The following is a 72089-nucleotide window of genomic DNA, read 5'->3' on the forward strand; positions in this document are numbered from 1 at the left end:
CAAAATAAATCGCTATTCCGAAATGTCCCTTACTCCTCATGGAATAAGGTTTACAAGGACATCAGAATAGTGAGCCTGTTATATTTCAAAATAACGGGCGTGCTCAAAAGATGCAGAATAGTGACTGCAGTGGTGACATAGCCTAAGACAGCAGCTCTGGTAGAAGCTGTATGTTACCCACAGTGACCATCTTTGGGGGAGTATGCAGCCCTCCACAAATACTTCAATCACTGAGTCCAAGTGTTTGAAATGGTTCTGTATTTTATTGTGTATGGACAAGTTTGACTTTTCTGTGGAACATTTTGAAATACTTGAGAGTGATAACTGAGCAAAATATTATTATGAAAACATATCTTCAATCTTACAAAAATTCTCATTAACAAAATACAAACTTATTCTTTCCCTAACATGAGTGTAAGTACATTGGATGTATATTATTTATCATATGTATTTTTGTGTGAGACCCATGCTGCAGATTATTATTAGTAGTATTATTAGAATGGGTTTATTCCTGTTGGTTCCTAAGGCATGTACAGGGAACATCCAGGTGGAGGCACTGCCACTTTTAAATTCCTTTAGTAGAAAGGGACAGCAGCAGAGGTCTAGATTCCTTAACACGAATGCATTTCCAGCTCTCCATACAAGTTTTCATTTTGTGGAAATATAATAATTTTAGTTTTGTTATAGAGTCTGCATAGCCTGGTGTGTATCTAGATGAGAGTCTGTACCACACTTAAATAAAAAACAATGAATAGTCTAGTAGCACCTAAAGACTAACAAAACATGTAGATGGTATCATGAGCTTTCATAGGCAAACCCAATAAGCTACTGTCATCAGCTGAGTAGAGTGTTGCGGCTTGGATCACCACTGACCCACAGACCTGGTTGGTATGTTGTGGCTTATATACCCATCGACCCAGTGGCTGCCATGCTGCCACTGCTGGGGCCCTGGGCTGGGACGCAGTGCAGCAAGTGGGCCTGCGTTCCCCTTGCCAGCCCTTCCTTTGGATGGCAGGTTCCCCCTGTAATGAGAGAAACCCCTGGGCTTGTCAGCTCTCCGGCAGCAAGGAGACCCGACCCCTGGCTTAGCCTGTAGACAAGCAAAATGAGCGCCTACACGGTAAGCCAGTGTAGTGAGTCAGCATGGCCTATTTCAACTATTTGAAATATTTGCATTGTTTAACTGTGCATGGACTGTTTGTTTATAGATTGTTGTCCTGCCCTCACACCAGGCCTGGCCTCCCAAACTTTGGCTTGGCCTGCAGAAAGGCCTGAGCCTTAAACTGGTAAATTAACTGTTTGCTTGCTGCCTTGCCTCAAACAAGGGCATGACCTCTAGACTGCTGCTTGGCTTACTAGAAACTGCTTAACACAGGCCCAGGCCAGGGCCCTAGCAGTGGCCAGCTCTGAAGGCCTGGCAGTGGCCCGGGAGGCCCAACCCAGTCCTCCCTCTGAGGGCAATGTGGCAGGGCCTTTCTTCTCTGGGGGTGGGGTAGTGTCTCTGGCTTTCTTGGCAGCCGAGCTCTAACTGAGCTTGGAGATCGTCTTTTTATACCTCCGGCCCCGCCTTTCTGTTTCTTGTGGGTGGGACTGGGTTGTTCTGGCACCACCAACCAAGGGGTCTTTGGGAGAGTTTCTTCATGTGGGTCAATGGGAGGCCATGATGACTCATTACACCGGCTTACTGTGTAGGCACTCACTTTGTTATTTTAAAATAACACTGCTGTATAGACACTCCCTAAGGATGGATTGCAGCACACAGAATCTTCCCCACTGGAACATTCCCAATAAAGTTCAGAGACCCTTATAGTACAGAGAGGGCACATTAAAAAGATGGAAATGATCATCACCCTTGAATATGCAGGGCCAACACAGAAATTCATTACTCCTTTTCTTACCTACTTTGAACTACTTTAGTAAAGGGCTTAATTTGCCCCTTTGTACTAAAGTTCAGTTCAATCCTTGGCCCAAACCACATAGGCTGAACTCCTCTTATGAATTCACATAACTAACTCCCATTGAAATCCTTCTGAGGATCTGAGGCATATCCTAAAAGTCAATGGAAGTTTTGTCTGAAGAAGGACTTCAGGTTTTGGCCCTATATTTTTAGTGATGTAGTTTACACTTAACTTAAACTTTGTTATTTTTAAGTAGTTTTATTTAGACAGAAGTGTGAGTGTTTAACACTTCTGTAGATTACATTCTTTCATTCAATATTTTGTTAGGATTGTGTGAACACATATGTGAATTGTGAATGATTTACACGCATCAGCAGTAGATTTATACTGACCAGTATGTCTGTTAGATATTTTATTTCTGGAATTTCCAGTTAAGTAACACTCACTTGTGAGGTGAGTTCTCCTTTTCATCAAACACGTATGTCTTTGTTCTGCTAAACCTTTTATTATTACAAACATTTAAAGGCCTGACAGTAGACAGTAAATGTTCCAGGGTCAGTATAGGAGCTTAACAGTAAAAATTAGATGACAGATATTATGATTAATAATTCATTTCATAAAAATATGTTAGTGACACCTATAACTTTTTAAATAAAACTTGAAACTAAATATGGTTCAATAAAGCCTTTTTGAAACCTCAGATGAATTACAGCTAAGTTTCATACAATCCATCTCTCCACTCTTCAGATTCCCTTCCCCCAACAATAGGTAAGCACTTTCCCCTTTCATTTTACTGTCCACAAGATTGCCTGTTTATTGACTCCCCACCCCCACCAGGCATCAGCTTGTCAGAGATGGCTGCCTGTCCTGATGTCTCTTATCCTCCTTCTTGGAGTGTATGTGGCTGGCTCTCAGTGTAAGGATTCTTTCCCTGAAATCCCTAGTAAAAAAAAAGCCTGTCCAGAACCAACAAAATATTCCAACAGTAGCCATACTACTGCCAAATATGGAGGTAAAATAATCTCTCTATAGATCTAATTGAAGTTTGCCTGTTGATTCATCACACAATCTCATTAGCATTTCTGTCAAAAACACATTGGAAGCTCATGTTCAGCTGATTATGTATTACGACTAACAAATCTTTTTCAATAACACTACTTCTCAGGATAGAATCTCCAATTCTGAAAGTGAGGCCTATATTCTTCAAGTGTTCAAAAAAGAGCTAGATAAATTCATGCAGTATAGGGCCACAATGATTCTTAGCCAGGATGGCTAGAAATGGTGTCCCTAGCCTCTGTTTGTCAGAGCCTGGGAGTGGGTGACAGGAGAGGGATCACTTGATGTTTACCTGTTTTGTTTATTGCCTCTGGGGAACCCAGCATTGGCTACTGTTAGAAGATGGGATGCTTGGCTAGATGAACTTTTGGTCTGACCCAGTATAGCTGTTCTTATGATAGTATCTGGCCAATTCTCCTTATGTAAAGCTCCCTGTTATTGCCATGACAGTTAAATACATCTACTGTATAAAGCAGCTCCTATTCTAAAAACTATCAGAAGGCAGTTAAGATGTGGTGTAATTTTGTGAGATCTTGATCGGATGCTTCATCTCTCTGATTTAATGTTTTATTTTTAAAGCAAAAATACTATTTCATGAGAAAATGTAATAAATAAAAATTAAATCAAAGAGACAAAGTATCAGGGCAGGAACATTAATGGTTTTGAAGTAGTTTGAAAATAAATAACTTTTGACTTCAAAGCTCTCAAATAGTATCAAAAACATTAAAAGAAAATTAGGGCTCAAAATTAGGTATGAGGGGCTGATTGTGAGAACATTGTTAAGGTTGCATCAGAATTTTTTATTTCATCCCAATTAATGATTAGTTTATTATTAGAACTGGTAAAAAATTAAAATTTCAGTCCCATGGGAAATTTCAATATTTCAAAGTTTCTTTTTTTCCATGAATTGGGATGAAAAGTCAAAATATAGAAATTTGTCGTGGAATATAAAGTTATATGTTTAATTTTGGTTTGACATTTATCCGTGTCCACTTATCTCACAGGAATGGTAGTTTGGTTGCCTCCTGCCCTTTCCCTTCTCCTCTATGGGCTGGACTTCCTGATTTCCATGATGCGCTGAGACAATAAGACTCCTAGCATGCATTGCAGCAGTTGAAACAGAGGAAAGACCATGGTACACTAAAGGACCAGTAGTCCAGCCCACAAAGCAACTTCCATAATGAAACACCGCCACTCGGGGAGACACGCAATAGTATGGGAATGACATAAAATATTTTGATTCAGGGATGGTACTTGGCCCTGCCGTGAGGGCAGGGGACTGGACTCGATGACCTCTCAAGGTCCCTTCCAGTTCTATGAGATGGTATATCTCCATATTATTTATTTATTTAGCTTAATCAGAAACAATATATTTCATTTAGATTTCTTCAATGGAAAATTTTAAAAAATCAGCAAAATAAAAGTAAGTTCAAAATTTCACTTTTGAAGAAACTGCATTTGCCACTGAAAAACATTTTGATGGAAAGTTCCTCCCCAGCTGTAATTATCAACCTCAGTTAAAAAATTGGGAAACTAAGGGGTGCAGAAGTGTCTAACTCACAGTCACAACATAGCATATCAATAGGGGTGCCTCTACAATGCACCCATAGCTCAAAATAAGCTAAGCAATTTGAGCGATGCAAATTGCGTAGCTTATTTTCAGTCTATTTTGAAATAGCTTATTTCGTAATTTGGCACTGTCTATATAGCACTAAATTTTGAAATAGCCTGCTATTCCAAAACATCTTTTATTCTTCATGGAATGAGATTTATGGGGAAGTCAGAATAGAAAGCATGTTATATTTCTAAAAAATGGACTTGCTGTTAAGATACAGAATAGCTATTTCAGGATACCTCCGGTATATCCCGAAATAGTACTAAGGTGTAGACATAGCCTAGGACAGTCGTGTGCAACCTTTTTTCCACTGAAATCTCCACAGCTGGGCCAGGCCATTAGTGGCCACGCAGCGTGGGGCTCAGATCCAGATGACTGGGAGCCGGGCCTCGTTGTTGGCGGACATGAGGCGCGGCACTTAGACCTGAGCAGCTGGGGGTTGGGCCCGGCTGTTGGCAGACACGTGGCATGGTGACAGCCCCCCCCACAGGAAGACATCCGTGACCCCCTTGAGGGTCATGCCCCATGGGTTGTGCACCACTGGCCTAGGAGACTAGAGTATAGAGCTCACTCATTCTGACTATTAAGCCTGGATTTAATTGCTAATCCTGTTTAAGTATTGTTATCACATAAGAGACAACACTGCCACACCCAAAAATTTGGAGATTGGGTATTATGGAAAGGGGCGAGGGGAAATGCAGTTAGTTTCTGAACTCAATAAAACAGGCAACATTTACTACTGCAACAGACACTCATAGAATGTCTAGCAAAATTAAACAGAATACATATGAAATATATCTGAAGGTCAGAAATGTAGGCAATTAGCAGCAATTATACAGTTTCATACCCAAAACTCATTTTAATCAGGGAAAACACTAATAAAATCAGGATATGTGTCTGAACAGGAAACCTATTGTGTAGGAAACCTTTGCTCTTAATTAACATTTGTATAACCACTTTCTACAGATTACTATCTGATATGCTGTGTAGAGGAAACTATGCATTTTAGACTCAATTAAAGGATTAATTCCATTCTTTAAGTACAATATGGTAATCAGACATAATGGTTGTTTCCTGGAGGTGTACTGTATTTAATGAGTTGGTGGATTAAACAGTCTTTGTATTAAAAAGAATTATTGTATTTGTCATAAATTCCTTTGAGGATAAATTTACTTTCAACTAGTGGAAGAATTCTTTGATACCAAACATGAAGGATTACACGTAGGTGACAGGAGAGGGAGTGTGCATCTGTCAGGTGTGTGCCTGATCACAGGCCAAGAAAACTTACAAAGTAACCTGGGGCACATTACATTTGGAAACCAAGCCCTGCTATCAGAAATCAAAGAGTTTGATGCAGTTGAATGTTTTATATTTGAAAAGGGGAAAGGGATAAAGGAATGCATTTGGAGTTTATTGTGTTTATGTACCTCCTGCACTTTTTTTTCTAGACTCACTAACCGCACAGTTAGAGGGCAACTGTGTTTATAACAGTATCTGTTATTATAGTGTAAAAACTAAACTGAAAAAAGTTAAGAACCTTTAGATCTCGAATTCTTAACAAAGGCCCCAAGCCATCAGCGCAAAGGGCAAGTTGTTTTTATAACTTGGAGCTCTTGTGGGTGGATATTTTTCATTTGCTGCTTCAACACTAGACAGTTTCATATAAAATTTATTTTGAGGGAATTTTGCAGTAAAATGTTCTAACCCCTCCCACCTGTGCCCACTTTGGATATGGTTGCTAATTGTGGAAAGATCTGGGTTACGAGCAATTGTTCTTGTGATTTTGGAGAAATGTTATTTGTTTTGAGGGTAATTTAAGGCTTTCATTTAAAGCCAATGCAATGTCTTGAATGATCCCTTTCATTTATAGAGCTCTAGGGCCAGATGTATCACCTTTGTACTGCTCTGGTGGCATAGAAAATTCAGATGAATGCAAAGCTTGGAGAAGAAGCAGTAATTAAGGTGAGGAGCATAGTAGAAGAGAAAAGGATGGAGATTAGTAGAAAGATGACATTCAAGGATTGATCGAAGAGCTGGGGATCTAGAGTTCTTTGGAGCTCCTTAACTTTATCCCTTGGTTCCTGACTTCCCATGGTTTCCATTGCCCCACAGAGCACCATAGCCCCCACCCACGGCTCTATTACTATACAAGGCAAAAACGTAGGCACCAAAGAGTTAGACAGCTACAGCATTCGGCAGCAGTTGGGTGTGGGGTTGTGAATACCAGTGAGCTCCTGAAGTGTCAGTTAGGTGTCTAACTCCCTCTGTTAGATTCACAAAGGGAGTTAGATGGCAAAAACACAGGATACATCTAGCTAATTGTACACTAGAGGGAAAATTCATTACTGATCCCTGAAGACAATCACGTAAAGCCATGAAGCATGAGATTTGATTATAGTTATTATCTTAATGCAGGGTTGCAAGTGTTATGAGCATGTTGAGAGCAATGCAGACCATCTTGTTCCCCGTATGGCTCATGAAGGAAGGGAAAGAACAGGGAGACTCACGGAGAGACAGATCCCAATGTCAGAAGGGAACACCATGACCAAAGGTGAAAGTAAGCCGGAGTGCTCCACAGCAGGACAGGGCTATGGGTGCTGCCTGTGTGATGATTAAAAAATGGGAATGCAGCAGCTGGTCAACCCTGAGGATCAGGCAGCTGAGCCAACCTCAGGGATCTGGTGTCCAGGCAGTATAGTGGCTGCACTCCCAATCCCAACCTCTCCCCACACACACCCAGTCACCCGCCCTGAGCCCCTCCATCCCCCTGCAACTCCTGCTCTGACTCCTGAACCCCCATATCCCTGCCCTAAGCCCCTCCTATACATCTATCTCCATCTCTTGTTTCCTGCACCCCTCTCTCCACAGCCCTACCCCTTGTCCCTTAGCTCCTCCACAGCCTCATACATCCCAACCCTGTGCCCTGAGTGCCCCCCGGGGATGAGTTGCAATACAACAGTACATGTAAGACATTTAAGTTACATTCACCCCGACTATGCCCAGGCCCTCCTTCTTCCCTCTCTCACCCCCACAGTATGAGGTATCTTTTTCATGTGTAGGTTCTTATTCACAGTGACAATTCATCTTCTTAACCTTCTCCTCGATGTGCTGAATACATTGAGCTCCCTAAGCCTCATATTGTTTGTAAGGCCTGATTTCCAGCTACCGGATCATTTTGGTGGCTTTCCTTTGAATGCTCTCCAGTGCTTCCACATCCTCTTTGAACTGCAGACACCAGAACTTGATATGGTTTTCTACTAGTGGTCTCACTAATGCTGTGTACTGAGGCCAGGACACTTCCTACTTCTTCTCAATATTCCATTTTCCAAGGATTAGAGTAGCCATTTTGCCACAGCATCATGCTGAGACTGTATGGTGAGAGGCTTATTCACTTTGACCCTTGACTGAAAGCTCCAAATGCTACCCTTTTCTGTAATTCTTCTGACTTTTGTGCTGTTGTGCAGGTGTATCTGAGTACTGATTTTGTCCTACAGTGCTTATCTCTATTAGCGTAGTTTATTACATGAACTAGGAAGTGGCGATGCACTTTAAGTAAAAATGTGGAAGAAAAGCTTTATCGCTATATCGCACTATTTAAGTGAAACTAAACTTTGTGATATATCTGGTTGAACATCTTCTTTAAGTCTCATTACATGGCAAAGTGAAATGATTTTCATTTCTTATATGTGATTAAACTCACGTTCTTGGGCTGATTGAGGTTTAGAATCATTTATCTGAAAAAAATAGACTTCCAAAGTGAGCAATCTAATGCTACAGTACGACACTCTGTGAGACCATTAAATTTAACCCTTCTTTCAGACACACTCCGGGGGTGATTTCAATTAAATTTGTTCAAAATTTATCAGTTGCCTGCATGTAGGCATAAATGATTCAAAGCCACTTACATATTCACTGAGTAGAATTTATTGAAAGGTACATACTATTGTTATATCTTTTCACAGTTTCTTCATAACGTTACCTAATAGGAGTTTCTATTATTTAAATTTATTATCCTCCACATTAAATGTTCTTGTTGTTCTTTCAGAAATAATTTCCTATGCAAATTTCAAGAACACCTCTAAACTCCAAAATTGCCTCTTCTCTATACCTATGTTGGTATTTTTCAGAGGAAAAAACATGGCATTTAAACTACTAATGACTAAGACAGAAAAACTGCTATCGATTGGCATGGGATGTGCCCCAGTTGATTTTGTTGCTTTTTTTTAGATGAAATAATAGACTCTGTTCAAAGAATGCATGTTGATTAAGGGTGGTATGTTTTAAAGTGAAGCAAATGCGTTAGTGGTAAGAAGACAAACAAGTAAAAGGTCATAAATACCTCAGAGATAACATTAGAAAACAGGGTAGGTACTTAGCACACAATAAATGTTTTTTTTTAATCTGTCTACAAGAACCTATTAGACATTCCTGTTCTCTTAAGAATTTATCTGCAAGAAGCCATTGAACAAGATAGGCACTTTTTAATTCTTCATCTAGCTGTGTGTGAAACCACTGATTATAAGCCTATGTAGCTGACTCTCAAGTCTGCTTGCTGTGATTCATCCTTATACCTGTATTTGTAAACATATTCAGTTACTCCCCCAGTTACAAACATCTGACTTACAAACATCCACACATACAAACAAAAGTTCATCTGCACCTTCAGGAATAAACAATGGCACAGATGGTGGTGTGGAGCACCAGTGCAGGCCAGAGGATTCCAAAGGAGCATCCCACAAGGAGGAGAGCGGGAATTGGGCTGACTGTAGGAGCTGGCACAAAGTCCATGGTGAGGGGAGATGGTAGCAAGAGGGGGTGTGGTGACTGGGGGATGCCCAGAAGTCCTCTTCTGAATCTTTACCTACCTCCTCATGAACCTCTAATTAAACCTGCCTTTCCTCAAGCACCAGCATTCAAGGTTAAATGAAAAACTCTCTCTACTATTCCGCATTGCAAATGTACAGTATTTCAGCTACATTATGGGTTAAATAGGCTTTTGTGGGCTAGTCTGGGAAACTAACTACCATTTATAACATTATTTGTATGGGGAAATGTGTTTCGAGTTCCAAACAATGGACTTACAAATGAACTTCTGGGACACAATCCATTCATAAGTTGGGAACTTCCTCTGTTGGATTTGTCTTTGGTTTTGGTAGCTAAGGAGAATATGTGCATTTGAACGCCACATATCCATCAAACATGTCTGCAAATAAATGTAAATGTTACTTTGTTACACAACATATTAATAAAATAATTTCCCAATATTTTGTACATCAAAATATTTTGCCAGGAGAAAGAGAGGCATCAGTTATAACTTTTATATGTTACTAGACCTCAAGTTGGTCAGAATGTTCCAGGATACCTTTTGCAAACTTATTAATGCAGGTTGAACTTCTTCAGTCCAGAACCCTTAGGACCTGGCTGGTGCAAGAACAGAAAATTTGCTTGACCACAGGAGGTCATGTTTTCCTAGCAGCATTACCAGCACTTCCACTGCTAACTGAGCTCTTAGAAGACATTTAGGGGTAAATTTAGAGATAAATTAAAGCACAGAACATTGAAAGCCAGGACAGGTGGCTATAAACAAATTTTATGGGACTGTGTGAAACATGGCCACACCCATGATAAATGGACAGGGGGCTAACTAAAATCACTCCGGACCATGAATGTTGCCAGACCAAAGAGTGCTGGACTAGAGAGGTTCAACCTGAAGCAGATTGCATACAGTTAGCCATGAAGTCTATTCTAAAATTATAGATTCTGTCACCTGTATGTCATGCAGAGCGTTAATTATTCCATGAGTATTGTATTCAATGAAGCTACTCAAGGAGTAACCGACAATTCACAGTAAGTAAGAGTGGCAGAATTGGGCTAATGCAACCAGAGTTAAGTTTGAATCATCCCTTATAAAGAATAACAACTTTCTTTTTTTTTCTGGAATTGCTCAGTCATCATAAGCAATTCATGAACCTTTTCTGAAAGTGTGCTGTATTGTCTGCTTTCTCTCAGATAAATTAAGATATGTTTGAAAGATGACTGGCATAAATCACTGTACAGTAATAGACAAGCATGCCTCCACATCATGACATGGCTCAACCCAAATCCACAGATGAATGACCAGCACCCACCTCAGGCTATCACATTACTATTATATATCTAACAGTTAGACAAATAACTGATGGGATAAGCTAGTTATTACTTAGTCCTGCCTTGAGTGCAGGGGACTGCACTAAATAATCTAATTGAGGTCCCTTAGGCCTGGCCTACACTACATGGGAAGGTCAAAGTAAGATATACAACTCCAGCTATGTAAATTATATAGCTGGAGTCTATGTATCTTAAATACTCATCCACACTGTGGGAGTTTGGTGAGAGCATTTGGTCCCGTTGACTTCCCTAACTCCACAGTAGAAGTATGAGTACCAGCACCAATGGGGGCATCCTTTGAGTTTGATCTACTGAGTCTATGCTGCACCCGCTAAATTGACCCCAAAAGATCAAACACAGCAGCGTTGATCTTCCATGTACAGGCAGTCCCCGGGTTACGTACAAGATAGGGACTGTAGGTTTGTTCTTAAGTTGAATCTGTATGTAAGTCGGAACTGGCGTCCAGATTCAGCCGCTGCTGAAACTGACCGCCAGTTCTGACTTACATACAGATTCAACTTAAGAACCCCAAGCTTCCCCAAGTCAGCTGCTGCTGAAACTGATCAGCAGCTGATTCCAGGAAGCCTGGGGCAGAGCAACTCTGCCTCGGGCTTCCTGTAGTCAGCGCTGGTCAGTTTCAGCAGCGGCTGACTTGGGGACGCCTGGAGCAGAGCAGCTGGGGTGCTGCTGGGTTGCTCCAGTAGCACCGCTCCTTGGCGCTACTGGACCAACCCAGCAGCACCCCAGCTGCTCTGCCCCAGGCGTCCTGATTCAGCCACTGCTGAAACTGACCAGCAGTGGCTGAATCAGGACCTGGGGCAGAGCAGCTGGGGTGCTGCCGGGTTGGTCCAGTAGTGCCCAGAGGGCGCTGCAGGACCAATCGGCAGCGCCCAGCTGCTCTGCTCCAGGGTCCAAAACAAAAGCCTGGTCTGCTGGGGGGGGGGGCACACTAGCCGCGCCCCCCTCTTCCCCGAGCAGACTAGGGATACGGGAGCAGGGCCGTAGCAGCAGCGGGGTTCCGCGCCTCTGAGGCTTTGCTCTGGTGGGGAACCGCAGCTGCTGCCGCTTCAGTCCCCGTGCCTGTGGTCTGCTGGCGACCGTCCCCAGCAGACCACAGGCACCGCGACTGAAGCGGCAGCAGCGGCGGGTTCCCACGCTTCTGAGGCTTTGCTCTGGCAAAGCCTCAGAAGCGCGGGAACCCGCCCGGTGCCCCTGGTCTGCTGGAGACGGTCTCCAGCAGACCAGGGGCACCGGAGCAGCTTACGAATGGGGCTTTCTTGCCCCGGAGCTCGCAGGTAGCAATCCGCTACCTCGACCTCCGGGGCGAGAAAGCCCCGTTCGTAAGTGCGGATCCGACGTAAGTCGGATCCCCGTAAGTCGGGGACTGCCTGTAGTGTTGATATGCCCTTAGAGTCCTATCCTTCTGTGATTCTATTTCCCGCTTCCTATGATCATCTTCTCAGCTTTCTCTACCAGCTATCTGCATAGAAGAATGGAACCAGTTGCTCATGAAGAATCTTACCTACCCCTGGTCAGAGGGAGAACATGGAAAATTAATAGGTGTTCACTTTTATTCTTCAGCAAGGAGTCAACTTTCTCTAAACATCTCAGTTATTCAAAAGCTGAGATACCATTCTCAGACATAAAAGGTATTTAAGGGACTATATACCTGTGACCATAAATATCATGGAGAATTACTGCAAAGGGTTACTCGGGTTAATGCTATAGATTTTAGGCAATGACAGACACTTTACAGTTTACTTTGATTATTTTGGTCTCTTGGGGCATGTCTACACAGCAGGGCTAAAGCCGAAATAAGCTACACAACTTGAGCTACGTCAATTGCATAGCTTAAGTCGAAATAGCTTAGTTCAGCTTTTGGTGCTGTCTACACAGCAGGAAGCCCAAGAGAGAGCACTCTTTCTCAGAGGCTGTGTCTAGACTACACAGTTCTTCCGGAAAAAGATATTCAAATTGTGAACCGCAATTTGCGTATCTTTTTCCGGTTCTTTTTTCGGAAGAGGCTTTTCTACATTTGGCCTGTCTACACCAGGCCAAATGTCAGAAAAAACCCTTCTTTGGAACATCCCTTCTTCCTCATAAAATGAGGTTTACAGGGATGTTGAAAATTTTTTTGGAAGAACAGATGAGTTTCTTGGATGCGGCAGAGTTTTTCTGAAATACCTCTAGTATCCCAGAAAAACTCTGCAGTCTAGATGTATCCTGATTTCCCTTACTCCTCATAAAATGAGGTTACAGAAGTCAGAGTAAGAAGTCCTTCAGCTGGATGTTATTTCAACATTGCTTGTAGTGTAGATGCAGACTATGTTATTTTGGAATAACGTCAGTTATTCCAGAATAACACTGCTGTGTTGATGAACCCTTGGGCTACGTCTAGACTGGCATGATTTTCCGGAAATGCTTTTAATGGAAAAGTTTTCCGTTAAAAGCATTTTCGGAAAAGAGCGTCTAGATTGGCACGGACGCTTTTCCGCAAAAAAGCTCCGATCACCATTTTCACGATCGGGGCTTTTTTGCGGAAAACAAATCTGCGCTGTATACACTGGCCCTTTTGCGCAAAAGTTTTGCGAAAAAGGACTTTTGCCTGAACGGAGCAGCATAGTATTTCTGCAAGAAGCACTGATTTCTTACAGTAGGAAGTCAGTGCTTTTGCGGAAATTCAAGTGGCCAGTGTAGACAGCTGGCAAGTTTTTCCCGGAAAAGCAGCTGATTTTCTGGAAAAACTGGCCAGTCTAGACACAGCCCTCCAGTATAACATTATTCAGTGGCTGGGGCTGGAACATAGCAAAATATATGTAGCACCAAAAGACACTACATACTGTTGTAAAAACTCCTCAGAAAGGTACAGCTGGTCATGTATGTGTTTGAACAGCACCTTGCACCATGTGGGTCTTGGTACATGGCTAGGGCTCCTGGACACTACAATGCTACTGTTACTCCATGATATAAGAATAGCTAGTCTTTACTTTGGTAGTTTTCAGATCATGTGCAAACATTATTTCTAGCTGCTTTGGAGGTCTTAAGAAACTGTAATGTGTTTTGCAACTGCAGCACACTATTCTACATCATATAGCTAGGAGCTTTTCTGGGAAAATCTGAAACCATTTGGCCACTGTCAGCAGGCAGGATACTGGGCTAGATGGACCTTTGGTCTGACCCAGTATGGCCATTCTTATGTTCTTATGTTCATACCTTATGTTGCTTGGGTCCTTCAGAGCAGGGGGTTGAAAGTATGAGAGGTGCAAGAGTTAGGGTTGGGGAAGGAGGAGGGGCTCAGGATGGGGGAAGGGTGCAGGAGACAGAGGAGGAGGTGGGAGGTTCAAGGTGGGGTGGGGATGCAGGAGTCGGGGAAGGTGCTTGGGAGGTGTGGGGAGGGCTCAGGGCAGGGGGTGATATTGGCTGGCAGTTGCTCACCAAGGCCAGTGTGGGACAGTGCATGCCATACTGCCCGGCAACTGGCAGATTCCCTGGGCTATCCCAGGGTGCTTGGGGCAATGCAGCCTGCCAGCCATCTTCTTCCTGGGGCTGGTGCAAGGCAATAGAGGCTGTGCAGCCTGCCTCCTGGCTGGTCCCTGGGCTCAGCCCATGGTGATGGGGGCCATGCTGCTCCACTAATCCAGGGCAATCCAGGGCAGTGGAGACCATGCTGCATGGCCAGGAGCTGCTCCCAAGAGCTCAAGTGCTTGCTGTCCCCTTCATGGTCATTCAGGAATAAAACTGTCCCTGCTACCATAGCCCTCCCTTTTCATGTGGGAAAATGTGAATATTGGCCTTTGACACTAATTTAAGGACTTTAAAGTTAAAAAAACCTATGGTAACTGAAGAATATTCAAGCCATTTTTTTTTTACTATTGTTAGAATTAAAATTATAATCAGATTTTACTTATGAGGCAAATTTCAAAGAAAGGAGTATCCAGATGTTAGAGAAGTAGGATACCATTTTCAGGTCACATTTACAAAATGTATGAGCTTTAAAGCCCTGTGATATATTAGCATCCTAGAAGTGCTTTGTGTTGTCACAAGATGTAAGACTTCTATAACTGGTCTGCATTAGCTCTCCCATGCCTCTGTGCACTGAAGCTAAACAAATTAGGTATTTCACAGGGTAGCTTAATACAGACCTTGATTTTAATACTATCGTATATAAATGTTAATACTAGAACTCTTAAATAAGGTAAGTAGGAGGAGAAAGAAATCTTAAAGGGAGAAACAGTTTTGTCTGTATGACCCTGTAGTCGAACCTCTCTGTGATTAAAATATGTTAATCCCCCCACCCATTTTCCAGTAATACCAAGGAAGATTTTTATTTCAAGTGCTATACCAGAAATAATTAAAGTTAATCACAACTCATAAGGCAAGAGCATTTTTACTGAGATTTATTTATATGGCTCCTTAAAAATGTATGGTCTTTCACAAAGAAAATGAGTCCAGATCCCTGTCTCAGCTAGTTTACAATTCACAACAAATTCTTACATTATCCACTTATTATTGGACACATTGAAACTCTTACTAACAAAAGATGTCTCTAGACATATTGCCCCTTTTCCACCCAACTCACAATCTCAATTGATTAATCACTTTTAAGAACCATTTGATGCCACTCCTTGATCTACAGATCAATACGTTAAAAGAATGTATGGTACTGAATGCCCATTATGGAGTTTGTCTATTATATGGAACTGTATGTTAACATATGCAATAAACAGCATATATATGTAGAAGTAAATTTAATGTACATGAAATGGTGAAATCATATAGTGATGTCTGTCATGAATGTTTCATTTTCTCTGTGTTTGATAATTCAGACAAAAAGGACAAATGTTATTCTTTGTGTGTGGAAAACATATTACTGCCCTCTCAACTTTGTAGTAAAAAATGCCTCATAATACAAAAATTACTGTCATGGGGTATGTCTACACAGAAGTGTTATTTCAGAATAACAAGGTGCGTGTCTACACTACAAGCCTTTATTTCAAAGTAATGTGAAGCTGGAGGACTTCTTACTCCCACTCCTGGTAACCCTCATTTCACAAGGAGTAAGGGAAGTCAAAGGAAGAGTGTTAGGTATGGTTTTTGGTGCGGTATAGATGGCGCCAAAAGCCGAGTTAAGGTATTTCTCCTTAAAAAATGAGGTTTAACGGTTAGTTTGAAAGAAAGGATTTCTTTCTAAATAATTGTGTCTACACAGTGTTTTTTATCTTGAAATAGGGTATTTCGAAATAGTGGCTGGACGCGATTATGCAAATTAAGCACAGGAAATTCAAATCCACGCTTCATTTGCAATTTCACTCGGCTGAATTTGCTTTCCTCTCTCAAAAGAGGAATGCAGTGTAGCGATACCCCCAGAAAGACAAAGTGGATGAAGAGAGGCACTGGAAATATAGCTGATTACAAGATTCTGTAACACAGTATTTATCTTTTTCTGTTCTATGACTGAAGAGGTTATATCCGGCCACTCTACCTTGAAAGGTCCCTTCGAATATGTGTTATCTTTTATTGGATCTTTTCTTAATTAATATCTTGCATTTAGCTTCTTCTGGTAAGAGGAACAGACTTTCAAACCACACAGAGCTCTTCTTTTCAGGGCTAGGAAAAGAAGCCTTGAGATGACAAGAAAATGCAAGGTGAGACAGATTGTGTAGCATAAAAAGTTAACACTTATTCTAAGGGACCATTCAAGGTAGAGTGGCCTGTTAAAACCTCTTCAGTCATAGAACAGAAAAAGGTAAATACTGTGTTACAGAATCTTGTAATCAGCTATATTTCCAGTGCCTCTCTTCAGAGCATGATTTTTAAGCTATATCTATACTAGAGACCACACAGCAGCACAGTTTTACAGCTGCAACTGCACCAATGCAGGGTCTCCCGCACAGCCATTCTATGACAACAAGAGAGCTCTGTTCTATCCGCATAATTAAACCACCCCCAAAGGGAGGCAGTAGCTATATCAGCTGAAGAGTGTTGTCACAGCACTTTACCCATCAGTCAGTGAATCTTGTCAGTTGGGCTGTATTTTTTCACACCCCTGACCCACAAAAATTTTACTGACAAAAGTACTTGTGTAGACATAGTATCTTGCAAAGTAATGAATTTAAACTCTCAGGCTCATATTTTTAAAATATTGTGCAGGTTTCCTTTGAGGATGAGAACTGACAGGTCACATTTAGAGTGATCACTTTGTGAAAAATGTTCACCTATAGGCACCCAATTTTTCTGCCAAAAATGTCCTTTACATTCTATGGGCCTATCTGTCTTTCTGAAGAAATAAACGTAGGTCAAAATTCAGTGGTTTCAATTGAACTTCAAAAATTATTTCTCTATATTAGTTCTCCAATCTGCTCATAATGGTTCCAAACACACAGATTTTAAAAAGGTGTAAATACAAATTTTATTTTCCATTTAATATAGCACTTTTGTCTCCAAAGTTCCCTAAACTCTCCATATACAAACGAGATATAGCAATACTGAAAGGCAGCTCTCTTTTAACAGAGCAAGGTAACAAAAGATAGGTATACACTACACTGTACAACAGTAGAGACCAAAGAAGTTTTGGTTAAGATCCCGAGGGAAAGCACCACTCTCATGCAAAATGCCATGACAACTTAAATGTCCATATAAATAAGATCAAGTTTCCATTTTTAATGTCTCATTTGAACCCTGAGTGACACTACATTTCAGATAATTTAATTTATCTTTAGTAACTGAGAAGGCTGACGACTCAGTTGAAATTCAAACATAGTAGAAGCAAGTAATCTAGTTACACTTCTGCAGAAACACAGCGTTTTGTAAAAAGTAACAATTTCTCAGAGCCTTTGGCATAAAAATTGAAGCATCAAATTCTGCAGAAATCGAGGTATTAATGAAGCCTTTATTCTGCTCAAAAGTCTCACTACATGAATGAGAAAAAAATTGATTTAAAATTGTGTGATGTCAAAAAATCAGACGTGTTGAGTCCTAAGTTTTTTGAGTCTCGCAGGTGAGCTGTGAGAGCTGCAAAGTCTGCATATACTATTGGAGATGCATTTGACATTATTGTGTGGCTTGTAATGTCAAACATGGGCCCCTTTGGCCTGTTCTTCCTGTCAGTTCATGCACGAGAGCCAGCCAATTTAGCCACTCAGGGGACCAGCTTGGCAGATGAAGAACCCAGATGCCTAGCTATGGATTTTACTTTTCCAGCAGTGGCATCTGAGTCTGGTTGGCCTTTAACCTTTCTTACTGCAAACTGTATAAGTCTGCTGTGTGGCTAGTCTTTTAGTAAAATAGGTTTTCCTCCTGGGAAACATCTAAGTCATCTGTAATTATGAAAGCTGTGAATATAACATGTTCTGTTATATTGTAACATATTACACAACGTGCATAGGTACTATCTTGCAAACGGAACTGGAAATCCATGTCTAAGAACCGGAGCTCTCATTTCATCTTGTAAAATGCATTCTTTATCTGAACTTTATTGTTGTTACCCAAATGGTAAATAAGTCACCTTTGATATATTATATCATATCAAATTGTGACCACACAATATGATATTATATTACAATTGATTGGGCTGCATTCAGACTTTAAATATGCCCATTATATTAATGATCCATTCCTTGAATTTGAGTACTGAATCCTCTTATAGGGTATGTCTACACTAGCCTCCTAGTTCGAACTAGGGAGGCTAATGTAGGCATTCGAAGTTGCAAATGAAGCCCGGGATTTAAATATCCCGGGTTTCATTTGCATCTTCTCGGGCACCGCCATTTTTAAATCCCACTTAGTCTGAACTCCGCGCCCGCAGCTACATGCGGCATGGAGTGGGTAGTTCGAATTAGGATCTCTAATTCGAACTACCGGTACACCTCGTTCCACGATGTCTGGCAGGGCATCAAGTCAGGAGTTACTTTGTGTGGCTGCTTCCTGAGGCTATCTGAGGCCTGTGCTTACAGGGGCCACCCACTGGACACCAGTTCTCAGGTTTCCCTGCTTGCTTGCCTACCTCGATGAGGGACAGCAAGCATTTGTGCCTCTGCGTGCTCTGTTTGCCCTCACTTGGGACACCCCACTCTGCAACATGGAGCCAGAGCTGCCCCGGGCACTCTGGTGCTTCTCGTGGATATGTTGCTGAGAGCCTGGCTGCACTTTCTGCAGGCTGCCATCCGGGAGGTCCATCGGGGGGCTGTCAATATCCAAGAGGCCTTGAAGGAGAGCTTCCACCCTGAGGAGCACTAAGAGCCTTCCTGGTGTGCCCCTCTGGGGGCTTGTGCCTCTTCCTCCCTCAAGTCCTTCCACTTACCCCCCCCCCACCCGCTTTCCTGAGGTGGGGAAATGGCCAGTGCTAGTGCCATGTCCCACATTAGAACCATCCTCCTAGTGCAAGGCAAACTAACTAGAGTCTTCTTTTTGAGAAGGTCAAAGTGCTGTGCAAACACTAGTGAATGAAATCTCACAACACACCAATGAGGTCAATCTGTATTATTTTACAAAGGAGACTCAGAGGCACATGACATTTTGAAGTTTGCACAAATGTGACAGAACCAAAAATTGAAGCTGAATTTCTTGGTTCTCAGTGCTGCGTTCTGAAAGGTCTTTCTTCCTCCATAATGATGGTTCAAGATGGGTACTATGAAGGTATTTGGTGGAGCAAGGACTAGTGCCCCTTTATAAAAGAGGAGTGTACCATCAGCAAGTATATGATATCATCAGCAACATTCTCATGAGTCAAGTGAGGGCCTGACGGGGCAGAAACAATATGTCGAGTGAGGATGCTGAGAGCCAATGAACCAAACTGTAAACCCTGTGTATAATAGAAACCACTTCAAGTCAAGGGGTGCAGCAGTGCCCTCAATACTACTGATTCTACCATGTATGGGTCTGACCATGAACATTACCTGCCAAATAATGAACTTTTGAAGCTGTGGCATTCCAGAGTGTAGAGTTAGTTCCCCCTGCTTGAGAGTTAAGTAAACTTCTTCCCCTGCTATGCCCAGGTGTGCTGGGGGAAAGAGACTGAATGGTACATCACAGAGCAGCAGCCGATCCATGGTGAGCAGGCAAAAAACTTTATTGTAACTTTTCTAACTACCCAGAATACTTTGAGATGACTGAAACTTTTATATTACCACGTAACAGTAAATGAAACAGGAGACTAAATATAACAGAGCTACTTTCAGTTTGTCATGACAGGCGAGAAAAAACATTGCTTTAATATAGGAAAAATTGCAAAAAACATATGTTCTATATAGAAAATATAGGCTGTGTGCCTGTTCAGTGGTGAATTTTACTCGCAAGGCAAGTCTACTGTTGCTAATCTGATGAGGACAAGGCCAGAACACTGCAGTCTCCACACCCCTCACTTGACTGACAGCCAGCAAAAACACAACTTCCTGTAAAAGTGCTGTGGAACTCCCACTGTTGTGCAAACCCTCTAACAGTTCCCATAGGAATTCTGCCTTAGTCATTCTGCATGTCTCTGAGATTCCTGCTGCTGCACAGCAGCTTCACAACACACCTCACCCAACCCCAGCTGCATGACAAGTTCTGGATGGAAAGCCAAAATTTAGCTCTTCAGATATTTTTTCAGTGTGACAGCTATTAATCCATGTGCATTAATGGATACCAGGTATCTAAATCCCAAAGTGTCACTTTGCAAATGGATTCCTCAAAGCATGTGTTTAACATTGGCCACTTGATACTGTGCCTTCAACCTGAAGTATGTTACTGTACATTAGGAATGGCTTTGTTTTATATAGAACTGAAGTAGGTTAACATGGCCGTATGTGTTGTGTGTATATCAGAATGACTGTATCTCTGAAAGTGATGTGTGTTTTGCTGGAGGAGGGCACAACAGCTCATTGCTAGCAGGGGGCAGAATTGCTTTTTGACGTAAACTTTTTTTTCCTCATTGTGTTTTTTTCTCCTTTCTCTACTTTTGGCTCTGATGGAAGAAAGCAAAAGAGCATTTCCAGGCAACTTGCTATATTTACAATTAAGTGATATGGCAGCCAGGCCATTACTTATCAACTAACCATTAAACTTTAATAGATTAATCATAAATTATTGAGGAATTAATGTTGACATCCAGCTGTGCTGTCCCAGTTCAGTTCACAAGTGCTGACAAAGATCCTTTATGGCCTATGGTGTGGAGCATTCAGTTTCTCCATCACCTCCAACTCTCACAGCTCAGCTTTCTGAAGCAGAAAAAGAGAGAGAGTTTAAGTGTATGTGTATATCTATACCTATAGAGAGAGATACACAGAGAAAAGAAAAGAGAGAGATGGCTGAAAATAACCCCCTAAAACTTCACTTCAAATTATTTAGGTACTTTACTTTTATGAAAGTTTACACTTTAAAAAAACTCACTTGGGGGAGTATCTAGTTTAGTCACCTGCTTCAGGTTAATTCTGAGTAGCAATGAGCCAGTTTATCCATAGACCCTGTAATGGGAGAACACAGAATTTCTGTCACACTGGTAGGGTGACCAGATATCCTGATTTTATAGGGATAGTCCTGATATTTAGGGCTTTTACTTATGTAGGTGCCTATTACCCACCACCTCATTCTGCTTTTTCACACTAGCTACCTGCTCACCCCACACACTAGTATTTGGCTATGCAAAGTGACTATTATTCATTACTGTCTGAGGAAACAAAATAATTTGAACTTTGGACCCTATGCTGCATGGTATTTTTGTTGTTGTTTCAGAAGATAGACATGGATTAAGATCACAGTTTCAAACATATCTGATCTTAGGAACTGGCTCTAAATTATTAAAATGTATCATACCATTAAAACAGACCATTAAATCACAGACAGGATTATTAGAAAGTATATTGGATCATTCTGATGAAGGGTTATTTCTATTCTCATCGGACTAGCAACTGAAGTAATCAGAAAGTTGAAACATATACCAGCTTGGATATTTGTTTTTCTTATATCAAGTACTAAAATTAGCTGAAATTGCTGCAGAACCTAAAGTAAGACACTGCCCATAAAATAAGACTTTGCCTACATATGAAGAAAAAATGAGTGATATTCAGATGTTAAAATGAGGAAGGTGGCAGCTGCATACAAATCATGGATCCATTAGTCATTGATCACGCAGTGTTGCCAATGTAGTCATTTTCCAACACACCCACCATGCCTCAATAAATTTGAACACCACCTCTATTTTCAGTTCCTGGGGAAGAATCTGGGACTGGAAATGCTAGTTACCAGAAGGAGAGGAGAGTCTTGAGGAGAAGACAATGAAACAGCTAAGCAGAATGTCAGAAAGAAGAAGGTTATATAACTGGTATGAGAACCAAATAGCAGGGAAACATGTGCAGGGAAAGGAAGAATAGGCAGTAGTGATGGTGTTTCACAGGAATAAGAGAGAGAACTAAGGTTCTTCTGCTCCAAAAATATTGGCTTCAGCCAACTGAGATGAAGAAACATATCAATTAGCTGCATCCGACAAAGTGTTTTTTAACCATTAAAGCTCATGCTTTTAACAGATAAATCTGTTAGTCTTTAATGTGTCACAGGACTCCTCATTGTTTAGGCTGCATTAATTAGCATTAGTTAGCAGTGTAGTGTAAGCAAGGCTAAACTCAAAATAAGCTACGCGATTTCAGCTACACTAATTGTGTCGCTTACATCGAAATAGCTAATTTTGAAATTGGGCATGTCTACACAGCACTTATTTTGAAACAGAGCACTCTTCCTTTGACTTCCCTTACTCCTCATATAATGAGGTTTACAGATGTTGGAGTAAGAAGCCCATTGTTTCGAATTTAGTTTGAAATAACAGGCTTGCTGTGTAGATGAGCAATGCGTTATTCCGAAATAATGCTGCTGTGTAAACGTACCCTTAGTGATAGTGAGATAACATTCAAGCCTGTATATTTATCTGAGACAGAATTTTGGGTTTTCTTTGTCTGTTTGACTTATGATATTCTTATATCCTTACTAATAAGTGTGAACAAAGACTCTGTGTTGCAACTACTCACAACCAGATTGAGTTTATAGCACAATGAGAAAAGATAAGGAAGAAAGCTAAAGTGTTGCTGGTTTTGGTAGGAGTTTACTATACAACTCTCTCAGAGCCAGATTAAGACATTCTGAGGACTTACGCTATGTCAAGTTTAAGAGGCCCCATAGCATTACCAAAAATAAGTGTATTATTGTAACAGAAAAGACAATTAAAATAGAATAAAGTCTTATATTTGCATATACATAAGCAAGGATGCAACTGAAAACTTTTTTTAGAGGCCCCTTATAATCTGAGACCCTAAACTGTATATTTATATCTTGTGCATAAATCTGGCATTGGACTTTCTTGACTCCTATCTCAAAGTGATGTTAAGCAACCAGTCAATAGGGGCAAAGGAAGATAGGGAGGAAGGCATAAGAAACAATAAAAAGCCAAAGAAATGGTGACCTTGGGTGTAACACAAAACTACTCCCTACTGTCTACCCTTTCCAAGGGATACCAAAGAGATTATACTGAAACCCCAGACTGATGACCCTCCAAAATGGAACATGACTATGCATTGTAAGGGATGGAACTAGGGGCATACCTGCGAAGAAAGAGAAGGACAGGGTCAGGGATAAACTTTATTGCTGTATAGAGGTGTAAATATGTTTTTCTTGATTAACCTAAAAAAATCACATTGCCTGCATTTCAGACTCTGGTCTTCTGCTTTCTGTCTGAGTAACAAGAACCAAGGAAAGGGCAAGGGAAAAACCCTTATGTGTAGTAGGTTTATGGGATTGTAAACCAGCAGGGCAAAGAGATGAAGGGACTAAACTATTTATATAGGAGAAGATTTTTTCTAGAAGGAGAGAAGTAGTTGGAATAAAACACTATCTACTTGGAAAAACAGGATCCAAGAAGACAGGAGTTATAGGTTCTGTCCCACTGGCTATCTTTTCTTCTGTGTGTCCTTGAGCAAATCGTCTAATTTTTTTGTGAATTTATGAGTCTGTAAAACGAATATAACAATGCCTTCTCCACAGACATGTATTGTATTGCTTGTAAAATGTCTTGAAATCAGTTAGTGAAAGTCATTGTATAAGAACAAAGTAACACAAATTGAAATTCTCTAGTCCAGCACTCTCTGATCACATCTGTGGCCCAGCATGATTTTAGTTAGATTTATCATGGGTGTGGCCATGCTTCCTGAAGTTTCATAAAGTTATTTACAGCCACCAGTCCTGGCTCTCAGTGTTCTTTTCTGTTATTTAAATCTAATTTACGCCTAAATGTCTTGTAAGAGCCCAGAAAATAGTAGAAGTATTGGTAATTCTAGACAACGTTGACCTCCTATGGGTCACCAAATTCTCAGATTCAGATTAAAAGAGGCTATCAGAGGCCAAAAGCACCCTTTATAAATGGAAGCCTCAATTCTACTGAAGAAACTAGAAAGAAGAGTAGAAACTCTGGCAAGTCAAGGGTAAAGTGTTAGTCAAGCCAAAAAAGAATTTGAAAAGCAACTAGCAAAAGACACAAAAATTAACAGCAAATTGTTTAAGTATATCAGAAGCAGGAAACCTGACAAACCATCAGTGGGGTTACTGAAGACAAGGCTATTGCACAGAAGCTACTTGAATTCTTTGCATCTGTCTTCACTTCAGAGAAAATGAAGGAGATTCCTCAAACCTGAGCCATTCTTTTCATGAGGCGCATCTGAGGAACTCTCTCAGATTGGAGCATCATCATTGAAACAGACTGATAAATTAATAGTAATACTATTTAAAAAAAGATGAGATTCACCCAAGAGTTCTGAAGGAATGCAAATATGAAATTGGAGAATTACTTACTGTGCTATGTAATTTATCACTTAAATCAATCCCTGTACCAGATGACTGGTAGATAATTAATGTAACACCAATGTTTTTAAAAGGCTTCAAAGGTCATCCTGACAATTACAAGTTTGTAAGCCTAAATTCAGTACTAGACATAGGAGTTTTAAACTATAATAAATAACTCAATTGTCAGATGAATAAATGAACATGATATGTTGGGGAAGAGTCAAAGAATTCTTTGAAAGAAGGAGTCAATAAACATGTGGAGATGGCAATCCAGTGTGCTTGGACTGTCAGGACACGTCTACACTAGTTGCAAAATCAAAGTTACCGTGGTTGATCTTCCAGGTTCGATTTCGCAGGTGTAGTATGGACCCGCTAGATCAAATTTAAAGGGTACATCTGTTGGTGCCAGTACTCCTGTTCCTCACAAGGAGTATGGGACACTGATGGGAGTGTTTGCTCCCATAGGCCTCCTGCTGTATGGACGGTGTAAAACTGTGATGTAAGATACATAATTTATGTAGCTAGACTTGTATATCTTATTTTGACATAAGAACGGCCATACTGGGTCAGACCAAAGGTCCATCTAGCCTAGTATCCTGTCTACCGACAGTGGCCAGCACCAGGTGCCCCAGAGAGGGTGGACCGAAGACAATGATCAAGCGATTTGTCTCCTGCCATCCCTCTCCAGCCCCTGACAGACAGAGGCCAAGGATACCATTTTATCCCCTGGCTAATAGCCTTTTATGGACCTAACCTCCATGAAATTATCTAGCTTCTCTTTAAACTCTATTATAGTCCTAGCCTCCACAGGCAAGGAGTTCCACAGGTTGACTACACGCTGTGTGAAGAAGAACTTTCTTTTATTAGTTTTAAACCTGCTACCCATTAATTTCATTTGGTGTCCTCTAGTTCTTCTATTTAGGGAACTAATAAATAACTTTTCTTTATCGGCCCTCTCCACACCATTCATGATTTTATAGACTTCTATCATATCCACCCCCCCCAGTCTCCTCTTTTCTAAACTGAAAAGTCCCAGTCCCTTTAACCTCTCCTCATATGGGACCCTTCTGATTTAGTATAAACCAGGCCTCAGAAAGTCTTTGACAATGCCCTATACCAAAGACAGTTAAGCAAAGTAAGCAGTCATAGAATAAAAGGAAAGGTCTTTTCATGGCAAGATGATTAGGGCTGCAACCCCATTCTCTGGATGTAGCTAATCCTCTTTTTTCCCCTCTTCTGTTCATTTCCTATTATATATTTGGCACTGCCCACTGTTGTAATATAGTATATTGGGTTAAATGGATCATTAGTCTGATAAGTCTTAGGTTCTTAAAATTAAACCAGACCTCTCAAAAGTCATCATCTTGACTTAAATGTTTTTCAAATTTCTCCTGTTGATATATTCAATATTTTTCCATTAAAAAGGCCTAGAGCCCAAACTGGTTCATCTATCCTAAAGTAATGTGACAAAGTTCCTTGTTAGCTCCCCATGGGTTCTGAGCTTCTTCCCAGTTTCTTGTGTGTCTCAGAGACCCACAGTGACCCCTTTGTTGTCTTAAGACTTCCCCAGAGGCAAGGGTCCCTGCTTACTGAGTCATTCTCATCACAGGCAGGTCCTAAGTTGTGGGGTGAAGACAAACCCCCTTTTCCTGGCCTTTGGTCTGTTCCCATCTCCCTGGCAGGGTAATCCTCCAAGAGAAGGGGGAAGTGGGAGTCCAGGTCCACCCACTCCACTGGACTCCAGCCCAGGGGCCCTACAGGAGGAGTGTCCAGCAGGGCTTTTTACCCTACCCTAATACTGCTACCTCTCCCCTGGGCCACATCACCTACAACTTCCTGCTTTTGAGTTGGCTCAGCTCCTCTCAAAACTCTCCCCTCTGCTGCCTGGGAGGAAATCTTTTATAGTGACCCAGAGGCCTTAACTAACAACAGGTGCTCAATTAACCCCTGTTGCAGGCTGACTCCTAATTAGGCCTCCATTGTCTGCCCTGATTGCTGGGCTGTGTTCAAGTGAGTCTAATTGGGAAACAAGAAGGCATTAACCCACCTCTCAAGATAGCTGCCTTCTATAAGATATTTGCAGTTCACAAGCTGTGGTCTACCACGGTACCTTGAGAAAGAATCAGCGATGTATGGTTCTCATTGACACTGTGGGAAAAATGGAAGACATATTTCCTCCAATCTATAAAACAAAACATTAAAAAACCTAAAGCTATACTAATGCCAGCAAGGACAAACAAACTAGTAGGAAGAGATGCAGGAATAGCAGTCAAGTTAGTTTGTTATAGTTCTATCTGCTGGGATGTTCTGAACACAGTTATTTTAAAGATGAATGGAAGGAACACGCTGGTAAAGAGATGGGAGTCAGAAAGGAAGGGCTCCTGAGAAGGGCGAACCAGTGGACTGATTGCTCTTTACCCTGCTGTGTCTAATGTATAAAATGAGAGTGAAGTGTAATATGTAAAATAATTGCAAAAATAACTGGTAGGAGAGCATGTGATATCTGACAGTATCATCAGGGAATTATGTGTGTCTGTTGAGTTCTGTGATGATGAGACTGCCACCACTTTATTATGGCATGTTGGACTATAAATAGAAGTACAGATTAGCAACTGCTTCCCTTGCAAATGTCACATCTTCAGAGCTCAGGACTGGGGATTCCTGCAATGCCAAGAAGAGGAGGAACAAATGCGAGTGACTCACTGCAGAGAAGGGCCAAAAGGAAGGTACATCAGTCAGCACAGGGCAACGTGGAGATGAGAGGGAGAGCCACTCTGAGAGAATAGGGATGAGGAGACTGGGAATAATTAATTAGAGAAAGTCATGGTGGTATGGGTTTGGATTGCCATTTTGAGTAACTAAGAGGCAAAGTGAGGGAAGATGAGCAGTCTAAACATATGTAGGAGGGAGGAGCTAACTTTAATTTTTGCTTGGAGGCTCATCCAAATGATACTATTTCTCAGTGAGGCAAATTTGTTGAATGAAAATGAAAAATTTCACTGCATTTGACAAGTGAAGTAAAATTCCTGCATTCCTAACATTACAGAGATTGTACTCTTGCCAATGTAATCATAACCCCTAAGCAGTCTCTCTAGATGTGTAGACAAATAATATACCAGTGATTCTGAGTCAACAAAAGAAGTAAAAGCAGGCTCTTAAGCTGTTTTAAGTCAGTATTATTAGTTAGAATAACTCTCTCTCTCTGTGTAACAGCAATAGTACACAACCATTTAACTAGAAATCATTTGATACATGCATTTGAGATACATTTGCTAGCAAGCCAAATACACAAGACAGTATAAGTCTATAGTTATACCACCTTGGGCTTTGATCTTGTCAGATCTCATCAACTAAGCAAGATTGGGCATGCTGCATAACTGGGATAGAAGAGGAAACCCCTGCTGTTGCAGGAAGTGGTACTGGTCACACAGTAGGTGGCATTCTTCACTCTGAGTCAGTATTGAACCAATGCCATAACATGGTGATGGAAGCAATGGTGTGCTTGAGGTACTATATATTGCATGTGATACATAAATCTTAGGCACAGACCAAAAGAGGCAATTAAATATTCCATGCAAGATTTCCAAACAATTAAGGTCATTAACTCCATTACCCTGGCCAAATAACAAACTGGAGAAGTTACATTTTGCTAAATTAAATATCCTCCATGCATTCAATTGTATACCCTTCTTATCTATTGTTGTGTAGTATTTATGTATAGTGTCCAACAGTTACCACATTTCATCACAGAAATGACAACACTTCATAAATGGATAAACTGATCTCTGCACAGACTAACAATGTGCTTTTCAGAAACGGGCACCATATACAAGTGCATTGTCTGCTGCACTGGAAGAAACTCAGGAAGTGATAGATGCAATTTAATTAGGCCACAACTTTATTTACTTAAAATATCTGGGAGTACCTGGCAATCAACTGTGCAGTGCACATCATCATTGTTTTCTTAATCATCTTCACATGATCCCCTGCCTTGTCCCAGAATTCCCATTGCTGGGATCCCAGCACCTTCCCCTCATAACAGAGTTCAGGGATCTAGAAGAAGAGAGGGGGTGGCTCTCAGATGTACCAGATGGAGCCTCAAACACCCCTCCCACAGCAGATTGTAAAGGTCTCCAGTCTTTTTTTTAGATCCCATGATTGTGAGCAGAGGTTCAGCTAGATCAACACAAGTGAAAGAGGGCTTCTTCGGGACTGCATGGGGTAGTGCTTCCCTCTTCCCTGATCTTGTGTAGCCATTTTGTAGGGAATAATTTCTGGACACACTGGATTTGAGTTGTCAGTTCTCAGCAAGATACCATGGACTGCCTCAGTTTACTCCTACACATTTCATGATCCATTCCACTCTTTACAGGTAAAGTTTTCTCTTCCTCTTACCCTCTCTGTCATTGTAAATTCATTTCTAAAACATACCACTGTAATGTGGGAAATACGTTTTGCAACGAAAATCCTAATTAAGTAACTTGATTTTCCTAGTAGCCTTATTTTTGTACTTTTCTTTCAAACTAACCATCTTCTTTGATTAAATTCATTTTACACGTGCAAAGTTGATGCACTTGGAAGGCATTTTGCCTTATAAAGAACTAATAAAATTGCTGAGGGTTTCCCAGTTCTCAGAACTGTAGTAACTATTTATAAATAGTGGATACCATTGCAGAAATGTAGGTAATGGATATTCTTCAATATACACATCTCTACTTCATACTGGAACAAAATTCACTGAGCCATTAAATAAACTACATTATTAAAATTTCAATGATATGAGACATAATTATGATGAAGTTTGGCATATCATGCTGAATATTTATTACTCTAAGATTTGCTAAGTTAAAATTAAAACTCCATACTCAACATTGGGTTTATAATTCTGATAATGTACTAGGTGAAACATCAGCAAGAAGAAAGATTAATGGCAATGTAATTTCCTCAGAAGAAAGAACCTCTGCTGTTAACATTCCAATTTAATTATTTAACTGACATTTTAAAAAATTAACACATGATATAAAAAGCTGTACATTGGTTTACATTTGTATAATTTTGCCAAGAATGAAATTATGTATTTCAACACATTTTATTTGGCAGTCCTGATGAGAAAAGAAGTGTGTAGCTAACTGCTCATTTTAATGACCTCTTGTTTAAACATGTCAAAATAATTAAAGGTTTAATCACATTATCAGCAAAGTTAGCTGTCTAGAAGTTATTTTATTGTTGATCTTATTGGCAGTGATGAAATCATATTGTACCCGATTTTTTTTTGGGGGGGGGGGAAGGGTGAAATAGCATTCAAGGAATTGGAATGACTCTTAATCATGTAAAGAACATTGGTTTTTTTTTTTTTAAGAAAGAGGAAATCAGAGGGGAGGGCTGATGGTTCATAACCACAGAGGCAAGAGGTTACAGCAATATTTTATACAACTAGATACAGATTAGGATGGGCAGGCTTTGGCCAGCAGAGAGCAGAGGAACAGGAAGAATTCCGCACATATAGAAGTTTCCAATCATTTATCAGAGTGGAAATTGTGGAAGATACCTCTCAAGATCCAACAGGTCCAAGAGAAAGAGAAATACAGAAGGTACACATCTGTAGATGGCAACTCAGCCCAGCTTGTAAGAAAATTAAGCTTATCCATAAAGTATTTTCCAACTCTCCAAGTTGGACAGACAGTTCTTGCTGGTGATTCAGTAGTCAGAAGAATTTGAAAAACACTCTGACAGTGACTAGTTGGCCATAGGGGGGAATCATGCATTCCCAGAGCCAAGAGATGAGATTTAACTCTTCAGATTGGATAGGCTTTTGAAATGGGTGGTAATGGATCTATTGGTGATGGTTTGTATTGGCACCATTGAACTGCATTGAGAGATATCTCTCAATGGCAGATGACTTCATGGAACTTGGAAGGAAGAAGAAGAAGAAGAAGAAGAAGAAGAAATGATCTAAGGCTATGTCTACACTACACTTCTTTTTTGGAAAAAGGTATGCAATTTGCATACCTTTTTCCAATTCTTTTTTCAGAAGAGGCTTTTCTGAAATTTGGCCTGTCTACACTGGGCCAAATTTTGGAAAAACTTCCTTTCAGAAGAGTCCTTTTTCCTCGTGAAACAAGGCTTACAGGGCTTCCAAAAGAGTGTGTCTGCTCTTCTGAAAAAAAATTCGGAAGAGCAGACATCCCGGATAAACTCTGTAGTGTAGCCTCAGTGATCTTCTCTGAGATCATTCCTTTGCTACATGCAAAGGAAAAGCAAAAGGCAGAAGATGCTGGAAGCAAAGTGATGGTTAGGTAAGTGGTATGAGGTAAAGCAGGAGTAAGCAATAATTTTTGGTGGGGGACCATTCCAAGGTTTTGGAAAGTGATCAAGGGCCATGCTTTTCTGTGGAGGAGATGCAGGGTCTAGGATGGAGGTTAGGGGGAAGAAGGGCACACAGGTAAAGGCACTGGGGTACAGGGGATGGTGTGAGGCCTGAGAGGGTGTAAGGGTGAAGGAGGGAGTTGTGACCTAGGTCAGGGGATTAGAGTGTAGGGTCAGGTAGGGTGTTTTGGTGCAGAAGATAATTCTGGCTTGGGGGAGGGGCAAAGTCTGAGAGAGAATTGTGACCTGGGAGAAGAGGAAAAGGGGGTGCAGACTACAGAGGGTTTGGGTCGTACCTGGTGCAGGGGATTGGGGTGCAGGGTCTGAGTGGGTGTTTGGGTGCAAGAGAGGATTCTGGCCTGAGGAAGGTGTGTAGGAGGGGGTACAGCATCTGGGAGGGAGTTGTGACCTGGGGCAGGGGGGTGCAGAGGGTTTGGATGGTGACCTTGGGGAAGAAGTTGGGATGTGGGAGGGGCAGGGGTGCTAGAGGAAGGCTCTGACTGGGAGGTTCTTACCTAAGCCAGCAGCCCTGCAGCACCTCCAAGGCAGGCTGGACTCCCTGACTACTGCAACTCCAGATCACTTTAAACTGCAGGCTGCTTCTTCCACATGGCTCTCAGCTCCTGGAAAGGAAAGAGGCTTGTGCTGCCCCCATGCCCCAGGCCAATCTCTCAGCTCCTATTGGCTGGTTATTTTTAGCCTATAGGAGCTGAGGATTGGGCTGGGAGAGGGGAGATCTCACAAAGCCTTCCCCTCCCTACAGAGCAGAGAGCTGCATGGACTGAGCTTTAAACTGCAGCAGCTGCGTGTCTGAGGGTCCCGGCAGGGTGGTCCATGGGCTAGACCTGGTGGCTTGGTGGGCCAGATCTGGTCCCCCGGCCCTATTTTGCTCAGCCCTGAGGTAGAGGATTTGGGTTTTGTGGAACATTGGTCCATCTTCTATGTGGAAAGAGACTGTATAGTTTGGGTGCAATGAAAAGGGGACCAATCTTCTCAGGAGAGGCTGCCTAGAATACTCAGCAGGGCATTAAACTAATAGTAGAAGGGGGAAGTATAATAGAGAGGAAAGATGTGAGCATTTAGCACAACATTGAATTTATGGGGTAAAAATGAATCAAGAAACTAAGGCTATGAAGAGTGTACATTCTTGATTTGCCTATATATCAATGGTAGGAGCCTGGGTAACAACCGGTATTGTTCATTAGTATAAATTTTCAGGTGCCCCAGTAGCTTCTGGAATCATGGTTAAAGTTGCCCCACCCTGCCAAATTGGAAATGGTGCCACCATTCAAGTCTCTGTATTACTTCAGCTTGTGGCTCTTGCTTCAGTGGTTAGTGTGCTAATCACTGTGGGTACATCTACACTGCACAGTTATTTCGGAATAAGCTTTCTGGAAGAGTTATTCAGAAATAGCTTATTTCAAAATAACACATCTACACGGCAGGGAAGCCTCAAAATTAGTCTGAGTCAGGCTTCCCTATTGTAGACATGCTACCTCAATTTAGAGCCCCAGGAGGAATAACTAAGAATGGCCCTGGTGCCTTATTTCAAAATAGCTATTTCAGAATAGGTGTTATTCTTTGTGGCACAAAGTTTACAGAAGTCGAAACAAGCCATCCCTTATTTCAAAATTATTTCAAAATAACGGAATTGCTGTGTAAACGCTTGCATAGTTATTTTGGAATAAGGTTATTATTCCAAAATAGCTTTGGTGTGTTCTATATGTGTTCTATACTATATATGATTGAGTAATGGATGTTAGGTCTTTCTCATGCTGAAACTGTTTTACTTAAAAAAAAAATTAGTTATTGGATCAGGGACTGGAAACTGGATGTCTCCTCTGACCACCAGGCTGTAAAGGATTCTATGGCTTAGTTATATTTACTTAATTATGTAAGGAGAAACAGCTTCAAGATGAGAGATTCAGAGGGACCCACTGAAAATTAACAAATAGATTGGGGGGGGGGGGGGCGGAGGAGCTAGTTTCTGCAAGACCTGGTTCAAATGGTGCTCTAGAGGAGGATTTCAGACCTGGAGTCACAAGGTACCTTCTGGACTGTTAGTACTTAGACATTAGTAACAGACACAAACAACCTGTCTGAAGACATCCTTACTAACAGCTCTAGGCTGTTCCTTTCTGCTAGTCAGAAGGGGTGGCCGGCAGGATACACCAAGGCACATTACATTGCAAACAGCTACAATTATACTTTTCCCTACTCTACAGTGGACAGAGATGCCCTTGTGACTATGAGCATGGCCTGCTTTGGCATTTCAGGGAAACAGCCAGCCTGTTTCAGCCAAAGTGCAGAAATCTCTACAAAATCTTCTACGCTTGAGAGCTCTGATAACAAGAATGATGTGAACTGCAGATTAGTGAGTTAACTGAAGCATATTTTAACTGCAAATATGTACCTGGGTATACAAAGGACTCCTTCTTACTCCATATAATGTTTTACATTGGACCCTTTGCCAATAGCTCCTCATATGGTTTTACTGGAAAATGGTACCATTTGCTTTTTGTGATGTATTTGGCTATTTTCATCCTAACCCTGACATTAATGAAGGCATATTATATTTAAAACGTAACATCAAATGCTTAGATGGAACCCTTTATATTCTCAAATCTAAGGTGCAGTGTTGACCAAGGTTCCCTCTAAGCTTCCCACCCACTCCATGCGCAAAGCCCTGAGCCTCTGACTGGGCGGGGCTGATTAAGCAGCTGTAGGGCTGTGTTGCTCAACAGCTTAGAGGGAACCTTGGTGTTGACTGTTCTGGATACTTGCTATGTGTACTGTATATTAATGGAGGTACAGTGTCATAGGGTATGTCTACACTACCCTCCTAATTCGAACTAGGAGGGTAATGTAGGCATACCGCACTTGCAAATGAAGCCCGGGATTTGAATTTCCCGGGCTTCATTTGCATAAACCGGGCGCCACCATTTTTAAATCCTGGCTAGTTCGAACCCCGTGTTGCGCGGCTACACGCGGCACAGAGTAGCTAGTTCGGATTAGGCTTCCTAATCTGAACTAGCTACTCCGAGCTGCGTATAGCCGCACGACACGGGGTTCGAACTAGCCGGGATTTAAAAATGGTGGCGCCCGATTTATGCAAATGAAGCCCGGGAAATTCAAATCCCAGGCTTCATTTGCAAGTGCGGTATGCCTACATTACCCCGCTAGTTCGAACTAGCGGGGTAGTGTAGACATACCCATAGTGTTTAGGGCCAGAAGGGACCAAAAGATGTCCAAAGGCCACTAACAGTGTTCAAAGTAGTCAACTTCCCTAACATTATATTTGAAAACAGAAAAAAAAAACCCAACATACAATGTGCTGCCTGACTGGAACCCACAACTGAAAGATTATGGAAAAGTTGTGCAGGCTCATTCCCCACTTCTAAGCTTCACCCCCATGCTGCTCATCTATGTGGGCACTAATGATACTTCTTGCTATGATTCTAAACAGATAAGAGATGACTAAAAGTTTTCTGAAATGAAGGTGAAGAAGTCAAGGCACCGTATGTGTTCTTGTCTATCCTTCCAGTTGAGAGTAAGGGACAGGGGTATGCCCATCTGGAGAGAAATACATAACTGCACAGAGGATATCAATGAACCATTCTGGGAAGTATTATTTAGAGTTCTGTATCTAAGACTCAGAAGATAATTGTCCAACTTTGTTGGACACTGATGAGGCCTCAGCTGGATTCTTCATGGCATGCTTCAGGAAAGATGCAGCTTATTTGGAAAGAATACAGAGAAGAGCAACAAAAATGATGAAAGGTTTTTAAAAAACATGATTTATGAAGAAAGTGTAAAAAAAACTGGCCATGTTTTATCTTGAGAAAAGAAGACTGAGAAGGGACCTGATAATAGTCTTCAAATTCATTAAGGGTTGTTATACAGAGGACACTGATCAATTGTTCTTCCTATCCGCTGAAAATACGACAAAAAGTAATGGCCTTAAGCTGCTGCAAGGGAGAACTAGGCTAGATAGTAAGGGGAAAAAACCCTTTCTATATATAAAGGCAATTAGACTTTCAAATAGTTTTGCTTTGCATTCTACAAAAATGAGTTAACAGAAATTAAAAGGTACAGCACCAAAAGTGAAATCCCTGCAAGCGGAATAGAAACTTTTTAAAGACACAATAATATAACCTCAATTTAAATGTATACCCCCAAATTTAAAAATAGTAAGAAAACAAAATAAATGCTCCACTGTGGCTAAACAATAAAGTTAAAAGAATCAGGCAAAAAGGCATCCTTTAAAAAGCGAAAGTTAAATCACAGCGTATGTCTAGACTACATGCCTCTGGCAACAGAGACATGTGGATTAGGCTACCCGGCATAGGAAAATGAAGCAGCAATTTAAATAATCGCCACTTCATTTAAATTAAAATGGCTGCCACACTGAGCTGATCAGCTGTTTGTCGGCTCAGCACACTAGTCTGAACACTCCGCGGTCGACATCAAAGGCATTTGTCGACCGCCCCGTTATGCCTCGTGGAATGAGGTTTACCGGGGCGGTCGACAAATGCCTTTGATGTCGACTGCGGAGCGTCCAGACTAGCATGTTGAGCCAACAAACAGCTGATCGGCTCAGCGCGGCAGCCAATTGAATTTAAATGAAGAGGCGATTATTTAAATCGCCGCTTCATTTTCCTATGCCAGGTAGCCTAATCTACATGCCTCTGTCGCCAGAGGCATGTAGTCTAGACATACTCATAGTGAAGAAAATAGGAAGAAGCATAAACTCTCAGAAATGAAGTGTAAAAATATAATTAGGAAGGCCAAAAAAAATAATTTGAAGAACAGCTAGCCAAATACTCAAAAAGTAATAGCATGAAAATATTTAAGTATATTCGAAGCAGGAAGTTGCTGGACAACAGAGATGCTAAATGAGCACTCAAGTACTATGAGGCAGTTGCGGAAAACCTAAATGAATTCTTTGTATTGGTTTTTGTGGGTGAAGATTTTAGGAAGAGTTCCAATCATGACAATTCTTTTTAGGTGACAAATCTGAGAAACTGTCCCAGATTGAGGTATTATAACAATAGGTTTTGGAACAGCCTGAAAAATTAAACAGTAATAAGTCAGCTGGTATTTACCCATGAATTCTGAAGGGACGCAAATGTGAAACTGCAGAACTACTAACTGTGGTTTGTAATATATAATTTAAATCAATTTCTGTACTAAAAAAAAAGATGATAGCTAACGTGATGTCTAATTTTATAGTGGGCATGGGAGATGATCCTGGCGATTATAGGCCAGTAGTCCTGACTTCAGTATGGAGCAAACTGGTAGAAACTAAAGAACAAAATTGTTAGACACATAGATAAACATAATTTGTTGTGGAAGAGTCAACATGGTTTTTGTTAAGAGAAATCATATTTGACCAATCTACTGGAATTCTTTGAGCGGGTCAACAAGAATATGGACAAAGGAGATCTAGTGGATACAGTGTCCTTAGATTTTCAGAGAGCCTTTGTTAAGGTTCCTCCCTAAAGAACATTGAGACTCATAGCTATCATGTGATAACCAGGAAGGTCCTCTCGTGGATTAGTATCTAGTGAAATGATAGGAAACAAAGGATAGGAATAAATAGACAACTGTTATAAAACATAAGGTTACAAAACAGTAATACAGTTCTATGACTCCTGGTAGTAACATTTCAATTACAAAGGACTACTGAACCTAACATACTCTCACCTATCTCTGAAGACCTGGTGATATGTGACAAGAGGACCAGCCACAACCCTGGCAGGCCCAATGAATTCAATGGTTCAAACAGGCAGAATGGTGACTGGCTAAACTATAATGCAAAAGCTGAGCTAATAGCTTGATAAAAGGAAGCAGAAAAAAACGAAAGAGTGAAGGAATCCCTGCCATCTCTACCATGGTTGTTTTATAGGATCCTGGCACTGTTTAATCCAGGCCCAAACTACCATGCCCAAATCTTATTTCCTTACCATAACACATCTTCAAGTACTTCTGCTTTATAGGTTAATACAGCGGTTCTCAAACTTTTTGGGCTCCAGAGCCTTTTACATGCGTAAAAATTTATGCGGAGCCCCAGCAGTCCACTGATTGTATGTGTTGTACCTATCGATGTTTCCAGTTTGTCAACCTCGCAGGGCCCCTGGAGATGTCTCGCAGAGCCCTGGGGCTCTGCGGAGCACAGTTTGAGAAACACTGGGTTAACACATTATGACACACATTCATATGTATTAACACTGATTATCTTACTCCCAAAACTGTTACCTTTGTCCCTACTTGCAACTTCTATATTCTGTGGTGTATTCTGTGTTTACCAGTCTTTTCCAGACATAAACATCTTCTGTTCTTTGTTTGGTTCTGCATTCAATTTCCCAAAGTTGAGGCGCAGCTGGTAGGCCATTTATCTAAGCCAAAGGTTACACCTACCCATACTAACTTGATTTAGCTAATCGCACAGGATATAGGCCTGTAGGTTTCTTGTGTTACAGACAAAAATTATAGATAACTATAAATGACTATGGTGAATAATATCCATTGGAATTAATAAAATATAGCCTCTGAAAGAGTCAAAGATGAAATAATTCCCAGGAACATACAGAATTCTTTGCTCTGATCAATCCAATATGACTAACATGTCAGCCCCTTTTATTTGGTATTATGGGAAATTAGTGTCTCCTCAGACCAGACCTAGACATAGGTAGATTAGAAGTTTGATTTCACTTTAGGCAAGAGCAAGGTTGTGTGTTTAAGTGTTAAATATTTAAGTATAGGTTAAATGTGAAGAGCACATAGAGGGTGAAAGACAGGGAAGTGAAAATGACTGTGTTCATTAAGCAAACAGTCAGAAGAGAGTTGTTATACCAAATTTAATGAGTTTATAAAAGTGCTTGACTGTCTTTTCAATTACAAGAAATTTTTGTTAAAAACTATACTTGTACAAATTGGTTCCAGAATTATTCCATTTTAAAGTATGCTAAGATGTTCACACAGCATTAATATAAACATGTTTTACAACTCTGCCAGTTATTAACTTTTATGTCTGTGAAAAATCTCTCATGCCCATTCCATCTTCAAACGTGTGATGAATCATTTCTTAAAGAGGCTTTCCCAAGCCTGGACATGTCTTCCATATTTAACAGCACGTTTAATTTGTAGCTTTTGATATCAGACCTTGAGTAAGCTTAAACCATTTTCTTTCTAATGTGAACCCATAGTAATTATGTAAAGCAACTCTTACAAAAATAAATCCCAGTATTCAGACTTTTTAAAATTTCAGATACACTTATGAAAGCACAAATTGTCTGATATAAATGTACCTTTTTATGTTTGTACTTGTTCCCTACTGCTCTTGCCTTTACAAAGTCTAAACTTTGAGTTCATATTACAGGTGACAGCTGAACTTCAGATCATTGAAAGTTACATGTTAGTTGAAATAATAGCCCCAAAGTTTTGATACTTACCTGAAGCTTCCCTTAAACTATCCAAATACTTTGAATCTTCAAAATGGGACTTTCAAGAAAAATCTTTCTTGTGGAATTCCACTTCTTTTGATCCTATCCCAGGTACAAATAGGCAGTAGAAAAAATATATCCATGTATTTTAGAGTCTTAAAATTGTATGGTGCAAATTCAGTTCTAGAAATGGGTGCATATTTGGAAGAAGGACCTATGTTTTTCAAGGTGATTTGCTCATCTGTAGTATCTCCCCAAGCCCACTATTTCCCCACTATCATTCAAATATACCAGACTTCTCCCCAACTAGCCTGCCAGCACAGATCTTGAAAATCAAATTCATTATTGAAAGCTGGCAACTCTATTGGAATAGTGTTGATATGTAATGGTTGTTTAAGTGACGAGCTCTGTGTCTCCAGTGAAAGAGTAGAGGGAATGTACTGTTAACTATTATAACTTTTCATCTCCTTGCTTATGTCATTCTGTGTTTCATGAGTTATGTGTACCTAACATTAACTGGAACACAACACAATGCTTTTGTGTATATATTTCCCAGATTTTTACATTTAAGATGTCCACAACAGCTATGGGGAAATTTCACAAAGAATTGGACACAACTACCTAGAATTTTGCTTTTGTGAAGAACCATTTTTATGAAGATCTTATTATTCACAGAAGTAGCTTCTTGATTGATTAAAAATCTCAAAATGTTCAATTTCAATTTCATTTCTTTTCATCTTCAAATTTTTAATTTTCAAATTTTTAACTTTTTTATTTCTATGTATGAATTTTCTTTTGTCTTTTTATCTCTTTATCTATTCCTGCCAGATTTTCTTTTAAAAAACCCAGGATTTAGACAAATTAATGGCATAGGGTATGTCTACACTAGCCCTCTAGTTCGAACTAGGGAGGCTAATATAGGCATTTGAAGTTGCAAATAAAGCCTGGGATTTAAATATCCTGGGCTTTATTTGCATTTTCCCATCGGGCACCTTTTTAAATCCCCTTAGTCTGAACTAACTGCCCGCGGCTACACGCGGCAGTCAAATGTTAATTTGAACTAAGTCCTTAGTTCGAGTTAACTGTTATACCTCGTGGAACTGTTAAATCTCGTGGAATGAGGTGTAACAGTTAACTCAAACTAAGGTCTTAGTTCGAGTTAACATTTGACTGCTGCGTGTAGCCGCGGGCAGTTAGATCAGACTAAGGGGATTTAAAAATGGCTCCTGGATGGGAAGATGCAAATAAAGCCCGGGATATTGAAATGCCAGGCTTCATTTGCAACTTCGAATGCCTACATTAGCCACCCTAGTTCGAAGTAGGGGGCTAGTGTAGACATACTCTAACTGTATAAAGAGCAGGATCTCTATCAGAGGGTTCACTGATCTCAAGGACTCCACTTCTATTCTCTTGTTAAAAAATTTTTTTTGCTGACACACCATACATCACTCAGCTAGTAAAATCCATTCCCCTATGTGGTGGTGGTGTGCTTATTAAAGCTTCACTAGTTTGTATTTGTGACAGTTCATAGCTACTGTATTTGTGTTTCTCCCCAGGGGTCCAGCAAGACCATCCTCTCTCAGGCATTTGGGTCCCTTGGCCATCACCTCCCTTGAGTGGTGATCCACACATCTCTTTCCTGTTTGACCAGGGTATTGCTACGCTCCACAATTCCTGCCCTAATTGTATGGTTCCCACTATAGGTAGGTTGCCCAACGACACCTGCTTGCTTTCGCCTCAGAGATGGTAACAGGTAAAATTGCTATAGTTACTTACAAGTACCATACAACGCTTTCTATGCAAGCCTATTCTATTCTCAAGGTAAAAAGGACTATAGATAAAATATATAAAAACCCCTACACCTATGCTAGTAAACTTACCAGAGTTTCCACCCCCCCCCCCCATATTTGTAGCCCTGTTTTTACTGAGAAACCTGCAGCATGACCTTGGTCAAGTCAAGATTCAGACAGCTTCTGCCTCCAACAACAGTTTGAACAGTGCCCGGCACAATGTAACTCCATTTGTGGTTGGGGGTCTCTTTGCATTGCTGTGATAAAAATAATTTTTGAAATCCCAAATCTGGAGATGTTCAGAAGGCTCGAAGAGCACCCGAGCAGCTAAGATAGTCTCACTGGCCACTGCTTGGGCTGCCCCAGACAGCTGGTTCTGGGTGCTGCGGTAGTAGTGGTGATATCCCTGGCTGCACCTCCCCCTGCCCAGTACACACATCTGTGGCAATAGGACCCCAGGAAGCCACCCACCAACCAGTCCAGAAGCAATGGTGGAATGGCCCTGAGGCTTTGTGGTGTGTCCCCCCCACCCCCCCCCCCCCGAACACCTGGAGCAACAGTAGCAATGGGGTTCCAGGCACCCTCTCACCCCCAGAGACAGAATTGGGAAGATTCTGGAAAGCACCTCCCAGGGGCACCAACAGACTTGCTGGGCCCCTGGGCAAGATGTGTGTGTGTGGGAGTGGGAGGGGGGTAGCTCTGTGCTTCCTAGGGTGGAAGGGGAGGGGTAGCACCACCAGAAGCACTCCGTACTGGTTCTCCCACCCCAGGCTGCCTTCAGGGCCACCCAGAACTTGACACATGATGCTCCAGTGATTATTTAAAAGGCCCAGGGATCCAGCCACCACCACTCCTGCAGTGGTGGTGGCAGCAGCAGCTGGGAGCTCTGTGCCCTTTTGACTCACCAGGCCCTGGGGCAACTACCATCTTTGCCTCCTTGACAGAGGGCTTGGTGTCTCCCCAACTAAGGCAGGGCCCTGGAGAATGCCCCTGGGAAGCAGTGGTGCCCACTAGAGCAGCAGCAACTGTGGGATCACTCTACCACCCAGCACATGAGATTTAGTTAGGGGTATTTTTAGTAAAAGTCATGGAGCTCTTATTGGCCATGATCTGTTCATGCCTTTAACTAAAAGTATCAATAGTTAAATCTTAGCTTTTTTTACACACACATCTTATTACACAAACTACGTTAAAAGAAAGTTGTTCAAGTTGCAAAGTCATGTACACAAAAAGTCACAAAAAGCCCTATTTTAAAATTTGTATACACCTTGAATCCATCCCTTTTTTAAACATAATCTTTAATTGTATGATCACATACTATTTTTTTCACATGATGCACAGTTATCAGTGAATTAGAAAGGAGTTGGATTTTTTAATAATCACAGTTCAACTTCTGGCCCACACCTTATCTACTGCACTTTATCCGAATCCTTCACCAAATACAGAATTATTAATTGCCATACGAGCTTTTTTGTAATCACTATGATATCTGAATTGCACACACACATTAATCTCCTCCCCCCACTTCTTTCCTATTTATTTTGAGTCTGCACATCCTAAACTCAAAACTCTAGTCATATGAAGAAGTGGGCTGTGCCTACGAAAGCTCATGATACCACTTACATGTTTTGTTAATCTATTAAGTATTACCAGACCATGTGTTGTTTTTATGCAAAGATAACTCCATTAATGTAACTCCCTTGCAAATCAAGAAAGTGCTGTTGTCCTTATCTGATAGAGGGGAAACTGAGACAAGAGAAAGAGGCTTGCCTGAAGTCACACAGCCCTTATCGAAATTAGTTTTGAAATAACCCCCCTTATTTTGAAATAATAAGTTGAGTGTCTACACTACCAAGCCCGTTATTTCAGAGTAATGGGCCAGTTATTTTGAAATCTGTACACCTGTTTTCCTCAGGGAATAATGCTTATTTTGAAATAGTTATTTTGAAATAGCATTAATGTGGGCACTCCACTGCTGCTACTTTGAAATAACTACTCCCCAGAGTAATTTGAAGCAATTACTCCCCAGTGCTTCTAAGTTGAGATAGTACATTCACAATAATGGAGCCTGTTTTGAACTAATTGTGAGGCTCCCCTGTAGCGGGGACACAGTATTTTGATTTTGTTATTTCGGGAGTTATTATTTTGAAATAAGTTATTTCAGAATAATTTCCTAGTGTAGACACACCACAGTGAATCAGCGGCAGATCCAGCATTAAAACTTATGCCCTCTTAACTCTTCACTGTGTGGTCATTTCTACAGAACTCAGTGCTAGTGACTAACACAGCTCCCACTCATGTCACTTGTGCAAATCAGGCACAAGTATCATAAATCAGGAATCCTGGGGAAAAAGAGGCCACCTGCCAAAATTTTAGTTTTAGTGGCACGTCTAAGGTAGAAGGAATTTAGTGTAGCTAGAATAAAATTGATTTTTCCTCATGCCAAGGTCAAAGCCAGAAGCAGCGACTGGGATCAGAATGAGGAAGCAGGAACAAGGAACATGGCATCATAACAAGAACAGAAATTAGGTAAGATAGCAGTAGCTTGGTCTCAGAGACCCAGGCAGAAACAGGACTGAGCAACTTGTTGCTAGGCAAGGCATGAGATGGGAACTGGAAACTTTATAGCCAGTGGTACTCAATTTCTAGAGATAGGTCCAAGATAAGAAGGAAGGTCTGAAGATAGGGACTAGCCTAGGACATAGCATACTAGGCTTTAAGCCCTTATTGTGCCACAAACTTCCTGTGTAACGTTGGGCATATCACATAACCTCCCTATGCTTCAGTGTCCCTCCCATCTGTAAAATGGGGATGATAGTTCTTTGGTGTCTCACAGACATGTTGTTTGGATAAATACATGAAAGATGGTGAGACACTCCAGTGCTATAGTAATGGGGGTATGATGGAGTAGACCAAGCCCAGAGGTCCCCTGTTGAAAATCCTGTGGTCCTGTATACCCTGCCTCAGAAAGATAATAGAAAGGTCTTCCAAGCAAGCCTGAGGGGCTATAAAGTGGCCAATCAGGAGGGGCCAGGAAGGCCATATGAAAGGAGCTGTAGGACCAGAGTCAGTCACTTCCTCTAGAGACCTCAGGATATATAAACCAGTGACTGGCTGGCTAAGAGAGTGACAGCACTGTAGATAGCTCCATCTGGAAAGCTTATTGGAGCCTGATGGACTATGTTGGGACTCTGAGATAAAACCCTGAGGCAAGACAGAGGATGCTGTCTGCAGAAAGGGAAGCCCTGGGGGAACCACTCTCTGATGGAGTGGGGAACAGACCGAGGGACACTATAGGGGCACCCAGATGGGTCCCTATTAGATGTGTATGCTGGAAGGGGTTTGTGTACGTTACACAGGAAATGTCTGACTTAGCTGGAGAGCTGAGTTGTGGAAGAGGCTTCGAACTGAGAGAGGCCAGGCACACACACTTATCTGGGGTGCTTCTGGGAGGCGGGTGCCACCCCATTACAGATGGACATATACCTTAGATAGGTCTTCAAAGGACATTTTGGGCAGGGATTTGGGCAGCGGCTCATACACCCTGAAAGCTACCACCTGGAAACTCAGACTATTCTAAGTGGGGCTATTTGAAGAGCTAGGAAGTGCAGAGTGCATGCTTTAGCATATCTAATAATGCCCCATCTTTTACCAGTTTTTCTGTGAGAAAATGATTTCCCTATAAGAAGCCATCACTGTATTCTAAGGGTTTTATTACTTTAACATTAGAATTTTGGGGAAAAACAGACATTTAATGAAACCTATAAACAATGGAATTTATCTAAAAATGGAAAGACATGTAACTGTTGCTGGAAATAATAATCAACATACAGAGATATCAATATAAGCCATATTACATATGTAAATTTTCCATGTCTTACTGAGTAATCCAGATAACAAAGTAGTGGCTCCAATTTCAAGGGCTTATTTTGAGTGGCTGAGACACATACAAAGCTACATGATATGGAGATTAACACTAACATATTGATTACAAAATACTGTACCTGTTCTTAGCACCCTGCAACAGATACCAAACAAGATAATAGAAGCTCTGAGGAAGACATCTGGTTTCACAACTAATTATAACATTTAAAAGGAAAAACTCCCACACTCCTGATTGTAGACACCATTTCATTTCAACTACAAAGTGCCATTATTATTATAAGACACTTTCAGTTGCTCTGCTTTTGCCAGCATGACCTGTAAGTGTTTAATGTTTCATTGGGTCATTAGCAACCATACTGACTCTTTGGCAACATATGTGGACATCTCTCTCACTCTTTCTGTCTTTTTCCTATATAAATATTTTAGAGAACAATTATCAGTACATTTGATTGGAGAGCTAGTAAAATTACAGTAAATTAAGTTTTAAGCATTTTTCTAACGGCATTGCAAAAATATATCACCTGACATAAAAAAAAAAAAAAACCCAACCCCCTAGTACAGGAGTTGGCAAAAGGTTCACTTTTCACAGCCATTTGGAGCTGCCAAGGGTCATGTCTGTGGATGGTCAACATTAGCAAAATGTCTCGCTGCCTGCCAATGGATTACCCTGATGAGCTGAGATTGCCAACCCCTGCCCTAGTATTTCATTTTGTATATTATGCTCTTTTCAGTCTAATCATAGACCTCAACAGATGAATATTATAATAGGACTAGGTGCATCACATATGAAAACGTATAAGCAAAATGCTCATACGTTTATATACCTAGCATATAGGAAATATTCAAAGTACATCAGTAAGACTGAACAGAATACAGTGCACATTCTTAGCATTAAATTTTCTGTACAAAAGTTTTCAGGGTTAAAATAAATATGATGCTTCATCTCATCAAATAATTTATCATTGCCTTTTATTTTTTCCAGTAAATAGATGGAGCAATTGACATTCCAAACAGCTTTGTCCAGGGCTAGTCATACGAAGTCAGACAGGATGCATAAGACTACTTATATTTGAACCAGGGAGTAAACCATTTGTCTCTATTTTACTATATTTTTCTTGAACGGTCCATCCAAGTAAAAAAAAAAATCTAACTTCTTAACAATGGCCATCAGTAGAAATCATTATTTGTGGACAGCTTTGCAAAAATATTTTAAATAAATTTCCATAAATATGTTGCATGTGCTACATGAGAAGATTAATCAGATATTTATCTTTCTCTTTCTCTTTGTATTATTCATCTGTGATTGTGGCTTTTGTTTCTGATTGGGGAAGAGAGGGGGGAAATATCTATGCCCAATTTTGAGATTGTTTGGCCTTTCTTTGTATCTTTAATGGAGCGGCAAAGCTGAATTTTAAATAGCAAGATTGTGCAAAATATTAGCAAAAGAATCCAAAATTGGGTAGAACTCCACTGGCTTCAGCCTTTGTTTTTACCATGAATCCTATGTACATGACGATCATATCCCACCCAATACAAATTTCTTAATTATGTATTGTGTTGTAGTGGGTCTGGCAGTGACTCTTATAGTTAAGGCTACCTAACTCTTTCCATTAAAGTCCTAGTCTCTACTTATGATAACCTTGTCAAACTTCAGCCATTGAGGCTGAAATTTTTCATATCAGATGTTTGCCTGTTCAATTCTTTTATTAACAAAAACACCATGGTACAGACACTTCAAATCATAAATTTAAGAGAAAATATGCTGTTTTGCCAATATTAAAAATATGAATAAACAATTCTTGTAGCCATTGTATTGGGAGTCTGTAGTTCCTCCATGATTTGGGGCAGGGACTTGAAATTTGAGGGAATTGCTGTGGTGCCAGCAATATGTCTTTTTTCTGTCCTTCTGACAACCCACCAAGGGTTGTCAGCTGGTAAGATTTCTCACCAGATATGGAAAGAACCAGTGCTTGATGAGGGTGCAACAGTCAGGAAAAGGTGGCAAGCTGCCTGCCTGTCCCAGGATTCAGCAGGGAATAGAAGAAAGGGACATGTATTCTTTCCATGTTGAAGAGGAAAGACTGCTTGGATCGAGGGAAGAGCTTGGCTTTGTGCTAATCTGGCATTTGTGTGTTTTGAATAGTAAATTGTGCTCAGAGATCAGGGCCTTAAGGCATAATTTTACTGCTCAAACACACACAAGGTCACAAAGCTACACAATCTAATTCCCCTGACCAAAGTAGGCTGCAGTCCTAGAGCCATTTCCCCTGACTCTCTCAGCTCTGGGAAAGAGGACATGGTCTTCCTTCAATTTTTTTCTGAGACAAATGGTAGAAATACAATGCTGCAAAAATATAGAACATAAGCATAGAGTTCTATTAATTTTATTTTATTATAATGACTGGTGGGCTTCACACTTGCTTAAAAATTGTAAATATATCAACAAAATATTGTATTCAACTGATACCTAGATATGTTGTTGCTAGGGAAACAAAAGTTCAGTATTTCATTCTTACCATGGAAAACCATGGATTTTTATGGCTGTTGGGTTTTTTAACCAGAGAATTTTGGTATTTTTAATCATGGATATCTAGGATCCCTGATGACCCATGTGGGGGTGAGGGGTCACTATGGTTACACATGATGACATTTCTGTTTTTACAGCTTATTATGGTTTTTAATTAACAAACTACACAACATTGTCAGGATCCTGGCCAAAAGCAGACAGGGCTAATGGCAGGAACTCAAGATTTCAGAACTGAAGCCAAGGGTCAGAACTAGAATCAAGAGTCAGCAATCAAGTTGAGGGTCGTACCGGAGTTGGGAGATAAGATAAGCATTAGAGACAGAGTCTGGAATCAGGCTGGGGCCCAATAGTAGGTACTGAGTCCAAGTGGCCAATCTGGAGTCAGAATTCAAGTCAGAGTTGAGGTCAATACCAGAACAAGGAAGGCAGTTACGATAGCTTGCTAGAGATCTGCATTGCTGTCTGGACAGTTGCTGGTGTTTCCCTGTCCCGCTCCCCACCACCCGCCCCAGGGCTTCTGAAGGATAAAAAACCAATCAGAGATTGCTGAACCAATGGCCACATTACCCAAGGTAGAACTTACTTTGGTGTTCACCGTTTGTAAATTAATGGAGTGGGGTCATTTATAGCTGTTCTGGGTAACAGTGTGTGGAACATAGTTGCCTTGCAGGCTTAGAATAAAATCCTGATGTTTCTTCTATCTACAAATCTGGATAGGGGTGTCCTAGACAGGTTTTTCTTGGTGGGTTTCAAAGACATGGAATGCTGCTAGCTCCTAGGATTATCCCTCAGGGCTGTTATCTCCTCATTGATGAGATACTAGAGGAAGCCATATTTTATTTTCAAGTCCAGTATGTCAATGACCATATATTCATCATAACCCTAAACCTGCACTGGGAGAGGAGGAGGTTTGATGCACAAAAGTGATGTCAAGGTGTGACTTTAGTACAGACACATGAAACACAGTGTGTACCCAGAAAGATCTGAGTAGTTGGAGTTGAAGTAATAAGGTTGATCACCTAGAAGAGGTGTTGCACAAACAGCTGCACCTTTTGTATCACAACAAATTCTGGGCCTTTCTAATGTCATTTGTAGTCCTTCTTTGCATTTTTAAGATGTGTTTTAAGCTCCTTTTGGATCTCATTGATCTTCCAGATGAAGTTAGCAGCTGTGGGCTTTGTAAGGGTAACTGGAGATGGGAATGGAATCCAAAGTTCACATAAAAGTGACTCTGTGCGGTGAAGATATGTTTGATTACGTTATAGGCAAAGTCAGCTTGGGGCAGAAGGGCTCACTAGTAATGGCAATAATTCATAAAGCACAGGAGATATTGTTATATAACCTCATTTACTCTTACAGACTGGTCATCAGTTTGTAAATGGTAAGCAGAGGATGTATGAACATAGACTTCGAGCAACTGTAGCATTTTGCACCAAAACCATGAAACGGATTGTGAACCTTGGTTAGACATGATCTATGCTGAGAGCTCCTAAAGATAGTTAAGATATATTACCAGGAGCTGGGCCATTTCTTCTGTGGAAGGCAAATGAGTATTGGGAGCAAAGTGTACCATTGCATTTAGCTAATTCACCACTGTAAGAACAACTATGTGTTCCCATCAGACATGGGAAGCTTGACTATAAAATGCACAGTAATGGCTGCCCAGTGTCTACAAAGGGTTTCTAAAGTCATTAGGATGTTGAGTGTCTTTGTGTATGCTTTCTTGGTGTGAACATATATCTTGAAGAAATTGATGTAGGAGTGAGTTGCTGGACACAGGAGAAAGGGAACAAGCAATAAGTCTTGAGATGGCCTATGTAGCCAGCTAGTGGAGAGTCATTATAGAGCCATGGAACCTCCAATTGGGGATGTTGGGTATAATCTAGACTGATGAGCAGCTGTATCCCCTCAGATTTCAAACTTGGGGCGCCTTTTATCCTGTGTGGCTGTGAGATCTATACTCCTAGTCCAGTGGTGACATGTGGCAGAGGAAGGAGGGGATCACCAGCTCCACCTCTACCCATCCTGCCACACCCTTGCTCCACCCCTCCTCACTCACCTTTTCTTAGCACTCCCCAGAGTGGCCAGAAGCTCAGCCTACATCTTGAATCAGGGAGGGAGGGGTGATGGTGGTGCAGCCTGCCAGCTCTGGTCGTCCTGCCTGGGACGGGGGGAGGGGTACACCCACATGCACCCCATCCCCATGCATTGCCTGGGTCCTGGTCAACACACAGACTTCAGCAAAATTAAGCTACTCCCGGTTATATCATCTGAGTTCTGTATCCAGCCTTGAATTACAGTACAGAGCAACACCATCGAACTACCAGTCCCAACATTTCTCCAGAAATGTACCTCTTGTGCTGTCTATCTCTCTCCTGGAGCTTATATAAAATCCTTCATTTTATTAATAGAAAATGAAATGCACACACCGTGTTATCCCAAATGGAGTTTCCCAAGCACTTCTGTTCACACACACTGACTTGGATAAAGCAATAAGACAAATTCATGAATGACAAAGAAATAGATTTAAAGTGAATGCAAGCAATGAAGCTTAAAAGTTAGCATGGATTATAAGAAAAAATAAAAGTGAAACAGAACGAATGCCTAAGTTAACAAACTGAAGCGAAATCAAAGCAAGGTCTCTCTCACCACGTTTCATCAGTACCACTGGCTGAACTTCTTTCAGACAGGAGCCCTCCCTGGGTCCAATACTGCTTCCTTTGTTCTTCAGATGTCAAGGATGCTGAGGACAGAGAGAAGGGGAGGAATGATATAGGGCATCTGCTCTCTCTTCTTACAGGTTCTTTCCCCATCTTTGAGAAGCACCTCTAGCTGAGGTCAGGAGAGAAAAGAAGTGGGAACCCTAAGCTGTTTCTTACTAAGATGAAGATTTTTACCCCGTGTCCCTTTCCTGCCAATGAATAACCACTTAAGCAGATGATGGCACATTTAACCTTTTTTTACACCTAACAGAGGCATCAGCTTGTCTTTTGTCACTGGGGAACTGATTTGGCCACTCTCCAGGCTTGGACTATTTCAAATAACATTATACCGTAGAATCTAATAACTTTACACTCCATACATTTTGCTAGGGCAACATTTAGCAGTGAGTTATATTTCAAATGAGATCTTACAAGGCATATATTATACCAAGATTATCATAATGGTGTGGAAGTGGTAAATACAGAGCTATGGACCATCACAAATGTATGTGTCCTTTGACATAAAGCAAGCAGTCACCTGGTGTTGTACCTGGAAAGAGATCCCTCCTTCACAGATGAATAGATTAGGTACTGGAGGTCTTGGAGAATGGCAGCATACAGAAAATGATGGGGCTTGAGGATGTGCAATGACTCCATATGGGAACAGTGATGGTCAGGGAAGTATTCACCTTTTATTGACAAGGTGGCAGCTGCCTTGTTCTGAGTTCCAGGGTGATAGGTAAAGGCAAAATTAAAGCATGTGAAGAACAGATATACTCCAATTTTGATGATTTGTGTTTCTTTTATTGGGTGTTGGGCACCTTTGAAGTGGTGGTAACTTTTGCCAAAGGCAGTTTTGAATCCTAGATGCACATTACCTAAAATCTTGTAATTTTGTTCTGCTGGTGTGAGCTTCCAAGAATAATAGGCACAAGGGAGCAGGTGCCATTGGTAGCCATATCTTTGGGAAAGTATTACCCCAATTGCAACATCTGTTGCTTTGATCTCAAAGACCAAGACCTATAGTGAGCTTGGATGAGTCAGGATTGGAGTGCTGGTGAAGACTATCTTGAGTTGCATGAATGTCTGTTGTGCCTCCAGAGGTGAGATAAAGGAGGTTAGTTTGTAGAGGAGCTCTGTCCAAACAGAGGGCTGCCAGGTCCAAAAACCAAAGCATAAAATACATATTAAAGTTAGTGAACCCTAGGAAATTTTGCAGTTCCTTGATGTTATGGAGGTCTGTCCAAGTGCAAACAGCATCTAGCTTCCTGGACTCCATTCAGATCTCAGGGGACAAGATGTTACCTGAGAACTCCCTGGAGTGCTTGTTGGAACTATTTTTCTTCAGCTTTGCATTTAGGCAATGTCACTAGAGATAATCCAGAACTGAATGGATATGTTGAGTGTGTTGCTTGGGCTCTCCAAGAAAATAGATAGACTATGATATACCGGTCAAAGATGTCATGAAATACAAAAGTGAAAAGTGCTGAAATGTTCATTGGGGTATATGTAAGACTGAATGGCATTAACAAACATTCATGGTGCCTACACTGGTTCAAAAGACCATTTTTTTCATCCATACTCTGCACAGATCCACATCAGACTCCTCACAGGTTGAGATTGATAAACACCTGGGCTGATTGTATGCGGTCCAAGAATTCCCGAATGAATGGGAGATAGTAGCAGTTTCTGATGGTTAGCTGGTTGAGGGCCTAGTAACCCACATAAACAAAGGGTCCCCTGTTTCTTTTTAATGAAAAGAACTGGGAGCAAAGCATAGGTGTAGCCAAAAGGTATTTCTAGGTTCTAGGTAGCAGCACAATTAGACAATTGTAGTAATGGTGTGGTGGTAGGGCATCCACATTCTGCCTCTCAAAAACATCCATATAGTCATGTTATTTGGAGGGAAGAGTAAGAGTCAGTTCTGATGGGGATCCCAATGCGTCAGAGCCTGGGCATGCGGTTTCCTTACTGTCATACTGGATTTGGACTGGAGAGTTGCATCCTGAAGACAGAATTTATCTGATGGTGCACTAAGGTAAACTTGCTGACAGGCAACTGAATTTCTCTTCACACCAAAGGAGATGCAGGTCATGATTGGCCAGGCATGGGATGACAAGAATTATGGTGAATGGATTGTTCTGATTGTAGAATCTCTCAGTGGTCCTGAATAACAACTTCCAAGAGTAACATTTCAAGGGTGACGGGGCCTGAGAACCAAAATTATATATATAGTGTCTACGAGCTAAGGGGACCTATTTTGCTCCAGTGCATTGCCTAAGGCTTGTGCTTTCAGCATCTGTAAAATTATCCACATATGCCCGCTATAAGAGTATTTGATGGGGTTTCCTGGGATGTGAAACCAAAACTGGATTTGTAAATGTGATGAGAGCTCTCCATGCCTTGGATGTATTTCAGTAGGAAGGGGGGGGGGGAGGAAGCCGGGGGATGGCTCCCAGCATCTGAGCAGAATGGTCGCCCTTACAGAGCCTGGGTTCTGTAGTTTCCCATTTTTTTCTGTGTAACAGCCTGCAATAGGCATCTGATGTTGATGTAGCTAAATTCTGGATTCTGGAACTGAAGCCGGGGATCAGAGCCAATATCAGGGTTTAGAGTCAATTTGAGGGCCAAGCCAGGAGTCAGAGACAAAATTGGGAATCAGACCACTGTCTGTAAGACCTCTCAAGGCAGAAGCTCCCCTTGCACTGAAATTCTGTGGCTTATGAATTGCTAGGCATGGTTGTGGGGCTGTGGGTTGCCAGGTACTCCTGCCGGTCTGGGATTAAGTCCTGATGATCTCTGCAAAGATTCAAGGGCAAGGAGAAGATGGCAGTGGTGACTTTAATCTTTAAATCTCCTAAATGAAATTAAAGCTGAGAAAAATCAACTGTACACAGAGGCTATGTCTAGACTGGCATGATTTTCCGCAAATGCTTTTAACGGAAATGTTTTTCCATTAAAAGCATTTGCGGAAAAGAGCGTCTAGATTGGCACGAAAGCTTTCCGCAAAAGCACTCTTTGCAGAAAAGCGTCCATGCCAATCTAGACGTGGTTTTGCGCAAGAAAGCCCCGATCGCCATTTTTGCAATCGGGGCTTTTTTGCTCAAAACAATACCGCGTTGTCTACACTGGCCCTCTTGTGCAAAAGCATTTGCGCAAGAGGGCTTTTGCCCGAATGGGAGCAGCATAGCATTTCCGCAAGAACACTGATAATCTTACATGAGATTGTCAGAGTTCTTGCAGAAATTCAAGCGGCCAGTGTAGACAGCTGGCAAGTTTTTCCGCAAAAGCAGTTGCTTTTGCAGAAAAACTTGCCAGTCTAGGTGCAGCCAGAGAGTAGCAAAGAAAAGCAGTCGGTAAAGAACTGAAAGCAAAAGACTTCTGTGAGAAATTCCCAATGTGAGGCTTCCCAGGTGTACTCTGCGTTGTGAGGCACCTCACCACCACTTGCCTTTAGCATAAAACAGTCTTGTCTGTGCCTGCTCTGGATCAGCTCTCTAAAACCAATAATGTCTGACAGCACAAGCACTGCCTCCCAGGCTGCTGCTGGCTTTTCTCTCTGAACAGGCAGCATAGACACAACCCAGCCCCTAAATACATAGTGCATTCCCTGCAGTATCCAGCTCCTTATTCACTTTAAACGTGCCATCTTGACAAGTCTGCTGTTTCTAAGGGGACAGGGTACACCAGTTTATAAGATTCAGCTCAGAACCACCACCTTGCTTAAATCCCACAGTGTGTAGGTATATGTATAGTAAAAACAAGAATAACGTTATTATCAAAGAACAGAGATTCAGGTGACAGGGAGCGAATCAAATGATTACATATAAAAGAAAATTATAAATAGCTTTCTAGTGATTAAACTTAATTCCCATATAAAGAAACTCATTTTATCCACAGTCCTGTCCAGTGTTCTCATCTAAGCCTAACTGAGACCATACTTCATGAAGCAAATCTGCTGTCCATTTGCTTTCTACATGAGGGATGCTGCCCAAGTGTTTTCTCTCTCCCTCCCAAATACAGTAAAGCAAAGCTCTGCAGTCCCCTGCAAGATTTTCTCACCCTGATGTCTCTCTCTTCCTGTTAAGTTCTTCCCGAAGTTGCTACAATCCTTCATTTGAATTCAGTTCAGACTGGTGATAGCTGACTTATTGTGAATGAGAAAATACTCCATTTACATGTAAACAAATTGGTGAATGAACACCTCTTGTTTGACAGAAAAGCTGTTTTTCACTTTTGGTGGTGACTAACCCACCAGACACAGATTTAAGAACATAGTGTCAATATATATACATAACTCCTTGCGTAATATTAGTACATACATTTCACAATGTTACTGATGACTGACTCACACCAAACTCAGGAGATACTTGTAAATCCTTTGCACCTACTTGCCAGTAACTATTAAGAGGATCTGTAGCCACATAGAGAACCAAAACAAAATTGAAAAATTGTAATGCACATGCAAGTCTTGGTGCTAACATAAATCTGTGAGAACTTGAGATCTCATACAAAATGTTAGCTAGAAAACTGGAAGTCTTTGACAAGAGATGCCTACAAAAGTTTCTGGGCATTGGATTGAGAGACTTCATCGCTAATGAAAAGATTCAAGAAATTGCCACTGGGACCACTAGAAAGAAAAGGAAACACTGGACATATCTTGGTCTTTCATTCTGGATGCCAACACACAGACACCCACATGAAGATGCTCAATGGAAAACTACTGGTTCAAGGAAATGAAGCCCTCAACAGAAATCTTAAAAAGAACTCCTAACAAAGAGGGCAGATTAGTTATTATCAAAACAATAAAGCAGATAGATGCAGCAGCTAATGACAGAAAGGAAGGAAGAGACAAGTTTCTGCCCTGTGTGTAAATCAAGGGTGCAATTTATGGGAGGTTGAGGGGGACAGTATCCCCCCTCCTGAGTTTGAACCCCCTTGATTTCATATTTGAGATCTGCTTAAAGCTGCATGCCCTGACTCCAGAGGCCGTTCTTCAATTCAACAGAGTTTGAGCTGTTTGCAGCTTTGCCTTTGGGGCAGGGAGTTTGTTATAAAAAGAGAGAGGCAGGGTGATTAAGAGTAACAAAAGGCTGGGTATTCCAATAATTGAAGGATTCTTAGATCATCATGAAAACATTGCCTGGTACTCCACTTAAAAGATGGGAGGGGGGAGTAGGAATGAGCATTGTGCTGCTGGGATTTGCATTTGGATTACTGTGTTAAACTAACAAAAGTTCTGGAAAAAGGAGTGAACAGGAACTAATAGAAAGCTGATTGCAAAGAGCTACAAAGGGATTTCACAAAATTGAGTGATTGGGCAACACGAAGGCAGATGAGTGCAAATATAATATAAAATATAATCCTAACTGAAGATACAAAGTAGCCGTTACCACTCAAGAAAGAGATCTTAGAATCATTGTAGATAGTTCTCTGAAAACAACTGTTCAATGTGCAGTGGCAGTCTAAAAATGAAAAAGCTAACAGAATATTGGGAATCAATAGGAAAAGGAATAGATAATAAGACAAAATGCTATATTGCCTCTACATAAAGTCATTGTATGCCCACATATTGAATACTGTATACAGATCTGATCAACCCATCTAAAAAAAGGATATATTGTATTTGGAAAAGGTTCAGAAAGGGCAACAGAAATGATTAGAGGTAAGGAACAGCTTCCATATGAGGAGAGATTAACAAAACTGGGACTTTTCAGCTTAGAAATGAACTATATGGAAAAATAGAATAAGGAAATATTATTTATTCCTTCACTAACATAACACAAGAAGCTGACCCAATTAAATGTAGAGGCAGCAGATTTAAATCAAACAAAATAAATTATTATTTCCACAATTAACTTGTGGAACTCTTTCCCAGGAGATGGTGGAAAAGCCCAAACTCTAACAGGGTTCCAATAAGAACAAGATAAGTCCCAGGAGGACAGGTCCATCAATGGCTACTAGCCAGAATGGGCAGGGATGGTGTCTCTAGATTCTCTTTGCCAGAAGCTGGGAATGGGAGACTGGGGATGGATCATGTTGATTGCATCTTCTGTTCATGCCTTCTGAAGCATCTGACATTGGCCACTGTTGGAAGACAGGATACTGGGCTAGAAGAACATTGGTCTGGCCCAGTATGGCCATTCTGATGTTTATATAGAGCTGAAATGTATCTGCCTCCTTGCTGTAATCCACTAGATCCCACTCCCCTTCCAGAGCTGAGACACAGCCCAAAGCCCATGACTCCTGACAGGGTCTCTCTCTCCACAGAGTTAGTAACAAAGTAAGAATATACATTAAAATGTTAAGGCTAACCAGTGTCCCTTAAATGATTTGCCACAAGATATCAGAATATGTTAGTGCTACAGCTGAATGGGTCTAATATTTATTTAATTGTCTTTTTATATAGGAATTAGATACAGTGCTCATGTCAGCTAACTGCTAAGTTGTCTGTCAAGAAAAGTCGAGTTTTCCAGTGCCTTGGTAGCCTCTGGATTGAGATAATGTGTGGATGGGTGGAGGAGGGCAGATGGGTTTGGTTCCCCTCCTCCCCATTTGGTGCTTGGCTTGTACTGAGCATGCTCAGTAACACATCTGAAGCCTCTGTCCTTAGTCATGCTCTCGCTCTCTTCTCCCCTCATCATGGCATGCACAGGTCACACACTCTCTCCCGCCCCCACCAAAATCTGAAATAGCTCCCCTGGTGCAAATAATGACTGAGCGTGGCTGAAGAAAGCACAAAGGTACTTAAAAGAAATATAGACAAGCTGGCAGTCAATGCTGATATCTGTGAAGGCAGAAGAATTCATTGGCTCTGATAAAAAGGGTAAGGCTTACTGGAGAAGTACCATACAGTTGAAAACAAAGATCTTCTATTTGATTCAATGGAGGACTAGGAACTAGTTGAGGGATGCAAAGAAAAGGATGCTATTAGCTGAATGGTGAATGAGGCAAATGATCCTAGCAGCAGTGTGAATGGACACAAGGAAGGCAATGCGTTTTTTCTGTTTTGTCTGAATTTCACCTCATAACTGCTGCCTAGCCATCAAAAAAGAATAAGAAGTTTTGTGTAATTCATCTCTTTTTCCTTCCTCGTGGATTTTAGGGAGAAATCCATGTTAGTGCACAACAGAAAAAAGAACACGGGAAAAATATAGCAACTAAAACACAGCAAAAACAAAAATAGTGTGCGTGCAAAAAATAGCATTAAAAACTTTGCCTGTAAAACACTGGGCCTCAAACATTGCTTATAAAAAATTAATGCAAGTGAAAAGAGTAGTAGAAGTAATTCATACATCCCTTACTCACTTTGGCGAGATTTATTCATATGAATATTCCCACTGATTTCAATTAGACTGCCTGAGTAAGTGCTCACTGTCCTGAATAAAGGGTTGCACAATATAGCCCAAAGCCTGCAAACACATACCAGATAAAATATTGCCAATCTAAACCCTGCCAACGGAAGTAGATAAAACATTTATTGAAACATGAAATTAAATCCAATCTTTTAATTAATGATAATAAAGGTGAAAAGGTTGGATTGTAAAACAGAATTTTCTAATTGCATACTAACTGCAGTAATTATATAATCAACTAAGGGCCCAATTCTGCAATCCTGGATTACAATGGGACTATTTGAGCAATAAGTGGGTACACAACATTGGTAAGAATGACTTTATCACATCGTATATAAATCATTTATATAATGAAAATGAATGTAAACTTCAACTGAAATTCTAGGCATACAATATATCTACTAAATTACGCACATCGAAAAAAAATTACAGGAAATAAACCCCCCTCAAACAAAAATTGCAAATACAACGGTATGTTTACTAGCATTAAATTTGTGTGATTGCAATTCACGATCATCTTCAAAGCAAAATGTAAATCATTCAGCTAGCTTTTTAGATGATTGTGCTTTGCAGTCACATAACATGTATGCATAGCATCTATTAGTTAATTACTGCTTCAGAGCCAGAGTGTAAAATATTTGCTATTGTTTGATTCAAGAACAAAAGTGCTTTATCATAACACTTCAGTTTTATATAGTTTAATGAAGCCCCTTGATATGCTGAAAAGTAAGAAAAAAAGGAGGAATTTTTTTTAGATCTAAGCTTGGATTTCTTTCTGTCAAATAATTGTGAGAGTAATACAAAAAAAATCCCCTGAGATAGGGTTATGCAATTTAGGAAAGAATGTATAAGGATCTTTGAGACTAGAATCTGCACCTGCAGAGGCAGAACATCTGTCATTCCTATATCACCACAGGGAAGGCATGCGGGCTACACCCAAAGGACCACTGAGGCGATTAGGCACTGCAGGAAGTACCACACAAAGGGTCTGGAATGCTAGCATCCTGTGGCCCTCTGATTGGCTGTGTTCACTATTTAAACCTAGGTCATTCTGGATCTTGTCCCTACGCTTCAATGTATCCACATCTCCCCCAGCTTGGAGGCATCTGTGAATTTGTTGAGGGTACAATTCAACCTATCATCCAAATCATTAATGAAGATGTAAAACATAACTGCCCCTAGGACAAATCCCTGGGGTATTTCACTGGGCACTGACTGCCAACTACACATTGACCCATTGATCACTATCCAATGAATCTTAATGTCTACACAACTTTCTGTTCACATGATACCCTATGTTACCCACGTAGTTCTATTGTTTGGAATTGTTTGAAGATTATACATTCTGTTTTCTGCTTTACTAGTCATTGGGATATATTGAAAAAGAATATTAACATTACATTCAAATGCACAACAAGATGGTCAGTCAGGGGTAAAGGCAGTCCTTTCACTACAAGTTAGGCTTGTGGTCTTCCTGACACAGTACACAAGATCAAGGCTTCACACCCTCTTACACCATAACTTAAGTTGGAAGCTAGCAGCTTGCAAACAAACATTTCAGAATTTTTTTTCGTTGCTTGGGTTTAGTATTTATAAAGACACTAAAGGCTGTTTTGAAGGCTGATGCACTAGGCATAGCCATTTAGCCATTTCAAAATAAATGATCTCAGAAGAAGAAAGTAATGCCAAGCAAACTTGCAAAGCACAAAGGGTCAGAAGAGCCACTTCCCCAACCCCCAAAACCATCAGTGACAGGATTTCAGCCCCATCTTAGGCACAATATTAACTCAATTAGGCAATAAGCTGCATAATTATGATAGAATAAGCATAAGGTTTGCTTTTTTGACAGGCAAGTAACTGAAAAGTCTAGGCAGCAAAGATCTAAGATGGCATGCTTGAAATTTAGCAAGCAGTCAAACTCTGAAAATTCTGAGAACAAAATTGAGCTGTTCAGCAATTTGCACAGTTGCCTCTCTTTAAGGATGAGTAGGAAACTAAGATGCCCATTGATCTCCTGAGCTTTATTCAAGAAAGTTCGTTAGGTGCAAGGTTCCCTAACGCAGAAAGAGCAGTGACTATTTTTGTTGCCTTCCAGTAATTGTGGCTACTAATGAAAGAAATTTCAGCAAGCTAAAATTAATCATTACCTGTTGAAGAATGTCCATGGGGCAGGAAAGGTTAAATGATATGGCAGTTATTTGTACAGATAATTCAGAAGTAAGGAAAATACACTGGGATGAACCAATTAATGAGATAGTTTGTGGGGTTTTGTGGTGGGGGGATGGTACCAGGTCCCAGATTTGAGTCTTTGCACTGGACTCAAAAGACTCTTTGCACAGCACTGAACCTGGGGGGCGGGGCAAGGAGAGGGGCTTCTTCAAACACACATAAACAGACAGGGACACAGTCTCTCAGATTTCCTCATGTCTGCATTAATGCTCTGCCAAGCTGCTCAAACAAATATCTCCACTATTCAGTATAGCTAGCCTGGACACAATGAATGACACTGGAGTATCTGTAGAAAATTTCCAGTTGTTTGACCACCTTCATGGAAACAGAATTAGAATTGGGTAGGTGTGCATTCACACTGTGCATTTCCTGGTTTTAAAAAGTTTGAATTTTCCTAACTGTGGTATTTTAGAAGGGCACAAAATGCTGCCAGGCAGCCAAGCCTGCTGACAGAAAGGTGCAAAGGGGGCAGGTGCCAAGCTCCCAGTGATTTAAAAGGGCCTCAGGCTCCTGGCTGATGCCACCGGTATTGCGGCAACAATGGCAGCCAGCGGCTCCGGACCTTTAAATCACTCTTAGAACCTTTCATTGGCACACTCCAGGCAGCACTGGGGGAGGCTAGCCCCAGCTCTACCCCTTCCGCCCGAGAATATGCTGATGCCATAATGATCTGGGGCATCCAAATCCTCCACTGGCTACATGAGCCTCACCTTCCTTTCACTGTATTGTATGCACCCAAAGCCAGCTATATATTTATATCAGATTACAGAGAAAAGTTAAAAGTGCTAAGCTAGGCTTTGTTTTTCTCCCTGACTCCTTTTTCTTTCTTTTTCATGGACAATTCACTGAGATATATTAAAAGTTGCACTCCAATATAGGTGATGCAGTGTACACAGGAGGATGACTTATTCTTTAATCCAGTGGTTCCCAACACGGTGCCCGCGGGCGCCATGGTGCTCGCCGGGGCATTTATGTGCGCCTGCCAAAACATATGGGCTGGCCCCGCCCCCAGTGTGCAGCACATGCATAGTGCCAGCCCCAGGTGCGGGGCGCATGGGCGGCCTCTGCCCCGGGCACGCGACACATGCATGGTTCAACCCCCAGAAGCATGGCACATGAGTGGCCCTGCCTCCGAATGCCCGGCGCGTGAGTGGCCCCGCCGCCTGGCGCCCAGCAGCCACGAAAGGTTGGGACCACTGCTTTAGTCCACACTGGCAGCTTTGTGCTGCTATGTCCATGCAAAGAGGTCAGAAAGCAAATTTAACCAGCTGCCTACATGACTTTGCACCAGCAGCAGCTGTATGCCATAGGGCATGTCAACACAGCAGCATTATTTTGAAATAACTAGGTGAGCATCTACACAGCTAACCAGTTATTTCAGAATAATTTAGAAATAACGGGTGTCTTACTCCAGATTTTGTAACCCTCATTTTACAAGGAATAACACCTATTTTGAAATAGTTATTTTGAAATATGGTGTGTGTAGACAGAACAGTTGTGGTTATTTCAAAATAACTGGCCTCCAGGGCTTCCCACAGGTATCCTGGTGGCCACTCTGTCCACACTCATCAGGATTCTATAGTTCCCCATCCCCTGCAGGTTTTAAAGATGAAGCCACAGGGGAAACAGGGTGTGGCACACAGAAGGCCCAGTTCTGCCTGCCCTGCTGCTATGCAGACCATTGTGCTCAATATGAGTCCCCCACGGCTGTGAGTACAGCTCCAGCTACCTTCCAAGCCCCTGCCTGGAGGTGGAGGACCCCATCCTAGACTGGGATGGAGATCCTGGATCTCATAGAGATGTGAGGAGATGAGGCAAACCTCTAAGATCTCTGCACCAGGCACAGGAATGTCTATGGATGGATGTCCAAAAGCCTGGGTCAGAGGGAACACAGACGCACCTAGGAGCAGGTGTGGATGAAGGTAAAGGATCTGAGGCAGGCCTATACCAAGGCAGGGAGTACATCTCCCTCTCAGGGTGGCACAACAGACCTGCCAGTACTACTACCAGCTCCATTGCATCCTGGGAGGGGGATCTGTCCCTTCCCTCCCCCTTGTGCTGGGCAGAAGACACCCATTGCCACCCTTCCGGAGGGCAGGCCTGCAGCCAAGGAAGAAGAGCAGGAGGAGGAGGAGGAGGACCAGGCCACAGATTCCGTAATGCCTGCCATCCAGGATCTCACCCTCTCCTTGGGGTCAGTACCACCCTCACAGGATGCCTTCCGGGGATGGGATGATGCAGGGGAAGGCCCATCAGGTGAGTTCCCTAGATACACATGGGGGCAGGCGATGGGTGGTATGGAGCTACATGCACCTTGCTCAGCATTCTTGGCCTGGGCATTGCGTGGCAGCCTGCACAAGTGGGAGCACATGGAGCACTAGTGCAGGTCACACAGCTCCAATGAGGCTGCCTCAGAGGATGGAGCGGTAGCTGTCTGGAGGGGTGAACTTCCACAGAGCAAAGGCAACCCACTTCTGGATGTTGGGTCGCATGTGGGTGTCCCATTGCCTGAGGGCAGGGGCGAGCCACTCACATAGCTCCAGGAAGGTGTCCTTCCACATGTGGAAGTTCTGGGACCAGTGCTGGTTGTCCCACTGCTCTATGACAATCCAGTCCCACCAATCAGCACTGTTATCCAGTCTCCAGAAGCAGTGGTACACGGTGTGCAGGAGAGGACAGGAGGGGCTGTGCTGCATGAGCAGCACATGGAGACAGGTGAGGAGGTGCCCTGCAGGGTGCCAGTTGCACAGGAGCAGCCAGGAGGTGCATCATGAGATCCAGGAGCAGGCAATTGCTTTTCAACAGGTCCAGCTCCATGGCAGAAGTGTTGTGATGTCTGCAAGGGCAACCAGAGCAGGCTATGGAATGGGTTTGCTATCCCTCAAGGAGGTAGGCAAAAGAGAGGAGCCTGAGACACAGCTACACAGGGGGGGTCCCTTTAAGCATGAGCCTCAGATTGCCTCTTAAAGGAGCTACAGGAAGTGACTGCAGTCCTGATGCCCTAACTGAAGTGCTTCCGGGGGAGTGGGGAGGGCTCAAATGCAATTGAAGCTTCAATGTGTGTGGCTGTTCTATTTCAAAATAGCTCAGCTCCATTCCAATGGGCATTTGCAGTGTGGATGTACTATTCCGAAATAAGTTATTTTGCAGTTTTCTTCCAAAATAGCTTATGCCAAAATAAGCGTGTAGTGTAGACATACCCATACATTCCTCGCCCTTAAAGTAGAGGTCGTTCAATGCAGGGAAGTCAGGTGGCCAAGACACCAATCTCTTGATGCCACAATGATCCTTCAGAGCTAGCCACAGTTAACTGTAACTTAAAACAGCATTGCACTGATTAAAATGGTATAACAAACAAAGAAAGAAAACTCTTAAGTTCCTCAAACTCATGTGCACTTTAAACATTCATTGTTCACTTTTTTACATGACTCCTGCAACAGAATGGTGCGATACTGAATTACCTGATCCATGTGGATAATCTATGGAGATTTGGAATAGTTTATCATCGTGAAAAGTATGCACAACAGGAAAGACGTGTTCAGTGCCTACTTGGATATCTGGGCCAAATCTTTATGTCCTTACATACTCTTTTTCTGAGATAAAAACCCATTGGTATGAAAAAGAGACAGATGGGTTTACTTCTGCAGCTGTAGCCTGAAGTACCGATTAAGGAAAGGCGCCCAACTCTCAGAAGAACTCAGTAAGGACTTCAGAATTTGATCCATGATGACCATTATTTACACATGCTGGAAAACCAAATCCAGTCCCAACCCTTTCTTGACTTCAGTGTTAATATGGTTCAATTTAGTGCTGTTCTATTTATCTCTTGATCATTATATTATTTTACATTTATTGTCAAATAGTGTATACACAACTGTATCATTCCTATTAAATGAGTAATTGTCTATATCTATATATTGCTACCCCGCCTCCTTAGTTTACATAATTAGTTAATCAGACTGTAGGTTTGAAATGTAGAAAACATTTTCTAGTGTTTTATCTAGTATAATTTTAAAAATCCCCATTAGTGTAGCTTCCATAACTGGAGATTATTCGATTACTCCACTAATAGTTTTTCCTGGTCCTCTATGGCTCTTGTCACGTTAGGCACGCCAAAGATGCAAAATATTTCATAACAAATCATCTGTGGAAATGAGAATGGAATAATGTGCTTTAAAAACCAAGTAATTTTCCTTCTAAAAATATGTTTTCCCACAGCATCCCAGTTTCTAAGGTACTGTACAGCTCTCTCTGAATTCTATTAAAAGAGTAAGGTAAACATTGTATTGTTAGTTTGAGAGAGCATATAACAATAAATGTGCTGGCACATTTCCCTCTAGCCTGAGCCTTTCTCACTTCCCCAAGCTTTCTGATGTCTTTCCAGTTTGGAGCTCCTGCTTAGATAAAACAGATGACTTTCTGGGCCTGCTTCTGCTAACAGCAGGCAGGAGCAACGGTGACTGATTGGTTGAAACATGAGGATTAATGGGTATTTATATTTCATTAAATTTTATGCTCACTGGAGAATAATGTATCACTCGCAGATATTGAAACATATGTCAACCCTATCCACTTACATATAATTCAATTTGACTTAAATGCATTGATCAAATTTTATTAAAGTCCAATATATCTTCCAAAAAGGCCTGCTAACACAATATTGCTGCTTCACATTCATCAGATAAAAGGAGGCAATTGTGTTGTAATTCTATTTATACCATTTTTCGGAAAAGGGGAGATTATTGTGGAGAGAATACTCATTACAAGGTGACTGGAGCTGGCTGAAGGACTTGTGACTCAGATTATTAAGAGAATTCTCAAGTGATGCCCTTTAGTTAAAATTTCCCTGGGGTGGGTCATGCTTGTTTTTGTCCCTGTCGGAAAAGAGAAATCAGCATTGCTAACAATATTACTCAGGAAAGTTTGCCATGAGAGATTTGGGAGCATGGTAACAATTTGTCATCTTTTTTCCCCTAAAAGCTCAATTTATGAATCATGCATAATTGGCTTGCTTTGTAAAGCTACTGCTCAGTATTTATTCCACTCTTCTCCTCTATACATCTCTTAAATTTGTATTTCATAGTAGATACGAAAATATTATTATATTTTTTCTTAAATCCTATATAGAGTTTTAACATCTTTCAGATATAGTTGCTATTGTCCACAGGCCATATGCTGGACCTTTTTACCCTTCATTCACCTTAATTTAGGTATACTCAATTTTTTTCAGCGGATGGCTACATTTTTGCTATGATTCAGCAAACTGTTTAAGCATGTAGAAAACTGTATTGCTGACTGAAAGCGTTTGATAATTATGAGAATTTTAAAATAATAATTTGGAGTGGGGTTTTTTTTCCTTCTGGATTTTAAGCTATTGTGGGGGAAATCATGAGCCTCCAAAATATACTGGAATAACTCAAGGTCAGAAATGTGCATATAAAAATACAAGAGTCTCTTTGGTTGTTTGCCCTGCTGTTTTCCATCTGTGTTCATCTTTCAACATAATGGATTTTCCCTTCTTTTTTCCTTGCAAGAACAATACTCCAGAAAATGTCTCTTTGCTGCTCTCTATTTGTCTATATCCTCCCAGTAGTCATCTCTACCTCATCTGTCTCCTGTTTCTTAAATTTCCGTGACCTATAAAGGTATGTCTACACTGCAACGCTATTTTTGGGATACCTCTGGTATCCCGAAATAGCTATTCTGCATCTTGACAGCGCACCCGTTGTTTTGAAATATCTTTCAAAATAATGGGCGCACTATTCTAACATCCCTGCAAACCTCATTCCATGAAGAGTAAGGGACATTTAGGAGTAGCTCTGTGTAAAGAGCGCAAAATTTGGCTCTGTGTAGACAGCTCCAAATTACAAAATAAGCTATCTTGAAATACACTCAAAATAAGCTGCACAATTTGCTTAGCTCAAATTGTGCAGCTTATTTTGAGCTAAAGGTGCAGTGTAGATGCACCCTAAGTCTCTTCTTAACCCACACACTGATCTACAACTTTGAAGTTGGAAGGAACCATTAGATTAAATCTAATCTCCTGTTTATCACAGGTCATTAAAAACACCCTGTTTCCTCTGTATTGAGCTGAATAATTTGTGTTTGGCTAAAGTATATTTTCCAATAAGATATCCAATCTGATTTGAAGACATCAAGAGATGGAGACTCCACCACTTTCTTTGGTAGTTTGTTCCAGTATTTAACCACCCTCAATGTAAAAATCAGTGTCTTATTTCTGGTTTGAATTTGTCAGAGATGAGCATCCATACCTTGGTTCTAAAGCGGCCTTTTTCTAGTGGAAAGAAGAACCTTTTTATAGCCAATATTGTCTCCCAATGAAGGTATTTACACATTGTAATCAAGTCACTTCTTAATAGACTTTTGATAAGCTAAACATATTGAGCTCTTTTTAAGCCTCTCACTGTAAGTTATTTTCTTCAGATCTGAAATAATTTTTGTGGTTATTTTCCACATGCTCTACAATTTTTCCATATCTTTTTGACTACGTGTACACCAGAGCTGTACACAGGATTCCAGTCTGTCAAACCAATGCCATATACAGAGGTAAAATCACCTCCCTACTCTTACTCACTCCCACTACAAACATCCCCGTTGTATGATGATTCCCCATTGATGACTATTTTTTGAGATCTGCCAGTAATTCAGTTCTCAGTCCATTGAATGTCTGCTTCATTTATGATGCACAGATTACTTTTTTAATCAGAATGTTGTGCAGTACTAAATCAAATGCCTGTCCAAAGTCTGAGTATATTACTTTTATGCAGTCAGCTTTATCAATGAAACTAGTAATCTCATCAAACAATGAACTCTGTTTTGTTTGTCAGGACCAATTTTCCATAAAACTGTGCTGACTGCAGTAACTATATTCCTATCCTTTACTTCTTTATTAATTAAATTCTGGATCACCTTCTCCATTATTTTGCTTGGGGTTGATGTAAAGCTAATTGGCCTATGATTATCTGGGCCATCCATATTAACTATACACCTCAGTCTCCTTTCTAAGCCCTATATTACTCTGTCCCCCTTAACCTCCTTTTACCCTGCTGCTCTGTTTTCTCTCTCTCCTCCTGCCTCCCACATCCCCTGTTTTCTGCATTTTCTGATCAATCCATTTTTGCTCCTCTTTGCTCTGCTCTTCTGCACTTCACATTCCTCTCTCTCCTCATAGCCTTGTGTCTAGCCTTCTAATCACAGAGCAGCAGACAACTTCTCCAATGGCAGCCTAGATTCAGTGCAAAGCAGGGCTGTTATTGCTCTCCCTGAAATTCCCACTATATAGATGCAGAAGTGCTTATGATGCAAAGATTGTGGTCAGAAAATGCAGCATGGTCTGAGAAGATGATGTGGTCAGGATGCAGGGAGCCATGTTGCATGGTCTCCCCTCAGAACCAAAAAGTTCACAGGAAACACTATGTTTACCTGCCCCACAGCTCTGAGCCATGGATTCCACTTTACACTGAAGGATTTCAAGGCCAATCGGTAGGAACTACATTGAGCATGGGACAGACTAATTGATGTGCTGGGAGAGTCTGGTAACTAGGAGGGTTAAGAATAATACTATTGTGGCCAAACAACTTCAGAATCTCTTACAGCTGATAAGTGGTCAGACAGGTAGGCCAGCATAGTGATGGTTTTATAAAGAGTCTATAGGCGTAATGAAGAGGGGAGAGAGAATACAAGTGTGATGAAAATGGTGCTCTGGGCAATTAGATTTCTAATCATTTTAATGAACCTTTGTTGACATTGATGAACTATACAGCTGCTGCTGAAATATAACAAAAAAACCCAGACTACTTAAGTATCTCTCGCAGTGGTTATGGTCTAACTGGGATAGGGCTGCTCACTGTCTGGGGGTTGATCCCTTGTGATCCATTTATCATCCCTGCCCATTCCTGAACCAGAGAGAGGTTGCTACCTGGTATGACACTGTCTTTCTTCCTTCCTTCTTTTGCTAGGATCAGCTCTCATTGATTTTAAGAAGTTGTACGACTGATTTCAGTGGGGACGCAGACCATTACCAATTGCTTTTCCAACATGTACCCACAGGCTGTGTCTAGACTGGCAAGTTTTTCCACAAAAGCAGTTGCTTGCCAGCTGTCTACACTGGCCGCTTGAATTTCTGCAAGAACACTGACTTCCTACTGTCTGAAATCAGTGCTTCTTGCGGAAATAATACGTTGCTCCTGTTCGGGCAAAAGTCCTTTTGCGCAAAGCTTTTGCATAAAAGGGCCAGTGTAGACAGGTCAGATTTGTTTTGCGCAAAAGAGCCCCGATCGAGAAAATGGCGATCGGGGCTTTTTTGCGGAAAAGAGCGTCTAGATTGGCACAGATGCTTTTCCATAAAAAGTGCTTTTGTGGAAAAGCGTCCGTGCCAATCTAGACACTCTTTTCTGCAAATGCGGTACATATTGTGGCTGCGTCGAGACTGGCATGATTTTCCGCAAATGCTTTTAACGGAAAAGATAAATAAAAGGAACTAAGATAGTGGTTTGAATATTTCTTTGTCCATTGTCTCAGAGGCAGGTGGTATTTTAAACCTATAAGATAAAATGTATAACTTTTCACATAAGCCACAGAGAGGTAAACAGCTGCATCCCCGGAGCAGTTGTGAAAACTAGTGGAAAACTTTTCCATTAAAAGCATTTGCGGAAAATCATGCCAGTCTAGACGCAGCCAATGTGTACATCCTAGTTTGTTTGTATGTGTGTGCTGTTTTCCATGAATTATCTTTATATGTTTTTTCTTTGTGCTGCTGGAATCACTGTCATTAGACAATAAAATCAAAGTGCCCCTTAAAACTCACAGTATTCAAGTTACTAATTAGGCTGTGTTCCTATGACTGCTGTTTATTTGTAGAAACTGTTCATTCTGCTGCGTCACTGTGTATTTCAACTCCTTTCCAAATATAGAATAGCTTTTGTATTAAAAGTGTGGCTGAAAGTGAACATCTCCCATTGCAGCTAGGTACCATGTGTCATTCACAACTGCTCTGGGGATGCAGCTGTTTACCTCTCTGTGGCTTATGTGAAAAGTTATACATTTTATCTTATAGGTTTAAAATACCACCTGCTTCTGAGACAATGGACAAAGAAATATTCAAACCACTATCTTAGTTCCTTTTATTTATCTTGGAATTCTTGAACATTAGCCCAACTCATTAGAAGACTTTTGGGTGATCACTTGTAATTATTTCAAATCCAATCCTGCCAAGGATCTTGCCACAGGTATGTATTTAAATAAAGTTAATTATGTTCTATATTTATTAGTTATGTTTAACTGGTGTGTAGTAATGGAAAATATTGGTTAACTTCTGGGACACTATGGACCATATTTGTGCTGCAAAAGATCACATAACCTCATACAGTTGCTGAATTATGTATCAGAAAATGGCCATTCCAGGTGTATCTTCCTCCCATCCCCCTCCCCACCTCCTCACCCCCAAAAAAAGCAGGAGAGGGAACTCTAAAGGGAAGAGGATACATGAGAGGACTTTCTGAGGAGCATATGGAATGAGGCAAAAGGAGTGTACTTTTCCTTTTTATGTATTTGAGCTGACTGAGCCATGCTCCATATTCAAACACCTTTACACAAACCATTTCTAATCTGAGAAAATACAGATTGCATGGGGTGTTTCCTTCAGGCTGTTCACAGCCAGAGTATAGGTGCATGTTTATTAACACTGCTGCTTCATATGGCCCATACCATTTAGATGTTGAAATAAAAGCACAGGTGTGACATACAATGCATATCACTCCTGTTAGCTCTTTGTGCTCGAAAAGAAAACCACTCTGACAGCCCTACTCCTCTGAAAGTGCTAGTATCCCACTGTGATATTAGTTTAAAGAGATGTGAGAAATACATAACAATGTGAGTTGCCCTGTCCCCAGCACTAATGATGTAGTGTTAAAACATTTAAATGGAGAGCTTCAGGCACCTAGTACACAGGCATTGCTTTAAATAAGAGGCTTCATATGCCTTTGTTCCACTGAATCTGTCTTGTTATTATACCCAAGATAAGGTGCCCTATCAACAGATAAATAACTATTTTCTTTTCTTTGCCTTTCCATCACTGCCCTTTGCAGAACCTGCTCTCTTCATCCTTCCTCTCATCTCCCACATTGTAAGCTGGGTTAAGGGGCGGGTAACTGGCACTACTTAATGAAAAAAGGAAACAAGGCCTGAGTAATAGGAGAGTGGAGTGAACAAACAATAGTGTTCTCTGAATATTCACTCGCTTTTTTAAAAAAATGACTTTGCTTCATAATTTCTATGACAATTTCTGTTCTATTTTCATATATCTCTGTGTGAGCAATTTATATTTACACAAATATTCACAAGAAAATATTTCACCATTGCATGCTTATGTAGTCAGTATGGTAACCAAATTTTAAATTCACACACAAAAATGTCTGCTAGAAGTGTTTACTCATGCAACCAGGATTCAGAAATAGTACCATGTGACTTATCTGTGTGACAGTTCCATGTGAGTCACCTATGTGTGTGACAGTGACATGTAGTCAATCACATATAATTATCACTGTTCAAACAGTGAATATGGAACATTGCATAGGCACAGAGAACTGGGCTGCATTGACTTCATAGGTTAAAAAGTGTATTGAATACTTTTCAATAACATAAATTCCAAGAAATAGCGATCTGTTCCTAAATACACTAAGGAGAAAAACAGGCTGAATTTGTCAGTTGAATTATTCATTGTAAATTATTCACTCAACTCTAATAATAATGAACCATCAAAATGCTAATTCAGATATAGCCTTATGCTTCTGGAAAGAACAATTAATTACATTTATTTATTATCAATTATTTATCTATTTATTTATTTTATGAATTCTGGATTTGCAGAAATCTTCCTGAACTCTCTCACCAAAGGAACTGATCTTAAAAACTTTTATGTGGATAGCACCTACTTAGGTGAGTTGTACAGTTGAAGTCAGTAGCCATTCACTAGCTTTTTTAGGATCAGTTCTAGAGATTTTACTGGCCTAACTGAATTTCATTTGCCTGTTCACTTATTTATTATATTTTCTTTTTAAGATGTTAATTTAATACATTTTTTCAAATGAATCTGTCTTATCACTAGCATTTGTTTCTCCTTTACTCAGTTTTCCCCACTTCTATTCTCTTTTTTTCTATTTTCAGCTTTTTATTATTTTAAATTTCTGCTCTTCAAACCTTTTCTTCTTTTCCCCTTTTTAAAGTCTTTCTCCCCCCTCCCCATTCTTCTCCTTCTCTATCATTATCTCTCTCATATAAGACAAATAATGTGTCTGAGCATGAGAGCCAAAATTAAATATTGAGAATTTTCTGATATCAGCCTTAACAAAGATTCATTTATCCCTCTATCTTTTCCCTGTTTCCCTTTCATCTTTATTTTTATTTGTCCATGCACTCCTTTTCTTTCTACTTTGCCACTTTTCTTCCTTTCAGTTTATCTCTAATACCATATCCTTCCAATTCTGTCAAGATATCTATTAAAGTGCATTTGGTTTCCTCCAGGTCAGTGTCATAAGAATCATGTGCCATCCAGATCATATGTTTGCCATTAATGAACTAGATGAGATTCTGGCTCACATGGTTTAAAGAATAAAGATTACAGATATTTGAGAACTACCAAAAAGTAGTCCCTGCTTTTATCTATGGTACAAATTATTATCACTCTATACCTATGTTATGCCAATGACAGATACCACTGATAATCTACTAATTTTTTAAAAAACAACAACAAATGGTCTAGTAGCACTTTATAAACTAACAAAACTTGTAGATGGTATAATGAGCTTTCATGGGCACAGCCCACTTCTTCAGTTGACTGGAATTATGAGTTTAGGATGTGTACACCCAAAATAAATAGGAGAGGGGAAAGGGAGAGCAGCAGGAGGGAAAAAGGAAGGGGGGTGTGAGACAGAGAGCAGAGGGAATCAGTAAGTATCTGAAGATTGGGTAGTTAAACCGAAGCAGATAAGAATCGAAGTCAATAGATAGACTCCCATGTCAGGAAGGATACTACACAAAGAACTCATAACTCCGGTCATCTGAAGAAGTGGGCTGTGCCCACGAAAGCTCATGATACCATCTACATGTTTCATTAGTCTATAAAGTGCTACCAGACCATTTGTTGTTTTTTTCCTGTAACAGACTAACTCAGCTATCCCCTGAAGCTTCTAATTTTTTAAGTGCTTTTTAAATGTTTCTGTTGGTGACTTTTCCCTCTGCAGCAGTAGCGAACATGTGCACCATTCTGGGTGCTAGGGGAAATGTGCTACAGGGAGTGCCTTCTTTTCTTGAACTACACATATGGTCTTCTCTGTGCTTGGCACCTCCCTCAAACACCTAGATAGATATGACCTCACCTTGCTGTCCCCTCTTCTCTAGGGGACCAAGTTCCAGATTGCCCACTACAGACTTATGACTCTCAGTCAGCTTCTCTGTGTGAGTCTGCAGCTGCTAACAAATTCCCCTCTCCAGTCTCTAGAGCAGATCCTTTAACAGATCTGTGTCTTTTGATCTCCAGTTTCCCATCCTTGGCGAACAGCCCTGTCACCAGGGTTAGGCCGTAGAATCCTTCTTCATGGGTACAAATCTGTCTATTCTGTTTGAGGGGACGTATCTTATGACCATTGATTTACCTTTCCTGCCTGGTTGCTTTAACAACTCCTTTTTATCTAGGGCATATTATGCATTTAAAAATATATACACATTTTCTCCTGTTCACCACAGAGAGCTGTACAATCTGTCAGAGAAAGGTATATAGCAAGATCTAAATAATGTCAGGTTTGGAGCTAAATACTTTTAGACTCAAGATAAGTTGCATTTAAAAACCAGTGATGGTAATTAATTATTGAGACAATTTACCAATAGATGTGATGGATTCTCAATCACTGGAAATGTTTTGATTCAGAACTGTATGTTTTGTTTTGATAATCTCAGAACATTACAGTTTAAATTAGAAACCATATATTAAAATATAATATATAAATATAATGTAAGAAATGCCTGCTCGGTGTGACATTCTGTTACACTCTAGTAGTGGCCAGGCCAGCTAGGGATTGATGAGTCTGCTACATCTTCGGTTGTGACTTTTTGATTGGGCATAGAAGCTCATGTATTAAGATCAAGAGGGTCCAAGTTGATCCCCTTCTGCCAATGAACCACCTAGGGGCATCAATATTACAGACAAAGAATATTGGAAATTCCCTGAATGCCTCTCCCTAACTGAGGGAGTATGAGTGATC

General features: G+C 41.0%; 1 long non-coding RNA gene across 1 annotated transcript; it reads right to left on the minus strand.

Annotated features, from left to right (window-relative positions):
- Positions 1 to 16442: 16442 nt before the first annotated feature.
- On the minus strand, positions 16443 to 53475 carry LOC142826785 (uncharacterized). Its single transcript, XR_012901023.2, has 3 exons — positions 53291 to 53475; positions 49176 to 49269; positions 16443 to 20909 (listed from the first exon to the last, which is right to left on the minus strand). It is a non-coding gene; the product is annotated as an uncharacterized LOC142826785 (long non-coding RNA).
- Positions 53476 to 72089: the final 18614 nt, after the last annotated feature.

Source organism: Pelodiscus sinensis, chromosome 2 (genome assembly GCF_052426305.1).
Source record: "Pelodiscus sinensis isolate ZL-2025 chromosome 2, ASM5242630v1, whole genome shotgun sequence".
Taxonomy (NCBI): Eukaryota; Metazoa; Chordata; order Testudines; family Trionychidae; genus Pelodiscus; species Pelodiscus sinensis.